Source organism: Lonchura striata, chromosome 4, assembly GCF_046129695.1.
Source record: "Lonchura striata isolate bLonStr1 chromosome 4, bLonStr1.mat, whole genome shotgun sequence".
In the NCBI taxonomy this organism is placed as follows: domain Eukaryota; kingdom Metazoa; phylum Chordata; class Aves; order Passeriformes; family Estrildidae; genus Lonchura; species Lonchura striata.
Window position 1 is genome coordinate 14,399,999 of NC_134606.1, and position 72,089 is coordinate 14,472,087.

Below are 72,089 nucleotides of genomic sequence, written 5' to 3' on the forward strand. Positions count from 1 at the left end.
CAAAAATCTCAGTAAGAAACCTAGCAGAATATCTGACCGAAACATCTGCCTTACAACAAGTTAAAAAAAACCCAACAAACTCACAAAAAAAAAAAAAAAAAAGAAAATAAAGAAAAAAAAAGTAAAATTCGAACCCCCCAAATATTTTTTAATTATAAACCAGAATATCAACAAAACACTTAAAATAATCTCAGATTGTTTGGCAATTCATCACATCATAACAAGAGACACATTAGATCATAAGAAAAGTTTAACTTTATATACAACTTCACTTGAACATTTGCTCTTACCAGAGTTAATATACATTAAAAAAAGATTCTGGCAATAATACCAGCTTCTATTTTTAATACCTGTGTATAAAATGTAACATAAAATGCTGAAGCTCTATAGTTAGGAGAAGTGACATTTGATTTCAATGGGTCCCTCTTTGTTGAAAAAGATAAATACTGAAAGAACATGTGTTTAGTTGCAAAATAAAACTTTCATTTTAGGGTGGTATTGGTTGACTGTGAATAAATCTAACCTAGTACTATTTATTTCTTGAAGATGGTAGTAAATTTCCAAGTGAAAATATAATCTAGTAAGATTACATTTTAAATGCTGTACTTTGCCACAAATGTGAACAGAAAGGAGCCAAGTCCCTTTCACTATGCTAAACTACTTTAACGCATGCGAGAAAAATATTTTACCAACTGTCTGAGCATATTTTAGAGAACTTCAGATTTTAGACAGCCTGGGGGAGCGGAGGGGAAGCTTCCTACTGACATCTGCATAGAATGTAAAATATATAATTAAAAAACCCTAAGGTATATACTAAAGTTTACAGACCAATGCTTTCCATATAATAAATAAAATGTCCATCATTGATCAGATTCATACACAGAGTAAAATACAACCTATTTTTACAAGTTTATGTACAAAGTGTATTAGTAGGCACATGGGTGCCTTATGGGCTGGAAGCATCTGCATTAGCATGTCACATTGGGAAACTCCAACTTTCCAAGTCAGTGATAAAATATATAACTACTTTGTTTTTCATTCAGATACAAAGTAAACTTATTTTTCATCTGAAATAAATGTACATAATATTCTGTATAAACAATAGTTTATAAAGCTGTTTAAAATGTAACTTAAAAGTACTGCATTGTTTAACTTAGAGCTCTGAAACAAGCACGTGCAAATCCCTTTGCTTTAAAAAAAATAGAAGCACAGATGTTTGTTTTCTTTTTGACTCTTCCAAGAACAGTACTGGCTGGTAAAGATTATCGTTTTGCTTTCTTTAATGGCGTCTCCTCTGCTTTCTGCTGGCCTTTTCTCCGTACCACTGTTGGGCTGTCCTCCCTTTTACGCTTGGCAGACTGCACCTTTAACCTGGAAAGCATATTAATCATTATTTTCACAATGAAGAGTGGTCAGGAACAATTCTATTCAGAGGGCTGAACTAAATTGTCCATCTCTGATATATGACATAAAAGCTTACAACTAAAACCCACTTCTCAATAAAATATGGGGTACTAATTCTGTATGTTGGAGAGTGCTCCATATGCACAATTTGGGGCTAGAATTCACCTTCTTCCTTCTCTTTCTCTGGAAAGACTTGTAGATTCATAATAGATTTATAATGGACTTCATTACTCTTCATTACAAAAACAGAATAGCAGCAAAAGTGTCTCAAGCCCTGCATACACAAGAGGGAATAAAGGGCAGAGATCATATACCCTTACCCTGTGCATTCACACACCACTCTATCTGCTCACCATACTTCAGCTGCAGCTAACTGTAAATGGGCTTAAACTGAGATCTTTGAAGCATTAGACTCATGTCATCATATTTAGCTTTGACCTGAACTACCAATGCTGTTAACCCCCACACAGGAAAGAATCACAGCTAGTTTAACAGAAGTTAAAATGCTACATAAACAGCATTTTCAGATTCTCACAAGAGGTTTCCAAGGATATAAGAAAAAAATCTATAGTCTTCCAAATGTCAAATAAAGGAAGAAAAAGAAAAAAATGTAAACAGAAGAAAATCCTTTAAAAGCTTTTATAATTCATATGAGAACAGAACAAAACTAGTCTGCTGTTCAGATTTTGAAGCAGTGTGTTACATATAAGGAAAGGATCTCTGTAGTGGCTTCCAAAACAAATACTCAAAGTAGATTCAACTTTAATACTTACTGTGTCAATGGAGGAGATTTATTGATTTTTGTATCACTTGGAGATCTTTTTTTAGCTGCTAGTTTCTGTCGTTTTCTAGGAGAAACTGAACTTGGACTGCTGCCTTTAGAAGTCGCACGTGTGGTTGGCTTGCTGGGCTGTTTTCTGTAATACAAAAGAATGATGAATTTATATATAACAAAATACTTTTACCAAGTCAATTTCTTGCATACCAAGTGTAGATAACTAAGACTGCACAGTATTTGCAACAAGTAAATCAAAGTTGCCAAAAGAAACAGTGAAAAAACTGTATTTGCCTGCTTCAAGACACACTGTGAAGTCAAGCTGGGTATTTTTGTATCAAATGTAGAATCAAAATATTGCGCTACTGACAATATTTGGCATTTGCAAAAAAAAAAACCAAACCAACAAAATCAAACCAATCCATTCCAAATATTAAAATATTTTTTGTACCTAAGTGTCTATGTTTAAAAGAATATCCTGTAGTCTGAATTCACTCATATAAAGCTTTGGTATGCACAAGTTCAGAAACCTGGAAAACTGTATTGGTGATTCATTTCATAATTTAGAGAAAAGGTGACTTAAGTCAGAGAAATCCAGCAATGCTGAATATGAAGAAGCATCCTCTTCCACAGACTTATTCCCAAAAGCTATTTATAAAATGCAGACTGTATGCAGCACCTTAAGGTAGAGATGCTTTGCTGCAATCAGAGCCAGAAAGGTAGCATTGGATATCTGAGACACAACCCCAAATTTACAAAAAAAAGTAGATGTTTCCACAAGCAGAATAAACCCATAAAAACCTTTATTACAATTTCAGAGTTAACAGTTATGTGAGACTAAAGGAAGTCCTCATGCCTTTACTAAAACAAACCATGTTGTTTACTAAGTCGTAGTGGTAAACCTTCATAGGTTTTACGTAAATGAAGAATCATGGAACTACTTTTGGATTCAGTTCTGAAATTATCAGCTCAAGAAAACTGTGGCAACTGTGCTTCAAGTACTGCCTAAAGACTACCATATAATATATACAATATAACATAATATCCTTAAGAGGGAAGTAAATATGGTCAGTTGAAAGTAATCCCACCACCAACATAAAAAAATGCCTGGACTCCAATTCTCTTCTGAAAGAGAGCAACACACATCAAAACTTCCCAAAGCTGCTATGTTTCATTGTTTCCATAATAACATCAAGAGGATGAGCTGTGCTAGAATTCATGATGCCTACAAAAAAGCAGACCAGTGCTAAGGCAGATGAAGAACAGCTTCCTGAAAACAGAACTCTTGCTATCCACACTTGTTTTTGCAGCAAGACTGCTGTCCAAGCTTGTAGATCACCATACTAGAAATAAAATCCTCCAGTACTGCAGATTCATGTATTTAACTTGGACAGTACTTAAAGAAACAAACTGGGCTAATTATATTTTCATCTTGTTCCAACACCAAATGGTGAATTGTACAGTCAACTCTGATGTCCTCTTTTACCCATCAGAACCAAGTGTTCTTAGACTTAAATTCTGAGGCATCAGTAGGATGAAGAGTACCAACAGGATCAATTTTTGCCTCGTTACATATTCAAATATGCCTTTTGAGACCCTAACAATTTCCCTTAGCCTCACCTTTTGCCTCTTCATTCCTAGAATTAGAATCAAAATTATTTGGGAAGCTCTTATCAATTTAAAACAAACAGAAAAAGGCAAAAAGAGGAAGCAACAGGCTCTTCTCTACAACAAACCCCACAATAACTGATAACAAGGTAGAAAAAAGCTCGTTATTAAGAGTGTCTATATGGTTACCTTTGAGCCTCTAATCTTGTGGCTGATCTAGTTGTGGCCCCAGAATGTGCATCGTCATCTTCCTCACCATCATCTTCCTCACCTTCCTCTTGGTCTTTTAGCTCATCTTCAGAAGATGTTAATTTCCGACGTTTCTTCTCCGGCTCCAGTGTTTCTGTCCATTTAAAATTTTAAACATATGCTATAATTTTCCAAAAGGCCTCCAAAAGGACATGAACACTTAATTTAGAAAAAGTATTCTAGTCACAAGTCCCATTTTCAGTAAGTAATTTTCCATTTCCTTCATATTTCAACATTTTTAATTCACACTTGTTTGACTTAATCTTGCTAACACATTCACCACAGTTTACTTACACAGCTCCTAGCCAGAATTCATAGAAAATTCATGAGGCTTTATAGAAGCATCTGGGATGTAGCAATTCTGACATGAGATTACAGCAATTTACACGTATTTACATAATATTTACACTAGCTGTAACTCAATGATTTTTCCTCAAGAAAGGAAAATTGAATAAAGCTTATCTTGTTGCTATTAGTAAACAGAAAGGCACAGCAGTATTTTCTTATTCTGTCAGGAGTAGCACAGCTTCTCATGCTTTTACCCATTTCCTCGGATTGAACCAGGGAACGCCTGGGCTTTCTTCCCCTTTTACGTACAACCATTTCTGCTTTCTCAGCTTCATCTTCCTGAAAAAACAAAATGGAATAATGTAAATCAAGAACTATTTACTTTACACAGAAGACTGACATTTTTCATTACATACTGCTTGTAAATTTAAAATTCACACTTACATTTGTTGTTTCTTTCTTATTAGATATGTCTGTACCTAAAAAGAAAGGAAAGAAAACTTGATCCTGAACTTCAAATCTTTCACCAATCAATTTAAAAGGGAATTCTTTCATATTCTCTCAACTTTGTGTAAGCATCACAGTAGCTCTAAAAGCATTCCAAATATCTTTCTAATTTACAAAATAGCTTTTCTGTATTTTGTTATATACAGAGTATACAGAGACTGGGACAATAATTAAAGTTTTTTTTACATACTAAGGCTTTATATGACTGACAGTATTTACTGCTTTGTTGCATATGCTGTTCTGTTTTAATAGAAAAGCAGAAGACACTTATCCCCTTGTAGCTACTGTCAACCAATTACAGAATCACAGAAAAATTTGGCATAGAAGAGGCCTCTAGAGGTCACCTAGTCCAATCTCCTTTTAAAGCATGGCTAAATTAATTGATCTAATCTTGCACAAGATCTTGTTCAGTCCAATTTTGAAAGTCTCCAAGAACATGGTTCCTTCAGGTGATCTGTTCTAGCACTTAACTGTGCTCATACCATGACTGAGATAAAGCTCAAAAAGACACTATTTAAAAACCTTCTAGTATATGAATGACATAACTTCCTCTGCTGAAATACTTCTTACTTCCAACGCAGTAATTTTAACAGGCCAGCCTATACACGTTAAAACAGATTTTTAACTCTACAGCCCATGTCTCAACTTTGCTTCTCTCCATGATTACTTCTATCCTGACTCTATGATGAGAGAGATTATTTTACATAGCTTTTGAACTCTGTCACACAGAAGTATCTCCAACACTGCAAGGATAAAAATCCTTAGCAGTAGGAAAGAGAAACCGCTTTAAATAAAAAAAATAAAAGCAAGTTTTTATATATTTTCCCCCCTGCCATAAAATTGCTGTCTAATTTCTGAAAGCTAAATAACAGAGGATACAAACTCTAAACTCCTCATCAATTAGACTGAGAAAATAAACAAAAGAACGACAGTGCAAAGGATCTAAAATAGATCTCAAAGAGCAGAAAGATATTCTAAAATTCACACACAAGCTTTTTGGCACTCCTTTGTAAGGTAATAGGGAAAAACTTTTATACAAAAGCAAATTAAGTTAACCAGAAATATATTTAAGAGTTCAAAAATTAAGTGAAATGAAATAAAACATAGGACCATCCACTGTATTAAACTCAACACATAACATAAGCACATACATCATACAATCAGCCTGTATTATTTCTATTGTGTTCAAAAGAGATACTTCATAATTCTGGTTCACTTTGGCAAATCTCTAGCAAAGGGGTTCTTGACTGAAGAATAATCCCATCTAGGTCGATGACATGTCTAACATAATCCTCTGTAAGATAGGAAAATGTACCACTTATGCCTAAAGAGAAGTATAAAAATAGTAATACATAGTATCTAAAAATTGTACTAATTTTAGAGTAGCAACTGTTGATTAGTGCTAAATAGTTGGTTTCAAGTTCAGTGTTAGTGTTATGGGAGGATGATACCTTCAGAAAACATGTGTATCTTAAGTGCATGTGCTGTAGTGGCCAAAAATAAAACTCTGCATCCCACTCCACACATGGGTCTGTCCCTATAGCAAATCCTTACGCAGAACACCGAGAAAGTACCAGAGTAAGTGAACTGCACAGAGGGATTCAACTTGGCTTCCTTTTCATTACCAGGGGTTCTTAACCCCATGAATGCTAATACATTATGAAAAATTTAACAGTACATTCCCTTCTATATACTCCTCTGAATATTGCTGTGATACTAACAGCCCATTACCTGGAAAACAGAAACATTATGTAACACACCCAAACTTTAAGTACACAGTCAGGTGTCTGTGCTTTTGAATAAAAAGCAAAGCAGAATGCACTTTTATTTCATTCTCACATTCTTGTCTGTTCTCTTTGCAGTTCACAGAAGTCAAGTATCACACAGCGAACTAACCCTCCAGAGACAATTCTGAAGCAAATGGATTAAAACTGACATTTTAACAAATGTGGAAAAATAGGAAACAGCCTATATGTTCACTGCAGCTGGATTAGTGTATCTGTAGAAGCCTAAGCTTTTGGAAACTCCAGAAGATTTGTTTTGAAGACTTGGTTTCTCAGATTTTTTGCATGTTTGTTTGTATCCATTTACAAACCATTTTTTAACTTACTTTCCAGTCCACCTGCTTCCTAAAATGGTTTTACAAAGTTTTTCTTATGAATGGCCATAATTAAAAAGACACATTTAAACAACCAGTGCAGTTCAGACTCTATACACAAGAAAAAATAGGAAAGAGAAATACAAAGCTAAGCAAGCTAAGTGACCATGTTCCAAAGATCTTACAGCAGTTGTGAAAAGGGAAATAAATATCCCCTCAAGATACCCCTAAGATCTTTAGATACATAGCCACAGATAAAACAACTACCTGAATAAAGTTTGAAATGTAAAGTAGTAAGTGTGATTGACAGTCACTGTATGAAAGAAAGCAGGCAGAAAGGGAAACAGTCACTAAGAGCCAGCCTGACAGGGCACCTGCCTTCCTCTGAAGCTCTGCCATGTACTTAGCCTACTCAGTTGTTTGGTACATTCTGCAGTGCATTATTCAGCACTGAGCAATGCTGCTACCTCTTTGAACTAAGTTCTTATCAAGCTGCTCTTTTTTGAAACAAAAAGCTTGGTAGGAATTGGAGACAAGTCTTCATCTCTTTCTTCAGATGCTTTCATTCTTGAATAACACTGACTGACAGAGATGATGTCAGGACAACGAGGGACCCGTGTGATTTTTGTGAAAACTCTCTTCTATTTCTTCCATATCTCATTTTATATGTTGAGGCAAGTATAATTTGCTTACCTGTTTGAGGTGTTTTCCCTCTACTTGTGAAGGCAGGAGACTGCAGCTGAAATTAAAAAAAGTGGGTTTTTTAATTTAAAGAAATTCAGAAAAATTTAGCATTGTGTTACATTATCACAGAAACTTGCTCACATTCAGTGTAGAATGAATCCATAAATCTAGAAGATGTGAACACTAATAAGCACACAAAGTTTGTACTGTAGTTTAAGAGTAGGATGCATTTTTCCATTTTGCTAAATAACTGAAACAAGTCAAATCAGCCCATAAACAAATCACAACACTTTCAGCAACCTGACACTAAAGTCATTGCAATAAAAGACACAAAAGATACAAGCAGTGTCAGTCAAACACATTTCCAAGTATTTAATTATCAATGAAGAAGTTAGTACAGTCACTTTATGTAATCTCACATACAGATTTACAGAACTACAAGTCACCAGAAATTGTTTATTTACTCAGAATGCAGAAAAAGCTATATATAATTACACACTGTCCTATGATGACTGTCCAAAAACTTCAGCTTTCACCACTGAATGACCACACCACGATGCCTACAGTTCCTCTGAAGTAGCAACATGTTCCCAAGCAGCCCTGGGGAAACTGTCATGCCCTCCTGTCTCAGATGGGAGGGCAGGTATCACTCCTCCCTGAGCCAGCCTGCAGCTCACACCAACCCCTCACTCATCACTAGGAAGTACAAGACCTTTAAACACTTGAACCAGAACAAGATGATTCTGTTCCAGTACTGAGGGTACCAAGGTACACCTATTAAAATTAATTTTAATCCTTAATTGGACAAAAAACACCCCAAAAACAACAAAACAAAAACCAACCCAAAACAGCAAAACAGAAAAATCAAATACCAAAATCCATACCAGTTCAAATTACATTTCATTAAATTAACATTGAAAAAAAACTCGATGAGGAAAGACAAGGAATTCTGAAAGGGAATTCCAGCCAATCTGTAAGAACAGACAGGACTCAAAGGGCTGCCTGAAATATGAGGACAGAACAAGCAGAGACAATAATTCCTTTTATCCATAAACTAGGTAAATTCCCAAGATCTCCAACAGCCATGCCAGCTGGTGCCTCACCAGGCAAGCAGGAAGAAAACCTGTGTTTTAACACAACTTCATTTTTAAAATCCACCCTTTTCTGTGCAACAACGTTGATTCTGAAATAGAGGAATTCCCTAGAGAGAAGCCTTTAACCAGAATAAATCCAACTGGCTGTACTCCACAAACATGCCTGACCCATCACTGCCCTGTGCTGAAATCCAAGTGGACTGCAGAAACAGACCACTTTCTTAGCTGTGAATATCCTTCACAGAGGTTAGGAAATAAAACTACCACTGAGCTTTAGAAGACAGACATGTTTCATGAGCTCCTAGGTTACTCACCAGTATGTCTCTTGCATGAGATGTTGCAATATATATGTAATACAACTGCTTTATATAACATTTTATTTTACAGCTATGAAAAGATTCCATGTGCTATTATTATGATATATTGAGAAGAGGGGAAAAAAAATTTGTTTTTGAAATAAAGTCACCCTTGCTCTTCAGGCCAAAATTACTCTCAGCACGAACTAAAAGACACATATGCACACCACCAAAAATTCACCCTGCACACAGGTATATATTGCTAGCTAGAATAACACTTAGATTTGTATTAAGTGAACTAAGTGTGAAGGTGATAGGTAATTTGCTATGTTCTGAATTAACACTATAGTTTTCTTAAAAAGTTCAGCTATATTAAGAGATACTATTAATATGTTTTGTTTACTTAGACTGAACTCGATTATCCAGTTTTCCATAAGATGTTTCTGAAATGCTGTTAACTGTTAAACAGATCAATGGCTCTTGAAATACTGTGTTTAAATGCACCCAAACAAAATAAAGGCACTTACATTCCCAGTGCTCAAATCAGCTTTTGACTCCCCACCTGAGGGAAGAAATACGAGTTCAGAACTTGAATGTCACTATTATCTTTGTTTTTCCACACAAGTATTATGAACTACTTACCACCAGGCTGTACTGCTTCTAGAGGGTATTTACGAGGCCGTCCCCTTTTGCGTTTCACTACTACAGGCTGATTTTCCTATTAAAAATAAAGGACAAAAATATTTTACTTACTGCGACTGACATTTAGCATTTAGGCAATACAATACAAAGACTGCTGGCTTAATTAATAATGGTAGTACTTTTCAGTTAAAAAATATATGAGGCAAGTTTAATAGCAAGAGATGCTGCCTTTTATGAAATCAACCAATACAGGTTTTTGAAAAGAAATGAGAACTCCCAGTTATACAAAATTCTCAGCAGTTTGACTAAGGCACAAAGCATGTCTGAGAATGCAGTGCCTTCTGCTCCCCTAGCCCAAAATCTCTATCACTTGGTCTCACAAATGCTGCTGGCTTACCCCATGCAAGAACTCCAGACTTTACATCCCATGAGCCCCTTTTACCACAGGCTACATCCTGTATGTTGAGCAAGTGCTTCAAACAGTTAATATTATAATTATCCCAATACAAAGATTGCTGTTATTCTTTATATAAACAGGATCTTTAGCAAAAAGAGCCCCTTCTTGTGAAAAGTTAAGCATTGAAACAAAAGTTTTAAGTAAAAAGTAGATGCTCAGATTGTGAAATCCGCAATAAGACTCTCTTATATACAAGAAAAGCTTAAATGCCTCATTCAGCATTTACAGAAGTTTAGCTGTATCTCCCCCAGAATGGTTCTTAGAGACTCAAGCCTTGAGTGAACAAATATAAAAACATATTATTTAAACTTCCTTCTACTTCCAAATTTGTGGCAAAAAAACCCCAAATGATGAAATCCAACACCTTTCTGAGATCAGTGTCTATTTCTAGAGGCCAGCATCAATTTTAATCTTGAGGGATCAAAACATTTGTTTATAACCCATACTGTTATACCCATACTAACTATTTCAAGTATGTGCCTAGGGGATTATAAAGACTTTAAAAACTGTTGACAGTATTTTCTAAAGGCAAGCTGTATTTGACTAAACTGTCCACATCAATTACAAAGTTTCCAGAAAACATGATTTCTATACAATATAATTCTATATAATTGCTTTCTAGACATTTTGTAAGCACTATTAAGCCTAGGAAGGGAGTTAGTCCTACTTCAATAATGAGACATTCTGTGAGTTTATACTTTATGACAGAGCTATGTAAGTCCTTGGTACTTTCTGAAGATAATTTTAATATTGCTGTCTACAAAACACAAAGTACTTATGTACCGCAAAGACAAAGTACTGTAAACCTTCATTATCTCACTGAGTTAACATGAATAAGACCATTCACCTCTGGAGAATTTTCGTTTGATTCTGGACTGTGCTTTTTCTTTTCAGACACTTCCTGTTCAAAGTTAAGGCCATCTTCATACATACAAAAAAAAAAAAAAAAGAAATGTTATGCCTTTGTTTTATTAGGCAAAAGAAATAACAGAAGCCACAACCTCCACACTGAAAATGTTATTTCATTCTTTAGCCCAAAATTCCCTAGAAACACCCATCAGAAATCAACACTGTTTCCCTTGTAGCAACAGTGTATTGGTCTTCCAAAATGCTTCCTACTAACACCAGACAAGTTAGGGAAGTCTTCTTTTTTAAGGTAAGAACAAAAGCTCAATTGTGACATACTACAAAATGGTAGGACAAATACAAGCCTCTATTCCATTTTCTCACATGTTCCATGAAACAGGAAGCTGAGGATACATGCACATTGCAGAACAGATTCAGACTTGTCAGCATGCTCTCATGAGAAACAAAACTATTAATATGTCAAACTAACATCAGGGAACATTCCAGGGAGCATTCTTTGTTCCCACAAAGACAGACTGAAGTAACATCAAAGCCACATTAATTATGTGGACACACTGTCTTTTATTGTTTATTTTAGTGCAATTAAGTCAATTACAACAGTGTAAATTGCACTTTTCTGGTTGTTTACAGAAGCAAACAAAACTCATTTGATGGTTATGTCATGGATTTTCACCTAGGACAGCTCTTGCTGGTAGTTAAGAGGTAGATGTTTTTATCACATAATGCTGATTGTTCTATTTTCCCCATCTACCTGTTTTATTTCCCATTGGCTTTCCTACCCAAGATACATACTGAAGCAATAATGGAGCCAACAGGTGGTAACAGCAAAAACACCAAAACTTTTATCACCATTAAAGAAACTAAGATTAATGCATTATTTGCTAGCAGTTAATAGAGCAGAAATCAACTAAAATATATGCAAGCATATTTGCTGGGATCAAGTTCCCACTTTCTCTCAAAAATCATTCAAATGAAAATAAATTAACATTCAATATGGGTTCAGAAAATTTGCCATAATGGGTAGTTTAATTACCTTTTTCTTCTGTGGTACTTCTAGGAGGTGTTTGAGTTACATCAATTTCTTTGGACACTTCTGCTGCATCACCAGAAATAACTTCCTACATTGTTTTGAAACAAGAGAGGAAAGATGTTTTACTACACATTAAAAATCATTGCCAGTTACACTGAAAAACCACCCCACCTCAATACATGAGTAGTTATTTCACTCATCAAGGTTTTGTACAGTCTCTTAAAAACTTTGATGCTCTCAAATCAGTGGGTGAGTTAGTCCCAAATATACTGCATGTATGCCTAAAAATAACATCTGTCTTGTCCTAATTCCTGTTTTGATTTAGCAGAACTCAGGTACAGTGCAATATACCCTCCTGAAGAGCTCAGGTCAGTACACCCATGCAGACGCTGAACTGACTGGAGAGCTGGCATCCAACAATGCTCCATGAGATCCCAAGCTCCCAACTCCTGTGCAACTCAGTCCTCTCACTCTTCCACACGTCAAAGAGGTCCAACACAGACCCCTGCCATGTTTTTTGTCTCCTCCACTCAAAAGTATCATCATCTAGTCAGTTCTTTTGTATTCAAATGGATACACCTCCCAAAATAAACTGATAAAGAAATTGCGATTAGATTTTCATCTTATTTACAACTGCAGAACATAAAGAGTTCTTGAAAATACCTTGATGTTACCAGACTTGTCAGAACACTGACTTTGTTCATCATCTTTTAGCACATTCTGAGCAATCTGCTGTTTGCCTGTAAAAGCAATTGACAATTGAAGTGTTAAAAAAGTGTCTTCTGCATTTGTCATATTTTTGTGCCACTTTTATACCAGCTCATTATTACTGAGATTCAAAAGTCTGAAAAGCAGTCTCTTACAAAAATATGAACAGGAAGTTACTCTAACCACTCTTTGAAAAGAGAAGACAACACAATAGCAGAAGGGAATTACATGTTTCTTGTATGTTACAGGTGTGGGTTTGTTTGCTTGTTTGTTTTTAAAGATAAGCTCAAATTTGAAATTTGGTAGATAACACATCAAGAAATAGAACACCAACCTCAACTTCAACTCACCCAGAGATAGGGAAAGCAGTTAATGCTATGTGGGACATAATGAATATGTAACTTTTAATCACTCACTTCATCAGATCACAATTCTTAGAAGAGGAATAAAAGCTCTTATGAAAAAAATGCTATTATTAATGATACTAATTTTTTTCTGAAGTGTTCTGATGCTGAATAAAAGTAAGAAGTTGAATCCAGAGCTTGAAGAGATATTACAGTTAGTCTTGTAATTACTCCATCAACAAAATGGCCAACTTATTTTGACACTAACTGCATCTAAATTTAATTTAGAAATGTTTATGTCATTCAATGAACTGAATTCCTTCTCACTTTTTACTTCCAGACAAATAAAAGGCTACACTAAAATTTATTTATTTCCACCTAAGAAAAGGAACCATCCATCCCCTCAAAATTTAGATTTTCCTGATGACCAGCTTACTTATCTTTTATAAGTATAAAATTAGTAATTATTTTACAGGCTAAACAGAAAATGTTTTGTCACCTATGATTAAATAATGCAGTAATTAAATTTGTTTTAATATTTTTATCAAATATATTAACTGAGATATTAGAAATTGTTTTGGGAATATAAATTGCTTTGGAGTTTGGAATTTCCCCTATTCTATTCTCAAAAATACCATTTTATGGTCTAGACACAGTAGAACATGGCTTTGCCACAGAAAAGCTTTGCACAAATTCCTGTACTTCTGTATCACTTACATTTTTCTTTATCCAATGTTTCTGAAGATTTACATTGAATTCCTCTGGATCTGTGTTCTTCAGTTATCTGGGTAGCCAAGTTTTCCACCTACACACAAAACACAAAGAAAGATAGCTTATTTTTTTCCAGGAAATTTATAAACACAGAAGGGAGGAACTTTTCCCTACTTGCTACTTCCAAGCACAACATACATTAAAATGGAAAGCAGCCGTCATGAAGGAATTTATTCCTAGAACTCAAGTAACATTCCTACTACAGAACAGCATGACCAAAAAACTTCAAACTTGCAGTATTTTCAGAATTTTTTATTGATATTTTCATTGAAAAAAGTCTAAGAATTAAGCACCCTACTACATTTTTAAAAGTACTTAATCACAGTAAACCACACAGAGTATTTCTGGATTTAACATTTTCCTACACTCAGGAACAACAGAATTATCTCATTAGCATCAGAAATGTGGCCAACCAGCATTTCAATACAGTAATAAATATATTTACTACCCAAGTTTAATTAATCACAAACACAATTTCAGCCTCCTACCTGTATTAAATGTATTGGTTTTGCTCCATAAGATACACTTTATATTTGCAAGTTTCCAAGTTATCCCTCTTATAAGTTCTTGTGAAAGATAGCATACTGCATTAAACAGGTTTCTAACTGTGACCAAAACCTCTATTTTTTTCCTCTAGTCTCATTTTCCTCTCTTCTCTCTTCTGGCAGTTAACAATCGTGAAATAGTCATAGGCCATTGGACAACAATACAAGATTTGCTTACTGGCAGATTTGAAAGAATAATTAGACATCAACCTACACAGCTGCAGAGTTTCAATAAACATAGGCTATGCATATACAAAAATAATATTTTCCTTTACAGAATACTTAATGTAAATAGAAATAAATTCAAGTATGAGAAAAGCAGCACAGATTTAGATAATAAATTTAAAAACCTAGTACTTACATGAGAAGTTTCTTTTTCTAAAGGAGTATTCCTCTGCAGCATATCTATTAAAAATAAGTTTAACACAATCAGAAAAGCTAAGCAACCACAAAGTATCACACTATCCTGTACTTCACCTCCCTGAAAGGATTCCAGACAACCTGAAACTATATAAACTTACTTTCAATGTCAGAAGTAAGGGACAACCAATCTTCTCTTTAACAGTCTACCCATACCCACAAAACAAAACAAGATATGAATTTCTCAGCACAGAATAACTGAGAATCACTTTATGGTTGAAATACAGCCAATGAAGGGGCTGTCGTCTTTCAAATTTACGGCAAATTTGAAATTTCAAATATATTCTACATCTGAATCAGAATTTCATCCCTCACAATCTCAGATTCTGGATCATGAGATGAAATAGAACGTGATTAAGCTACATTAGAATTCCAGAGAACTAAAGTTTGCATAATTGTACTACTAAAACCTGTAGCTGACAGAATGCACATAAGGAAACTGTCCAGTTGCTAAACTCCACTATACTCTGATGAAGCAGAGCCTCAGCCTTCCCTATCACAAAAATAGGGAAAATAATTATAAGAGTTGATAAGTGGTCTGCAGTTTTGAAAGAATTCCATACCTTTCAATACACAATGAGAATTATAAAGAAGCTGCTCCATCAAGTGTTCTTAAAATCTGATTCATAAAAGCACCAAATGAATACTTTGATTAAAAAAAATCTGCTAAAACATTCCAAGCAACTTTCCCTTCAGCTACCACAAAAACATAAACCTAAAATCAAATAAACCCAATTTTTTTAACATAGAGTTTTATGTATTTTGTAGCTTGTTTCTTAAATCTCCATGTTTTAGCAATAATTCTTTCACAGCTATATTGCTGAGTTGCACATCTTTCAATTTTTAAAGCAGCGTCAAATTAAGAGCTAGTTCCTACCCACTCAAACAGCAATGATTTGTTTACATTCCAAAGAATCTTGGACTACTAAACTACTGTGTCTGCTGTTCATACTCATGACAGGACACACATTTGTCTTTTAAACAACTTCCTTTTACGTATGTTGAGCTGTATGTATATATGCATGCATATATACATATAAGAGAGATTATTGTGGGGGAGGGAAAAAAAACTCTCTACCAAGATCTACACAGCATTAGTCTTCAGTATGTCATATCGAACATGATTTATACAACAAATGGACTTTTGTTAAACATTTCACAAGAAACAAGATTATCTCAGCATGTTCAATCTGCACATTTAAAATTTTAAGTACTGTCTGTCTAGATGACAGAATGATGGGAAGTGGCAGTTTTAAAGGCACTTCAAAGAAACCTCACAGAAAAACCTGTTCAAATTTAGATCTGTCATTCTGAAGTCTACATTCTTCTAACCAATTCTCACGGTTTACATTTGCTTTCTTGTGAGCAGAGTATGTCTCTTATCACTCAGCTGAATATACAACACCCTATAACCAGATATATGAATCTGACTTACCTGGAGAATACAAAAAGAATTCCAAAGTTTTATACCAATGCTCATATCCCACCTTACAGCTGTTTTTGTTTTCTATTTGGTATGTCTAAAAATTCAGATCTGAGTTTAACAGTCTGTCCCTTCACAGAATGTAGGCCTTCAGCTGCAACCTTCTGTTAGAGGAAATGCATCTTTAACCTCCCTGGACAATATAAGCAGCAGTAACACCGGTACCTCTTGGGATTCATTTTAGTTCTGCTTGCTATTGCAGTAACTGAGGATTAGCTCTCATCTGGTAGTGTTGTAAACATCTCTGTAACGCATCTGGACCACAAAATCCATCAAGATGGGCACAAAGAAGGAGTTTGTTTCTGGTTTAACAAGAAAGTCAAACAATTGCAATACATAATTTGGGCTTGGGAAGAATGGATTCTTTTTCAGTTTTGGTCCTACTGAAGATTACTTTAAGTACATGGAAAAGCAACCACTGAGCACAGATCCAAGTTGACTAATTGTTGTTTCTAATTACTAGATTATTACCTACTTGTTACTGCCCTTCAAATTTGAGTGAATGGGCACAATTATTTTAATCTTTTAGAGAGTAAGAATTAAAAAAAAACCAACAGAAATTTTCTGTAAAGTCTTTGTGACTTGTCCTATAGTACTTACTATTTTCATATCGTCACAAGGCCTGTCACAGCACCCTAAAACCAAGATGTTCTACACCTATAAGGAAAAAAGCTATTCCTTGGGGAAGTTTCTGCATCTTTCCTAGACAAATGTTTTTCTTTATTTATTAATTCTAAGTAGAATATTAGCAGTTGACTTTTTTAAAATCTCAAATTTTAAAATCCTTTCCTACTTTCAGCATATCATGTTGGAGGGAAGTCTGACCCACCTTTCCCACAAACCAAATTCAAGCCCCCTGAACTCCTAGACTAAAGTTAAAGACTTCTGAAGGCTTTCTTCAACTCCTTTATACATCATATATAACAGATCTGCAACCTTCTAATCATAAGTAATAGTCCCTTCAGCATGAAACTAAGTTGCTACCAAGCATAACAATCACCTTTTTGCAATTCTTTAGTCTGAAGATCCACACATCCTTCTTCACTTCTTGCACTTTCAGGCTGTTGTGAATAAGCACAAAATCAAAAGAAAGAAATATCGCAGATATTCAGAACAACTATGTCTCACTCCGCTCCTGTGTGTCATGATGAACATTGTCTTATCATGAACTATAAAAGTCTTCAAAAGCTTTCTTATTATTAAGACATCAGTACATGTATTAAGAAGGAACAGTCAGAGCTATGTTCAACAGCACAGTATATAGATTTGACCTTAGTTAACATTAGTACCTGAGATCAGTTTAAAAAAGCAGGTTTCAGGAATTCAAAGTACAACACCTACTCTGAGCTCCAAATAAAACCAATAGCCCAGAAATGTTCACCTATACAAGGAAAAAAGAATCTGCTATGTATAACAAAGTACAGTGGTCTCCTTTCAACTTGTGTTTTGGGTGGATTGTTTAGATTTGCTTGCTTAAAAAAAAAAAAAGAAGTTGCAGATCAGCTCCAAGTTACCATTGCATAAACAATGCTATATGGAGCTAAGTGTATTAAGTCCGATCTGAACACTGTAAACTCAGCTACAGTTCCACATGATGGCTATACTGACTCCAGAACCATGTTATGCTGGTAAACAGTGCAGCTGTTTGCAGCTGGAATTATCAGTAATTCCCACCAGATTGAAGCTGACTTCCTGAAATCCACCCTTTCATAGATGCTTGAATCTCTGAACCATGCTATCCCTCAAAAACCTATTCTCACGCTTGGCAAGATACATGAATGCACTCCTGCATCTGAATGAAGAATTAAAACCATGTGGAATCCTGCCTACTATGGAACACAGCCCAGACACACAGACCCAGCTTTGGTCTTACACAAGCTATAGGTGACCATGAAGCCAGACACACTGGATTACCCAGGGTGACAGCAGGTAAGGGGCTGCAGTTATCAGAAGACATCAGCAGCAGGTGTTGCTCACACACACATACAGATGTGTGAGTCTGCAGACTGGCTAGGAAGTGATTCAACAAAATGAACAGCAGTGTAGGTTTGTTTACTGGTTCAAAGGACTAAACCAACATTTGCCAGCTCTAAGAGCTGGAGTGTGGGTGACTATGTTGCAGGCAACATGCACACAGTATGATATATTCTTAAAAAAACAAACTTCAATGTCTCACAGAAGGAGTATGGCTGAAAGAGGGAATTATTCCTAACACAGAATAACATGGACAACCCACAATTTAAAAGCCAGCTGCTTAGAAAACTACAGCTGAATAGCCTGAAAAATTACTCTTTCCAAGTTCTCCAGTTTAAATTTTTAAATCTCCATTTTTGCTGCACAAAAATCAAAACATACAGGAAGAAACCCTAGCAAGATGTATGAATAAGCAAGAAACAGTGTAGTAAAAATTTTCACAATAATATAAATACCTTGTCAGTTCTCAAGGTACTTTCTAGTTCTTCTGTCAACTTTGGTAAGGCTGCATTATTACCTAATGAAATACAAATATGTTAAAATTATCAGAATACATTATTTACAGCATTTATCTCATACTACAGTAGAATTTTACTTCCGAGTACCTCATGAATATGGCACATAAATTTAAACCCTTCCTGTGAACAACAGAAACAACAGCCAGTCTGTTTACAGCAAACCAGCTCAATAAAACCCAAACCTGGCATCTGCAAGAACACAAGTATTGCTATGTTTTCCTTAAATACAAAAGGCTTGGAAAATATGGGATATCAGGATTTAACACAGCTTACTTATGAATTCTGACTTTGGCTTTTTTTCTTGCTTATTTATGTATTCTAACTTTGGTCTTTTCTTCTCGCTTTTCCTTCAAAAAGAAACCATTAACAAAATTTTTTAGATCAAATTCCAAACAGCAAACTACCTCTGTATTAATAAATGCAGAACTAAGAGTTAATATTAAGAATATATTTTGCTTTAAGTGACAATTAGGTTTAAATCTGTCAGCTCTAGAACCATAATCAACTGAAAACGTTCAATTTCTACAGAGACTGAAAACTCAGTAGTTCTTGTTAGCATCAAAACAGTTTCATAAAATCATAACACCCCTTCCCATTTCATTCACTAGGAGAACAACTGTATGCTTGTAATATCTTAAGAACAAGCCATGGCAACAGCATAAGTCACATGAGTTTTACAGCGTTTTCAGAAACCTATTTCAGAACCCTGTTTAGAAAGCTTTTCCTAAACAAAAAGAAATACTTACAACATGATAATTCACCAATGATGCATGCAAAGTGATTACATGATGGTTGCAGTTCACAGAAAAAGTACCATTACCATTTATAAAACCTACATCAATGGACAAGGATTGAAGCAAGCACTGAGACAGGAATACTTTACTGTGCAGTATTTTACACTTTCATGGCTCATTTGCTTCTTGTATAAACAGCAAATAACATTTTCCAAGCTTACAAAACCAGCACCTTTCCTAGAAAAATTCCTAAAATCCCAGAATCTGCAGAGACAGCTTTCTCAACGCAAATGTCAATAAAACTAGTGAATAAAGCCAGCCTTTAAGAAACTGGGCCTAAATCCACATTATATATTTTTTTTAATTCTAGCACAGATAGACATAAGATTTAAAAAACAGTACTTGATCAGCATCGTTTCACTTCGTGTGACATAAATAGATTTTTCTACAGTTTAATTTCCACAAAATTTATAATGAAGTCACAACCTTGATTTCATTGCAGCATCTACACAATTCATTAATGTTCAATAAACCTGGTGCTTCAGCTACTTCAGAGGGTCAAAGAAATGCAAGGTCAAAAGTAGTAGGATGTTCATTACACTGTATTTTAGGAACCAGCAACCATGCAGATTCACTTCAAATGTCAGCATAGAAAAATAGATCTGGATATAGAGTATGATATCCTTAATACCATATACTATCATTTTCTATTTAAAATAGACATCTACTGCTCACTTAAAATACCTATTTAGGATAACTGGCCGATTCCTTTGTAACACGAAGCAGAACCATTTCAAGTGTATTCATATAAGACAAAATTAAGTGTAATATATTGAATCTGAACATGACCACTAAATAATAGCCCAGAGAAAATCTGCAGTCGTGATTAAGAATGGCCAATCTTAACCTTCAAAATTATGAACCTATCTTTCTAAAATGATGAACAGATGCCAAAATGAAATGCATCCTCTTTCCTAAAAAAAATTTTGAATTTTGCAACACATTAATAACAAAACCCATGTGTACTTCCACAATAATTACCCCTTGCAAATAACTTTAGATATTGGCTGACAACTTTAAGTCAATGTATTTTAGTAATTTCTTGCACTGAAATATTTGTTTTCCAACACAACTCAGGTAATTGTGCTCAGTTGGTCTTGTTCACCCAGAATCACATGCTTATTTGTCACCAATTCTTAAGTGTATTAATAACCATTTTGCAACTAACAAAGAAGTGAGGTATATCTAAACAGTACAAGTTATTCCTAACTATAATGGTAAAAAGCATCCGTTTATGACAACTTATGAACTGAAGAATTAAAAAAAAAAAAAAAAGAAATCCTCACCTGAATTAAAGGTTGCATTATTTTTCTGAAAAGTAACTTCAATGCCAGTATCACCTGTTTTGACCAAGTTGGTTTTCTCATCACTGTCATATAGCTTTTCTACATGCAATGAAGTGAGGTCCCTTTTTTTCCCTAGTTCTGCTTCTATTGTTACTTCACCATGGTTGGTGTTTACAGTCACTTCATTTGCAGAAACTAAGGAAAGAGCCTGTGTCTTAGGCAGGGGAGTCCTTATTTCAGATAAGTCACTTTCTAGAAGTACGTTCGAATTTAATTTATAGTTTACATCCTTTACAGCTTCACTCTCTTTCTCTGCTTCTGAAATTGTACTGGAGAGCTCCGATGTAATGCTCCCACACAAAACATCTTCCTCTTGCTCATTGTCCTCACCTGCCTCTGGGGAAGGACTGTCAGCAGTCTCTGTACTAATCTCCACACAAAGGGCCTCATCTACACTCATGAGGTTCACTGCATTTTCATCTGTTTCTGTGATTTCACTGTCTACTGTGGCCTGAGATGCTGCCAATTCTATCCTCACCCCACTCTCATGTGTCTCGTTCTCTCTACCAACAAGCAAAGAATTCCCGCTTTTTTCTGGGCCTGTAGTTGAAAGAATGCATTCAATCTGGTTAGCAGTATTAAAAATTTCTTCACTTTTGTCTTTTACTTCTGTAGTCTCAGTAGCAAGTTGACTTTCTTCTATGACTGTGAAGGTGAAGAGACTATCACATTCTTCCATTGTGCTCAGAGTGATCACTGCCCCCTCCTCCTTATCTTCTATATTTGAAGCAGTGTGTTTATCTTCACTGTCCGTTGCAACTTGTAGAACAGGAGCTCCACATTCTCCCACAAAAATCACAGAACCTTTGCTCTTCCCATCTGCATTGAAAGCAGTTAGGCCAAATTGTTCATCTACAGTTGCAGTGGGCTCCACCACCCTACATTCCTCTGATGCATTTGGAGAGAGAATGGCACCTTCATCTCCTGCTACGATGAGCTGACTTTCAGCTTGTGGTGCTGCACTGATCAGGACTATCTCACATTCTTCTGTCATGCTTGTAGTGATCATAGCAGCTTCACATCTTCCTTCCGTTTCTGAAGCAGTGAGACTGTTTTCATCTTGCACCGCTACACTAGACATAGGAGATTCAAAACATTCTGCTGTACTTGTAGAGATCATTAGTGTTTCATTCTTTGACTCCGTGTCTGAGATATGCTGAATCACCTCTTCCGTGACTTCACTTGACATTAGGATTACTTGTTCTTCCACAACACTTGTAGAAATCATAGCACACTCATCCTTTTCTTCCTTCCCACTAGCAGTTGGGTGACTTCCATCATCACCATTATCATCTCCTCCTGTGCTGGATTCACTAGGCATGGGAACCTCATATAACTCCATATCTACAGAAACCATAGTATTCTCACTCATTTCTTCTGTTTTCACAGAGGGGAGCTGACCATCATATTCAATAGCTGCACTTGACATCGGAGCCTCAAATTCCTCCACAATACTGGTGGAAATCATAGTGCACTCATCTTTCTCCTGCTTACTGCTGTAAGTATTCACACACTCTTTAAACTCTGTAGCTGTGCTGGGCATAGGAACTGTGTCTTCAGTGTCTATTAAGATCATAGAGTTTTCCCCACTTTCATTTACTCTTTCAACAGCAAGAGGACCTTCTTCAGCATCTGTGGCTGAATGTAAAGGAGCATCTTCCACTGTGCTGGTAGAGATGACATCACCTTTTACCTTTACTTCTCTATCAGCAGGAGTATGAGAAGTATCATCCTTCTTTGGAACTGCACTACTTATAGAGGCATCAAGTCCTCTGCTGTCAAAGAAATTCATGGCTTTCTCATGTTTGTCTTCAGCACTGAACTGTGTCTTATCTTGCACTGCCATAGCACTAGTCATGGGAGCCTCACATTCCTCAGCATCTGAGGGAAGCAAGGTACCTTCACACTTTCCTGTCTGTGCAGCTAGGGCACCCTCATCTGCAGCACTTGCACTGGTCACGCTGCTTTCAACAATGCCTTTATCATTTCTGCAGTCTGTGTCACAATTAGCTTCTTTCTCTGCACTTGTCATGCTGTTGACAGTAAGCTTATTTATATCTGTGCCAGCCACTCCTGACTCAGCTTCCATTTGTTCAGCAACTATGCAGATAATGGAACTTTCACCTTCTTCTGCACCTATACAAATTAGTGCACTTTCGCTTTCCACTCCTGTACAAGTAGAAGCATGCTCATTTTCTTCATTTCCTCTTCCTGTACTGGACACAATATCCTCACCTTCTTCATCCTCTTCTTTTGAGCCTGTACTAGTTACAAAACCTTCATCATCACACAGACCTACACTCACTGTAGTGATACTGGCTTCTTCCTTTGCCCTTGTACTGTCCATTAGACTTTCACATTTTTCAGTTTCTAAACAAACTACAAATCCCTCGTTGCTGTCTTCTAGCCCTGTGCAGACTGCTGAAATTTCAGCATCATCTTCTGGGGTTATGCCTGTGCTGGTCACTGCACTTTCACCATTTACAGTGTCCTCAGATTTGTCACCACTAGTTCCAGCTGTAGCACTGTTGTTTGTGACCACTGCAACACATGCACCAGTTACAGTGTTTTCTCCTTGGGTATCTGTATCAGTCACAGAGCAGATGATGAAGTTATGACCTCTTTCTTCTGCACCTGTGCAAGTCACAGTACCTTCATGTTCTTTTACTTGGCCAGCTGTCACACTGCCCCTAAATTCACCTGAATTATCAACACTGGTTGACCCTTCACCTGTTTCTGTTCCTGCACTAGTTACAGCTCCATCGCTCTCCATTTCACCTAAGCAGGACACAGAACTTTCAAATTTGCCTGTATCTACACAAGTTGAGGTATTTTGCTTTTCTTCAGAGCCTGCACTAGTCACAGCATCATCTTTTTCTTCTGTCCCAGCACTATTCACACTGTCTTCAATTTCTACTCCACTTGGGTTCACTGAATCCTTACCACTTTCTTCTGCATCAACCATGGTACTGTCACCATTTTCTTCTCCTTCTGTACTTGTTAGGAAGCTTTCACTTTCTGCTAATCCTTCAGTGACAACACTGCCACCACCTTCTTCAGCTGCTGCAACAGTACAGTCACCAATATCTGCTCCTGTGACAAAACTGCAGCCCTCACTATGTTTTACCCACATGCCTGTTGTGAAACCTTCATCAGCTTCTATGCTTGTGCATATTACTGTCACCTCACTTTCTTCTGAGCAAGTGGTTGTAGCATCACTGTCCTTTCCAGAATGTGATGTACCCTCAGCTCCTTCTCCTCCTGTACTAGTTGCCATTGCAGTGCTCTCAGTGATCTTTTCTGTGCTAGTTCCTATCACACTGGCAGGAGATTTTTGTAGGCTGCTATACGACAAACTGAGTTTACTACTTCCTGCACTGGTACCTACAGCATTACTTTCATTTTTGTCTTCCATGCTAACCACATTAGTCCCTTCTTGCCCATTAGCTATAACAGAGCCTTTGAAACTTTCCTCAGGAACTCCTTCAGGCACTAAAACAGAGGAAGACTGGATCATATCATCACTGTCATGCACCTTGTTCTTTTCCACACTATCCATCATTGTGCTTCTTTCTCCCTTTGTGGAAGGATCTATATTCAAGCATTCTCTTCCTTTTCTTCTTGGTGTAAGTTCTTTTGTTCTTACATTTCCATAATCTTCAGTTATGCCAGACATCAAGTTTTCCTCTTTTCTTTTTAACTTCCTGCATTGAGAGCCTTCTGATTTTGCTGCTTCATTGTAATCTTTTCGCCTACATAACCCAGCTGTACTGTCTCCCATTGCCTGTTCATCAGGCCGGGACACCTCATTAACTTTTTCCACTCTGTTTGCCACAATGGTGTTGTCACCATCATTTTTCATGACAGAACTCGGCACTGCACGATCTTGCTCCTGTACAACCTGTGCTGTATCATTCTTCAAAAGGAAAGCATCTTCCAATAAGGAAGTTCCATCTGAATTGTGGCATTCTTTAGACGTCGTACCTAAAGAATCTGTAGAGATATCCATATCCATGGAGTTTGCATTAGCAGCATCTTCTCTTGAAGAATTAATTGCTAAAGGAACATCGTCTGAATTAGAATTTATCACAGTTCTTAAATTCTTTGGTCTTCTGCTATCTTTTGAAGCCTGATCCTTACTAGATGCATTCTTTAAGGTTCTACCACTTGTTTCATACACAATACTTGTTTTATAAGCCCCTTGTTTACTGGGACCTTGAGCCATGGAAGCTTTTTTGGACAAAGGGTCTAAGGCACCAACTTGTTTATTTGAAGTATCTTCTTGTTCAACAGTTTTTTCAGCTGCAGGCAGAAACTGTGATTCACAGGCTTCAGGATCTGCCAAGCTGTGTTTTAACTCCTTATTTGAGACAGAACGAGATCCTTTTTGTTTTACTGCACATTTGGCATCTGTGGCTTGGAGAGAGTTTTGAATGCTTTTTCCATCAATTTTAGATGCTTCCTGTGCTTTTGTTTTTTTCAAATCAAGTTCAATCAGCTCTTCCTCATGACCAGCATGCAAGTCATTATTCATGGTTGCCTTTTGAGGGGCTGGAACCTGGTTGCTTTCAGTTGTGCTAGCTGATTGTTTTTCTTCCTTAAGTAAATCTTGGTTTGATATGTTGCCTTTCCTATTTTCACAGGATACCTTCTTGCTTTGTTTTTTATCTACTGCCATTGTGACATTAGATAATCTTTCATGCCCACTCTCCATTTCTTTAGTATCTTTATCTTCCAATTTGATGTTCTCTTCCTTTTTCTTTATTTCCTTGTTGCTGTGCTTTAAGTTTCTGCTTTTATGACCTTCAGCAGAGAGCCTTCTTTCTAGTTTGGAATTACTTAAATCTTTATCACTTCTGTATTTCTCTTTTACAGCCCCTTTTTCTCCAGAATGTAATTTAACTCTGTGACTAAAGTCTTTTTGTGATCCCTGAGTTGACTGTGGGCCACTTGCAAGTTGAAACTCAGCACCACCCTCCTCCAAACCTTTATCTTCATTCCTGGATTTGTGCTGTTTATCTGAATCATTGTATTCCATGCTCTTATCTTTGTCTAGTTTCTGTCCAGTGTCTTGTTTTGTTAATTCCTGTAATTCTGTTTCAGATGCTTTGAACTGTTTACTGTGACTCTTTGACTTGGACTTTAACAAAACCTTGTCTTCTGCAAGGCTCTTAGATCTTCGTCTGTCTTTATGAACACCATCTTCAAGTTTTACATTACTATCAGAGTTAGTTGATTCTATTTCATGTTTATCTTCTGAATAGCTTTCGCTCCTTTTGTGTGATGCTGAACCAGGTTGCTTTGAGGCACTTAGGGAATCCTTCTGTGGTTTAGAATCACTCAAGGACCTTTTAGTCTTATATTCCGCTCTTGGTTTGTCTGTTGAGAGATGTCTGTCTTTTTTGTTTTCTTTCCGCAGCAATTCTTCAGCTTTTAAGGTTGATTCAGAAGGGTTTTTACCATCTTTTCCTGTTACTGATACTCTCCGTTCACTTCGGTGTTTACTTTTTCTTTCACATTTGTCATCGGAGGAAACCTTTATTTGTTGATTATGTTTCTGCCCACCATCCTCTCCTTTCAAACTTCGCTCAAATGAATGAAGGTCAGCATCTTCACCTGACTTGTGAATACCATCTCCTTTATATTTGTGCTTTAAAGGAAGTTTATCTTCTAAAGCAGTTCTTTCCTTTTCATTTTTGTCTCTGTAAGACTTGGCTTCTTTTTTGGCAGAATTTCTCATATGTTGAATTTCTGTGTCAGTATCTTTTTTGGGGTGTTTTTCATTCTTAGATATGGATTTCTGCTTCGGTGGTTCTTCGGTATTGACTTCTGCTTTATCCAGTTGTTTCTTTGCATCCCTTGTTTCGCTGTCCTGCTGAGCTCCTTCAGACTGAAGAGAAGTGGAGGTTTTTCTTTTATGTTCTTTTTCTGCTTTAGAATCACATTTGCTTTCCTCAGCTGAATGTCCCCATTCTGAAAGTCTTCTAAGTTGTTTACAGATTTCATTTTTTCCATGATTGTGCTTCAATTCTTTGGAAGAATTTTTTTCATAGGTCTACAAAAGAGATTTTTAAAAAAATATATAAATATACATTACACAATTCCCTCACTTATGTGCCTGAACAGAACTGGCAAACAAGCACAAAATCTTGAAAAAAGCCTTAGCACAATAGGGAATACACTTAACATTGTAATAAAAATTCATTTTAGCCAGGAAATGAAAATTGCCATTTTCCTTTTAGCTATATGCTATAGTGGAAAAACTGAAATCAGAACAAGTTATCCTTAAGCTGTCTGAACTTTATTATTTTTTCTTCATAAGATAATTTTTCTAGTGTTACTATAAAAGGTTTTTGAATAGACAATCACAATTTCAAGTACTCTGTAAGCTACTTTAAATAGCTATTATGCCATCTGGTAAAACAAAACTGTAACTAAAAATCTGAAACTAAACAACACACCAAAACCTAAAAAAGCTGCATCTAGATTTCTACTTGACCTTCTGCTCTTTTTAAAAACTCAGCATGCTTCACAGATTAGGGCTCAAACTGCATCTCAGGTTCTACTACAACATGCATCAGCACTGAAGCCACATTTCAGTGGCTACTGGAATTCAGAAAACATTATTACAGTGATGTCAGATCACTAATACAACTAAAGGAACAGGCAGGGAAAAACTTATGAGTGAGAACGAATGCAATTATATGCAGCTTGGTGTGGACATATGAAAGAGTACTACCAGAATTAAAAGGAAGATCGTAAGATTTATCCTTAAGGGACACCTACCTCATTTGTCTTTTGCATTTCTTTTGAATCTTCTTCAGATGGCTCATTTTTCTTTCTGCAGCTATCTTCAGCATGCCTGAAACAGGTATTTGGACAATTTAACAAAGAACAATTGGTACTAGCCTAACACTACTTCACAAACTTTCTGCTTTCAAAGCTGAACACGAGAGAGAAATGCCCACTAAAAATACAGAAACTGTGCATGATCACCAAACTTCTGACTAACCTATTCACCCAGGCTATCTTCACTTGCAAAATTATATATATCAGTTTCAAAAATACCCTGAATACCAGTGCTTTTAAGCAGTATTAGTATGACATTGGTACTGTTGTGTCCCAGTAAAATGGCTAAGAGTCCTCCTTGCCCCATATTTACCTATATGTAGACAGTTATGCACAAAGGTACGTACCTACACGAAACATCTATCTAAAGATGAAACCAACTTGACTTGCCTATTAGATGCACAAACATGTAAAAGCTCTCCATTCTCACACCTTTATTACCATTCTGTGAAAAACCACAAAGACTGCTACTGCAGTCTGAGCTGCAACATATTGAATCAGCTGTAATTTTTCTGCCAGAATTTAATGTTTATTAGTAACAATATTATGCAAATATTTTAAGAAAAAACTGTTTAAATGGATAAGCTAAGCACAAAGTTGAAAATAACCTTTCCAATCCACAAAAATTAATATTCAAAACATTAAGTGCTTTTGAGCATATACATAAATACCTTGAATCTCTTTTTCTTTTTCTGCTCAGGGCCACTTTTTTTTCCAAAAATTTCTGTTCTTTAAGCACATCCTTAATGCTGGTACCAGTTGTTTTTGACTCTAGACTTTTTGATGAAGGTTCTTCTAATTGTAAGCCACTTTTTCCTAAAATAACATACAAATGGTGAAATACATACACATCATTATATTAATGCTTCAGCTATAAACATGACAGAAAGCAGTACAAAGAGTATTCAAGTGTAGCAGAGAATAGCAGCTAGGTGTTAATTAACCTTAAGCAGTGTAATGCATATATGAAAAAGTGAAGATGAAATTTTGTATTAATACTTTGCAGTATAATTTTTTGTTACATCACTGTTGAGATGTTGGGCTATTAAAGGAAGGAAATTACTATATCCATATATGACCATTATTCAAAGCTGAATGTTTTATTTAATAGAGGGAAAGCAAGAGCAGGATGTGGGCTACTCACAGCTTTTCTTCTCATACCTTTAGCATTCTGATTTCCAGGTTTTAGGGATTTCGTCTTTTCTGCAGCCTTCTGTTTACGTTTTTCTTCAAGTCTCTCTCTGTTAATTCGTCTTCTAAGGAGTCTCTCTTCTTTTTCTTTGGCCTAGAGACACAAAACCAAAGAAAACAATTTATCATTCTTTGACTACAAATATAAGTCTAAACCCCATAGAAAACAGAACACTGTAGACTAAGGCAAACTAAAACATAAATACATGTTAGAAATAATATAAAAGTTAATATTATCCTCTTAATATTTTTGTGAAGTTAATTAGTGAGTTGCAGAATTTCCTTGCTGCTCAACACTGCAGACTGAAGCTATGCAACCTTCTCCAAGAACGTATGTTTTATCTGTATGTATATACAATAGATACATATTTGTTATAAGTATAAATATATGTATCTGGCCAACAGAGAAAATCTAAAAGAACTGCTGCTCCCTCTTCTCTGTGCTGGCACTTCTGCCACAGAACAGAGTGCACATGCTTAAATCTGTTTCCATTCTCATTGGCTGCAGACTTGCTACAAACTACTGATTTCATGGTCAGCAAGGAGTATATTTGTGAAGAGCTGAAGTAACGAAGTAGCCTGCAGTACTCAACACAAGCCTGACCTACTAAAAAACACCACTGAAGGCAGGCTGCAGGTAGATATACAATACATTTTTCATCCAAATTGTCATGGTATTTTGGCAGGAGGGGAAGGAGATAGAAAATTCTGTCATTGCTTTACTATAACCAGCAGAGCAAAGTGCTGTGCTGGAAAGCAGATCATGCCATACTAATGGAAACCTGAAGAAAAAAGAGCTGTAGAACAATGAGAAAAAAAAAAAAAATAAGGGAGAAGAAACTGAAGTCTCCTCCTTGCACAAACCATCGCCAAACCAGAAGTGGAGTTTCTGCTCTAGAAAGTTTTGGGGCCAGAACGTGAGCAGTAGCAAAACCCGCACTCACAATGGACTGACGGCGCTGTTCTACGGTTCGTTCATCGTCAGAATCACTGAAGTATTTGGAGTACAGGAAAGGCTTGCGAACATATGCGTGGCGAACAGGCTTGGCTTTCCCATCGCTCAGCTCGTTCGCATGGGGCTTCGTCTTACTTTGACTGTTTTTCTCCTCTTCATCTAAGGAAAGGTTGGTGAGTGTAGAGATATACTGATAAATTAGGACAGTGCTTTCAACAAAACTTTTAAGAAGGCAAAGCTACTCAAAATGTATCAACCATTATTTACTCTGAAACCATAAACAGTTAATAAACCTAAATCCTTTTAGTATCAAAATATCTAGATTATGAAAAAATCAAAAGTGCATTGACGTGTTTGTGTACATCATTCAGCCAAAAAATTGCATGACACAAGCCAAGTAATAAACCCGCTTACCCCCCTTGCCTCTAATCCCACTACCCCTTTACACATAGTATTTAGTAGCTAGTTATGCGTGAGAAGCCTATGTAATTTCTTCTATGTATTAAATTTTAGTTATCTCCACACCAAAAATATCAGTACAGTATTTGAGTACATAAAAACTAGTTGGATTAATGAAATACGTACACAAAACACACTGTTATTTACACACATCTAAGTATTAATCAAGTAAAAATACATAAATATATTTCAGTTTTATCAGGATTACTAGAAATAGTGCAATACTGTATAAATTATTTGTATTCACAAAACATACTTAAGGCTTGCTTTCCTTTCATAAATATTTAGTCATAACTGAACACAATCTGTCATCTTTCAAAGTAAGACCAAAGCCAGAGAATAACAAGCAATTCAGAGCTTCTAAATTATATTTTGAGAGCAGAAAAGGTAAGCTGTGAGCACACTAGAAAGAACTCATTCAGGTACTACAGCATTCTGCATTATAAAATGGAAAGTTTTATTAACTGCAGAAATCAGTCTGAAGTCTGTACTACACAGGCAGAACACAAATAGGCAACACAGTCAGTGAAATACTTGGTGTTTCTGAACTTTTAAAGCTAGATCCATTCCCGTTCTTTCTACTGTAGCCAAGCTCCTGAATCCTAAGGCTCTAAACCCAGTCTGGTCTACAACCACTACCCTGGGATCACAAAGCTCTCCAGTGTTATTCCAAGTTCATGGCAGCTGGGAGGGGAAGAAACCCCACAGAACAGTGACATTCACCATTAAGGGCTTTTGTCACCATGTAATACCGTAGCATAATAAACATTTACAGTATTTAGAGTAGACTGTATTATATGAATAAACATATTAAAAAAAGTACTCATCTTTTGCAAATGCACAAATATTATCCAGTTGACATTCAAAGCCTCTCTCATAGTAGGTACAATATTGCAAACTCTCAAATTTACAACACGGTATACTCAAGAAAAGCATTACATACTCTTTATTCTCAGTTAACAATGTAATTATTTTACCACCTGATGTGATCTCCCCCTCTTCAGTACTGTCAGAAATTACAGGCTCCTCTTCACTCTCCTCTTCAAAGGAAGAAAGGTCACTGGTATGGACAGAGCTGACTGTGATGTCACTGAGTACATCCATATCTGAATCTATTAACATATTTTCTTGCAAAGGAAAAAGTAAAAACAAAGAGCTGTAAGGCAGCATACCGAGTTTGTTAAACTTCTCCTACCAAAACATCAATTTTGTTACTGAAAACAAAACTATGTTAAGAATTAGAAATAAGAAAACAAAATCATAACACTGTAATTAAATAACCAGGCTAACTCTGGTTTATTCAAGATAAAAATCACTCTGAGGTAGAACTATGAACTTTAAATGAGGATTGAAACTGTCGAGAGAACTTGCCAGATTAAGATGACCAATCACACACCTGAGAAATCAAAGGTCATCTGACTCCTAATTCAGGTACCTCAGTTAAGAGAGATGGAGGAAATCCAACTGTCATTAGCAGACCAGTTTGCCAGAACTAGCAGAAAACTTACATTCCAAATATACTGATTCAATTGCTGAATTAACTTAAAAACCTCACTCATCTATATTTTCAGGAAGAGCATTGCCCACACCATACCTTCTTTAGTGCTTTCAGCTGTTTTATGTTTATTGCTATTTTTTTCTGGAACTAAGTGTTTCACTGGTTCTGACTCTTTTGCTTGCTTTTCTTCTTTTGACTTTGTAGTATCATCACTTTTCTTTGAATGATCAGATTTCTTGTCAAGTTTTTCCTTCTTTTCTTTCCTTCTTTCACTGCTCTCTGGTTTCTTGTCAAATTTATCCAATAATTTACTCTTTACATCTTCACTTTCCTGTGGAATATCTTTACTTGTAAACGTATTAGTATCCTTTGCTGAATGTTTTATTTCTTCATTTTGGCAGGGAAGCTCATTTAAATCTTCACACTTTGAAAGTGTTTCAGCCCCTTCTCCAGAAAGGTCACAAACTGCCTTTTCTTTGTCTGGCAAGTCCTCTGCATTTCTTTCTTTATCAGTGCTACCATCCACACTCTGCTGAGATGAGAGTTTTTTTGCAACTTTGTCATTGTTCTTGGGATTTGAGGTCTCTGTTGAAGCCCTGGAAGCACTAGCTTCTTGATTAAGAGAAGTTATTGTTTCCAAAATGGACATTGCATCACTAGCTACATTAGCACTTGGAGTTGCAGCAGAGACACCTTGAATAGTAAGAAAGAACAGAGTTTTACTTCACCCTAGTTTCCATAATTCTGTTCTGATAGAAGGTTAAATATATGAGAAAGAATAAGCACTCTACAAAATACACATACGTAACTAAAAAATTTGACTAATTTTGCCTAGAAAGATTTTGGCTAAAAAAAAAAAAAAAAAAAAAAACGAACAAAAATATCCACGATGTGTTTGGGCAGGAAGCACTGTACAATTACCAGAGATCCATTTTGCACTGTGACACACCACTGTTCCCGAGCTCTGCCTACAGAAAGTGAGGAATGTCAATGGGAGTGACATCTGAACACAGCCCTTGTTCAACTTTACCAACATCCTAATTCAGATGACAACGTATATAATACATATTCTTTGTATATATATGTATATACACTGCAAGAGAAAGTTGATAGCTCACACCTCTAATATCTCCATAAATGTCATAGAAAATCAACTCAGCGTACTGACTATATAACAAGACTATCAGAAATACCTTATCACTTATCATTTTAGAACAAGCTTTGAAGACGAAGCATTAGGCAGAGTAGCACTGAGAACTGCAGCTGGCTTGTTAACCCATTTTAAAGGAAGTGGGCCCCACAGGATAAAGGCTTGGATTTAAATAAAGGTTACAAAGAGATGGATGGCTGTGAAGTCTCTTAGAACAGGAAAGAATGGACAATTACCTGCAGGAGTGTTTAGGAGTTGATACAGGTAATATTAGGACCTTAGCCATCCAAATTTTATGACACACAGCAACTGCACAGGGAACTGTCTCTTAAATAAAAAGCTGCATCATTGTTCTCTTACACATCTATGTCTTATCTGATCCTATAATACTGAGACCAGCTTTTCTCCCCACAATAAGCTGATCCCTCATAATCTCACCAGAAGTGAGTGAGTGACATGGTCACAGCGTGACATCTCTTTTGCCTTCTACATTTAAACATAGAGTAAGAGACAAGTGTTCTGGCATGCTGCTTGGAGCTCAGCTTGCTAATACTGATACTAACAGCATTATGGTAGCACAAAACCTAGTAAATGATTCTGCTCTCTTAAACACCATTCTTTTGTTAATATACTACTCAGAGAAATGGTAGAATACCTTGTACTGTAACTGATGCATCTGCTTTCTCCTCACTTGGAGATGTACTGGGGCCTGCCTCCTCTTTGTGATTCAATGTGGCTAAAAATTCATGGACAGCTTTTTCCACCTGAGGTCTGAATGTGTGGTTGATCTTTGGGTCCACAACCTGAGAAATAATTCTGTCAATTCCCGATTCCAACATTCCAGACCTGGAACAAAGTTACATAAATTAGTATGAAAAAATAGTTTTTAAGATCATTTAGATGTGCTCCAATGAAGCACCAATGTTTCCTGGGCATTTCCACAGCTATGCACTTAGCCTGTGCCTTACCCATAAGAAAAAATGTGCTAGAGAAACAAAACAATCCAAGCACATGGAATTAATACAAGCAGCCTGTTGTTACATCATTAGTGGTTACAAGTGTGATCAAACTGCAAAAACAGTATTTCTGGAAAAAATTTAGAAGAAACTTTGTATTAGGAATTACCATAGCAAAAAAGAGATGAATTACAGATGGTATGAGGCATAAATAACTACTAAACCACTCATCACTACCCTAAGTTACTTTCTGCCCAGTATTATGTGGCAGGTTCTGCAGCTTTATAGAACACATTTAGCCTTCAGTAAAATAAAAAAGAAAATCCACAGCTATAAAGCTTATCTTTTTAGACCCCTGTAGTCTTTTGTGGGACATATGACAACTCTTGTTGTCATTGCTTTTTTAACAAGAAAGAATAGTTGCTTCCTTCCCTACAAACCAAGCAGTCCTCAGTACAAGTTATCAATGGTACCACCACAGTACAGCTGATTAAGTTTGTCCCCAAATCCGAGGTTTGACCCAATTTAATGGCCAAACTCATGGTACTTTGAAGAAATTTCCTAATGTTTCTTTGAAAAGAAAGTCTGAAGGAACCTTCATGAAATAATGTCATATCAGGTTAAAGCGTCTGACAAAATTTTAACAATAACACCAGTTCTTAAAACCTCTTCTCTGTCCAGCTGTATTTAAATACATTTTTCTATTTTGTGACTTCAGCTTGATGCTCTGCAGAGTTTAGTCTGTGGAACGTTTCCCCTTAGCTCCAAAAATGATTATTGCAATTTTATTAACACCTCCCTTAAAAGAAAAAGCAAAGATAGCATTTAGCTAGGGAGTTACATCTCAAGTCAAAATCGAGTTTTCCACCCCTGCATAAACTTGGATCAGATCAAAGAACATCTGCAGTCTAATTCTGGCTAATACTGAGGGCAAGTTACTACCCCCAGTAGTATTCCATTTTCAACACTGAGAGGGGAAAACAACCCAACTTCTTCAAACATTTCTCTTAAGAAAGCAACCCACTTTACACAGACCCAGACCCTTTGTGACCTATCACAGTACACAAGCATATTCAGAGCAGCTCCAGAGCTGTCACTTACTTGAGAACCTGCTGCCTAATGTTATTTCTCAGCTGGTTCTTGTTGAGATGAGGACTCCAAGTATGAGTTGCCAAATGGTTGGAAACAAAGTTGTCAACGCGCTGTCTCAAATTCTGGTAGGCAGGCTAGAAAGCAACAGCAGAGAGGTTGGACGGGAAGGATCACGTACGTGGCTGGTTATCCTCCGGGAGGCCAGGCTGGTACAGCAAGGAGCCCCGTCGGAAGCCCCGGTGCTCCGCAGGCGCAGCCGCTGCCCTGCGGCAGCGCGTTAAGCACTGCCCCGCCGGGCCCTGCGCGAACCGGGCGTGTGTGACCGTGCGTGCACGGCCGGCCGGCCGCGCTCCCGCCGAACGCGGGCTCCGGCTTCGCTCCCCGGCCGCGAGCGGAGCCGGCCCCGCGGCCGCTCCGCACCGCCCGGCGCACCGCCCCGGGCCGGGCCCGTCCCGACCGCCCGAAGCCCGGGGAGCCCCCGAGCCTCCGCTCCCGCCCGCCCGCACCTTGGTGTCCACGTCGGCCAAGCAGTCGCGGCGGAACTGGTCGAAGAGCCCCTGGCTCTTGAGGTGGTTAACGATCATGGAGACCAGCTCGGGCTCGGCCGCGCCGCCCCCCGCGCCGGCCCCGGCCCCCGGCAGCGGCGGCGGCTGCTGAGGGGGCGGCGGCGGGGGCGGCGGGGGCTGCGGGTTGGTGGCCATGGGGGCGGCGGGGCGGCGGCTGCTGCCGGCGGTGCCGGCCGGGCCCCGGGACGGGGCTGCTCAGCGAGCAGCGGCGGCGCTGGCCCCGGAAGCGGAAGGGGACGGCGGGAGGAAGCGGCGAAGGGGGCAGGCGGAGGCGCCGCCGCCGAGAGCGGCGCCATCGGCGCGGGACGAGCACTGGCGCGGCCGCGCGCAGCCGCCGCGGGCCCTGCACAGGGGCGGAGGGGGCGGAGCCGCTCGCGGCCCCCGGGCCGGCGCGACCCCGATCCGCCGGGCCGAGGAGGCAGAGGAGAGCAGCGGCCGCGGCGCCGCTCGGCCTCCGCCCGCCGCGCACACGGCTCCCCGCGCGGCGCGGCCGCCGCCGGGCGCTGCGGGCACCGCGGGCGCGCCCCTGTCCCCGCCGCCCCGCGCCGCTGCTGCGCTCCCGGCGGCGCCGCGCGGCCCCGCCCTGCGGCCCGCCCCTTCCTGCGCCCGCCGCCATCGCGGTGCGGCGGCGCGCGCGCTTCCTCCCTCAGGGGCGGGGCGGCGCCGCGGGGTCACCGCCGGCGGAAGCGGATGGGGCCGCGATCCGCGATCCGATCGGTCGGGATCGCGATCGGAGTCGCGGTCGCGTCGCTCGGGACGTCTCGGGGCTGCTCCTGGCTGATAACGGGCGCTGCCTCCGCTCCCGCCCCGTGCGGCCTCCGGGGCCGCTGTCGCCGCGCCCCTGGAGGAAGCGGCTGGAAGATGATACTTAAAATACTCGAATTCAAGCTTGCCACCTTTACCTATCAGTGCATTCTCATGCGTTCGTGTAAAAGAAACGTCTTCAACACATTTCTTGTTTCCTGGTTGCCTTCTTGGCCCTTGTTTTTCATGTACAGTCACAACTGTCCAATGTGCTGAGGCAAGGAAGATTCAGATTAGATATTAGAAAACATATTTTTCACTGTTTGGGTGGTCAGGCATTGCAGTGGGTTGCCCAGCAAAGTGATGGAGCCACTGTCCCTGGAATTGTTTGAGGCATCTGGACCTGGTTCTGTGTGATACAATTTAACCTGTAGCCTCTGCTATATATGTTTACAAACTGGTTATGACTAAAATTGCTTTTGCATTTGCTTTTAAGACACTCTTAAGTTTTTGACATATTTTTAATACAAGAAGTCTCAGCAAGTTTCCTAATGTCTTCTAAATAACGTAGACAGCAGATGTAGTTACAGATGCAGTTGCTAAACCTCAAGCAATATTTGAATTGCTGAGGAAATACTAAGATATGAGACAGACAGAAATGAGATGTATATTATATTGTGGGAACAAATTGTTACATGGCTGCAGGCTGGAGAAGTACATGAAAGTACAAGTCACAAATATCAGGGAAGGTGCTTGTGGCTTAGAATGCCTGCTCTGTGGGCTACTGGGGACTGGGAAGGTATTTTTTTCTGTTTCTAGCTCTAGGCTTTTTGTTCCTGAATATGAGAACGGCTCTAAGGCTGAGTAGACCCATTTCGGCCATTGCTGTCACGTCAGCAAGCTGCTCAACTTGTGATTTCAAATTAACATATTTTTATCTCAGATTTTGTCTCATTTTTGTCTAACTAGGGGCACAAGTGTCATAGGAATAAAATACTGTGATGAATTTGGAAATACTTTTACTTGTAGTAGCATAAGTAAACATAAAGCACTGGCAATAGCTCACTTTTACTTTTTTAGACAATGTTGCAGAAATCTTATTTTATGCATGGCTACCACAGGCATCAAATTCAGAGTGGCCAACTGATTCTATGAGTGTTCATAGACTTAAACTCTGTTGAGGTCAGTTCATACCATAATTGTTAAAAATGATGACTGAACTTGGCAGGTTTGTTGCTATTTTCTCGTTTTTGTTTGTCAGTGAAACACTTTGTGTAGTTTTTTCCTCAAAAACTTTGTTCATGTTGTGTATGCTGATAATGAATCTAAATTTATGAAGTATGTGAAATCCAGGTGACAGCTGGATTAAGAAAGTAAAAAAAGAAGGTAAAAGTCCTTCACTTTGCATGGATTAATCTGAACAATTTTGGTAGTGATAGGAGATGCCCTTCTTCTGTGATGAATTCTGTTGCAAAATTCTGTGCTGTGCAAAGATAAAGTACTGCTGTTGGTACTGAGCATACAAAGGTGCTGTTCCTCTTTAACCACTGCAGTCTTTTACAGACAGAGGTACACAGAAAGGGGAGCTCTTTAGTAACATTTTGAGTTTTGTACTAAAAATAAAGACTTTTCAACAGGAATAACTTAAATGCCTGAGCAGATTCTTGGATAGTAGAAGCTCTAAAGCTGCCCAACACCAACAAGAGATCTGTCCTGGATGAATTGCTCACTTCTTCCTCTGCATATGTGGTAACATGTCTGTGGCTTGCACCATCTGTGTTACCATCCATTCTCTGAGGTTTATTATCTTTTATTGTGTGGCTTATTGGTATGTTGTTTATTATGGCACAATAAACCCTAGAACTGGATGGTGAATTGATTTGTTGTATGAATGTGCATTGCCTGATGCATATTTAATTTTTGTTTCTCCCTGTGCATAAACAGTATACTTTTATGATTATCTCTAGGTAGAGAAAGCCTCAGATTTTCTGGTCCTTGCTATTGCAGGATTTTTCTAAAAAAAAAGGCAAAATTATGCCTAGGAGCAGCACTAGTAATCATAATCTAGTCCGCTGTATTTTGGAGCAGCAGAGAAACGGTGCCAGCATTGCTGAGATTTTATGCTTCATCAATAACAGCATATGTGGCTTCAGCTAAGCTGCAGCGTGAAATGCTGTAGTTGCAGGACTGAAATGTAGCCAAGGCACGGACTATACCTTCAGCTGTGATGTGACTGGAATGGTGTCCATATCCTTACATGGGAATAGTTGCAGTAGATAAAATGTTATTGGACTGCCATAAATGGAGGATATGATTCTGTCATCCTTTTTTTAGGTATGTAAATAAGAACATTTGGATAAACTGTTTAGTAGTGCATGCTTGAAGTGCTCTTTCTGGCTTGTAACCATGTTTCCTTCATGTTTTTATCTGTTCAAACAGGTGTATACATGTATTTATATTTTTTATTTGGCTGGCAAGTAGGCCCTGTATAAAATGTGAAGCATGTGGCTTGAGTGAATTATCTGTAGAACAGCAAATGTATTTTGCTTCAATGGGAGGCTGCCTGTTGTGTTTTCTACATGCAAGCCTTTGGGAAGTGCATGAAAACAGTGACTAGACAACATGTTTTTAAGTGATGAAAGGAAAGCTTTTATTTGGAGTAGGCTGTCATGACCTTGCACTGACACCTCAAAAACTCTTTGGTCACTTCTAAAGAGAGCAAAACTAAAACTACCATGTGACTCTGGTTCTCCCACTGGAACTGACCAGGATAACTGTTAGTGATGCTTAAGTTCAGCAGAGATGGACATTTGGTGGCTCCTCAAATTGACAAGTTAAATAGATAGACTGAAGTGCTTTGTAAAAATACTAAACTTGTCATGTTCAGTAGCTAATATAACTGCTTGTATTTGCTGGGAAGATTGTCTGATTAAAGTTTGAGAAAAAGCGAAGTCTTGTAAGTCACATTTCATCAACCTGGATTTTTTAATACTTTTTATTGATATGCAGAGACAATAACTCATTTTATGTAGCCTAACATGGTAGAACCATTTAAAGTTACACCTCTGAGTATAACTTTATCTGAAAAGTTAGGATTATTTTTTCCAATTTCAGAACTTCAGTGTGACACCAAACCTGCACATAATGCTTTTTAAAGTACATTATTTTGAAGGTACAGCTATGCCTTTTCTCCATTTTTCTTATTTTATGTCTCTGTCAATGCCAAGAAATTGAGTTTCTGGATGCCCAAGTTTTGTGAGATGAATAGAGCCTTTTTAGAGGGTGACATTTGAGAGCAAAAAAAGATTACTGTCACAAATAGCTTTAATACACAACATTACTTGATTTTGTTGTTGTTGTTGTTGTAACCAAGAAAGGAATCTTCAAGGGCAGATGGAGCCTTGACCTGCCTGTGAGAGGAAAGCCCATCTGTGTGGCCGTGGCTGTGACTGGTGATGCAACGTTTGTGCTGTTCTCTCTCATGGCAGTGAGAGAAGGGACAGGCACATGACAGCTTTCTTACCTCTTCACAAGCAAACAATGACTAATGGATGTAATATTGTTGGGATTGTTGTTGGCATCTAGGGAGTTTGACATTTAATTCCTGCTAATGTGATCGATGATCTCAACATATCTTTTTTTTCCCCTTTTTATTCCCTGCTTTTTTTTTTTTTATTTTTTTTCTTTTTTTAAATGTAGGTTCCTGCATGCTGGAGAGTTACCACTTTGTTTCTCCATTCTGGTGAAAAATGATAGAAGGAGTTACTGGGCTCCCTTTAATAGAGTTTTTACTTTGGTGTTTGTTTTTGACTGGAAAATACATGTTTTTGCTATTTGTGTACAGGGAGACAGAGAAAACTTAATGGAAACTTGTTCTCCAGAGAGAGCACAAGAGATTATATATTCTGTCTACACTCTTTCACTTTTGCCAAAATGTAATTTTAATGGTAAGGTAAAATGGTACAGCTTAAACATGAAAGCAGAGTCAGTGGATACACAAAAGCGTGACACATTTTATATCAGCATTCTTTGCTGACTACAGCAAGGTGAAATCAAGGTGGAAGCATCGCTTAAATGGAATGCATGAAGCTTAAAGTAGAGCTGATGGACTGAATTTTGCTTTAATTTATACCTGGTGTAGTTCCATTGAAGTCAGCAGGGAGATGGATCAAAGCAGGACTTTGTTACTAAATAATAGGGTGCTCAAAATTGCTCATGCCATCATTTCTGCAGCCTTGGTTGTAATCCTCCAGTAAAAATGAGAGTTATTGTATCTAGTGCAAAAATAGTATTTTCTGTGGAAAATTTTTAAAGTGTTATTTGCGAAAATAACAACAAAAATAATTTGGACTTTTGTTTTGTTCTTTTGTGTTGGGGGTGCCAAAGGTCTGGAGGAATAGGAATGGTGAGTCACATATCAACAGCATTCTTTTAGGAGAGGTGGGGTGGAGGCAGGGAAGGAGGTGGGTCATTTTGTTGCCATTGACCTACCTCCCATGCTTGGTTCCTGGTACTGCTGAGCATTAAGAGGACGCTGTCTGAAGTGACTGGTAGGGTGGGGTGTGTAGAAGGGCCGGTGTGAAGGTGTCACGGGTGAAACCCCACCCTGCTGGCTCTGCCTGCAGATTGAGGCAACGGCTCAGCTGCAGTCAAGGCGCACCCATTGCCAGCCTGCTGCCAGTCCCCTGGGTGCCCCAGCACATGCCTGGCATCCTTGCTTGCCTCTCTGTCGCAGGGGCAGAGAGGAAGGAGTGTGTTGCCCACCTGAGGCTGACACCACTGTAAATCCAGGTGGAGTGTCTGAATGGGAGTTGAGATTTACTGCCTACCCAGAAGAGTACCCCCAAGCTATTGCACTTCAAGGACAGCGCTTGGGACTTGTTCTGAAGAATGTGGAAAAAAATCTTCAGTGAAACAGTAGAAATAAAAAAATCTTTTTTTTGCTCAAAATATTTCACCTATTGATTTGCACAAAGATGATATGAATTTAATGTCTTTAAGATTTGTGCTTTTTTGCCGAGTTTCATTAAAATTGGCCAACCGTTTCAAAAGTTATGGGGCAGGGGTTGGAGAAAGACTGACAAATAGTGAAGTAATTGTTTCCTGGGGAAAAAAAATAATTGAAGCCTGGATCGACTATGATATATTGTGTGTGGAGATAACCAGCTCTGAATCTATTCAGAGACCAGCTGCTTTCTGAATAGGAACTGATATAGGAGTCAGACAAGGGGAAACAATCCCAGTCTCATGCTGGGGAGTGTGAGAAATGCAAGGTTTCCTATTTAATTTGTTTAACCAGAGGAGAATGGAAAGTCAAGAAAAAGTATTAACAGTATTACCAATGCTAAACCCCAACATTCACGCATCCCAATTTTGATTATACACTAGGAAGAGAGCATTTTAAAAATTTATTCTCCTGAATGTCCTGGGATTTTAGCTTTTATTTGCTCTTAGCAAGGTTTTAAACCTTCCTGGAATGGAGAAGTGTCATGTTCGCTTCAGGAATGGGATTAGTTAAAATATATTTTTGCTCAGTAAAAAGGAGCTAGTGAGGCTGTAAAGGAAGAAGACAACTTTGCAAGAGCCTTTTTTTCCTGTTTTATGGATATGCTGGCTGGAAGGAGGATGGGTGGCTGAAACAGCTCTGCTGTCACAGTGATGGTGGACCCAGCCAGCTTGGCTGTAGCCCCTTCTGAGAGGAGAGGGCAGGACTGCCCTGTGTGCAGCCTTTTCTGTGCCTTGGGTATCACAAACAGGTGATATATATATACTACTTTATATACTTTGTCCTGTTGTCTTTATTGCCACATGTTAGTGATCATCACTTGACCGGCTTTGTTAATGTCATAGAACTTGTTTAATAAAAGAAGTTCTTAAGAGAATAGTGTTGCACTTCAGTAGACATATTTTGGAATTCGAAATGTGGGTGCTGTGGTAGGGGGAAGGGAATGCTTCTGCATGCTGTAGGGGGACAAGGTGGGTTTTGGCTTGCTGAAAATGTGTGTCAGGTTCAGACGCTGGTAGCTGAGGTGTCTAACCTGAGAAACAAGGACATCACTGGACCTCAGACTGCTCTGTTACCCTCAGGTGATACATGTAGTGGGGTGTTTTGGAGTGTTTATCACTGATTACAATATATTCTAGTCCTGCCAGGGCAGCTGGCATCAAAGGAAACTATCTAAAGTGGTGACAGTTTTCTTATTCTGGTGTTGAGAATAGATGAACTCCATAAGTCTGAATTCCTTTCCCAGGACTGTTTGATTTCTCTTGTAAGAAAACAGTCTGAAATTTTCCAGAGTTTTGATTGTATTTACTTCTGTCCATTAATGACAAAAGCACTAGTTTACAACTCTTCTTCCATGGAGACAGAATGAGCAATTGCCCACATTAGACCAGAATACTTTAGTTTTCCTTTCTTGATTTCGAAAGTAAAAAGGAGCAAGAACAAGAAGCTGTGTAGCCATTGAGAAAGCTAAAGAGGAAAGGCACTTCTTAGAACTGCTGCCTCCAAATTAGTCTGTTAGATTGTCCCAAAATTTGTCTATTCATATGAATAGAGTAGCTCTCTATATCCTGGTTTTGTGCCTCTCCTGGTATGAGCTTGGAAGGTGTTTTTTTCAACTTTGATTACTGAGTGATTGTTAATGTTGGTTTTATTTAAGAACTGATACAAAGATCTCCCTGGCAAAATTTGGATTTTATTTTATTTTATTTTATTTTATTTTATTTTATTTTATTTTAGTTATTTTATTTTATTTTATTTTATTTTATTTTATTTTATTTTATTTTATTTTATTTTATTTCTAATTAAAATGTCCTTCCGTACATTCTTGTTTTAGCCAAAATTGTGATTTACCTCTTGTTGAAGAGTCTGAAGAGACAAGATTATAAAAAGTATGATCACTCCCCATAAACGAAAATCCTATGCACCATAACAGAACTTTCTTTACAAGCCTGCAATAAAGCATCTCAAAAGAGAAAGGGAGTCAGGAGAAAGATACATGAACTTTCAGAACTCAATAAAAGATGGTAATCGTGCAAGTTTGTGAAATCTACCATTCCTGAAAAACATCTGTAGCAGTAGATTATGCCTTGACTTTTCCTGACATGATTTCATTAGTTGTGGTGGTAGAGTACTGCATGGAAATCAGAGTGGGATTTTACCTTTGTGTAGCAGAGGAGGGAAGGACAGATTTGTCATATGCCAAAATTCTCACTTTGCCTGAGGGAAGGATTAAAATAATTTATTAGACAAGTAATCCAAAACCCTGGGACAGGTGAGAATATTTCTAGATTCTCCGGGGATAGATTACTCCTCTGCTATTAAACCAGGCAGAGTGAATAGGGAAGGGAGGGCCTCCAATATCTGTTTCGTGTATGAAGCTAATATCAAGATTCACATCCTGTCACAAAATATCAAAGAGTGCCCTTCTTTTCCTCCTTTCCTTTCCTTTCCTTTCCTTTCCTTTCCTTTCCTTTCCTTTCCTTTCCTTTCCTTTCCTTTCCTTTCCTTTCCTTTCCTTTCCTTTCCTTTCCTTTCCTTTCCTTTCCTTTCCTTTCCTTTCCTTTCCTTTCCCTTTCCCTTTCCCTTTCCCTTTCCCTTTCCCTTTCCCTTTCCCTTTCCCTTTCCCTTTCCCTTTCCCTTTCCCTTTCCCTTTCCCTTTCCCTTCCCCTTCCCCTTCCCCTTCCCCTTCCCCTTCCCCTTCCCCTTCCCCTTCCCCTTCCCCTTCCCCTTCCCCTTCCCCTTCCCCTTCCCCTTCCCCTTCCCCTTCCCCTTCCCCTTCCCCTTCCCCTTCCCCTTCCCCTTCCCCTTCCCCTTCCCTTTCCCCCCACACCCTCTTTTTAAACTCCTGTTTTACTGCAGCTAGAATTTGCTTCTCACAATTACATTCTGTTGAGGTACTACTCTGTGTCTATGCTATTTAAGATGTCTATTTGCACTAGCATATGAGCAAGATAGGAAAATGCAAATAGTGTTTTAAATTAACAGGGATTTTGCTAATTTAAAAATATTAATTGTATGCATTTTTAGGTCCTTTTGCTCCTGGGCAGCCAAAGAAAACTTAAGTTATGGTACCAAAATTATTCCTTATATTCATCTAGGCTTATTCTATTCTTCATATGAGCTCCTCAAAGACACATTTGTATAAACAGAAGCATCCTAATTAAAATTGCTAGGGAGTCATTATCTATTTAAAGTCTCTAAGCACAATTTTAGCCTTCGTATTGTGATAGTGTAAAAGAGCAAAGTTTCTCTTGGAGATTTAAACATAATGATGTGAAAATTTTAAGTATTTGCTATTTGGCTGCATGCTGTTCTTATCTCCACTAACATGCACCTGATTTCCTTTTCTATCTTGCCTTTGTTCATTTGTAAATCTCCAGCGGTCTTTCATGTTTTTTAAAGGACTGCAAAACTCATTAAAAGTTTCCAATTGTTTATTTCCTTGTGCTTTCTCATTTAGCCCTCTTTTCACAGTTCCTGCAGTTTGACTTAGATAACAAACTTTAAACAGTTCAGGCATACTACCGTCTCTACCAAAACTATTTGCAGGTCTATTTATTGCCAATATTTATTTCTTCTGCTGATATACAGGCTCAGTTATGTTGATTTTTTTCCATCTAGTGGCTTTATTTCCCAAACAAGGACCATAAAATTCCATTTCTCCCAGTCTGTAGCAATGGTCTCTCCATATTTTTTTTGCAGATGACAGTTCTCTTTGTTTTTCTCCTTGTGTCTTCTCCAAGTTGCTGTGTTAAAGTCTTCCATTGAGGACACCCGCGTAACTCAATAGCTACATGTATTTGAACCTCGTCTTTAGTGAAAGAAACTCTCCAACATTTATACAAAGGGGCACATTCCTTTCAATATCCAGAAAACTTAAATTTGTTGTTGAGGGAAGTGTTCCTACATTCTCTGTAAGAAGAGATAGGCAGCAATCCACTGAGCTCCTCCAACTTTCCTCAGCCCTAAATTCACTGGTACAACAAAGCACTTTGTGCATTGATGTGTGACTTACCCATTTTGGCAAGAGTCTGAAGCAGGCAGAATTCTTATGCTCTCATAAAAAACAATATATAATATAATAGCAAGTCTGAGATTTGTGTGCCACTTGCTGCAAAATGGCATCTCTGAGACAAATTTCAACAGCTTCTTTAGTGAGTGATAATCTCTTGGCTAGGACAGAGGGCAGGAGGGTGCAAGAGAGTAGTTGACTGAATGGCCAATACATACCTGTACGAAATAATGTACTTACAAAGTAAGTAACTCATTTAGAAGTCATGAATACAAGTTAGCAGTGAGAGACCAGCAGGTTCAGTATATATGCTTGTGCCTGCAGCACAGAAAAGTTCTTTTCAATTTGAGCATTATTGCAGCAACATTTTTTTTTTCACAATAATAAATTATTTTCTGACAATTTGGAAGCTCCTGGTTTTGCTTAATATACAGTTTTGAATACAGTAGAATACTACAGTTGGAAGGAACCAACAAAAAAAACTGTTCTCCAACTGTCTTACCAGTTAGGGCTGAATAAAAGTTTTTAAACATGTTTAGGGCACTGTCCAAAGGCTGTGTAAACTCTGACAGGCTTTTGGCATTGACCACCACTCTGGGAAGCCTCTTGGTAAAGAAATGCTGGCTAATGTCCAGTCTGAACCTCCCCTGGCCCAGCTTTGGGCCATTCCCACATGTTCCTGTCACTGAATACCAGGGAGAAGAGATTGGCATCTCCCTCTCCATCTTCCCTGCTCGGGAAGCTGCAGAGAGCAATGAGGACACCCTTCAGCCTCATTTTATCCAAACTAGACAAGCTCTGACCCCTCAGCTACTTCTCACAGGACATTTTTTCCAGCCCTTTCAGCAGCTTTGTTACCCTCTGGATGCATTCAGAGCCCTGAATCCCTCTGGAACCGTGGGGCCCAGCCCAGCGCGCAGCTCCAGGTGCGGCCAGCCCCGCGCTGAGCACAGCAGCACAGGGACCTGCTCTGCGGCTGTGCTGTGCTTGATGCACCCCGGGACAGGGGGTGCCCTCGGGGCTGCCAGGGCCACTGCTGGTTCACACTGAGATGCTGCTGGCCAGCAGCACCCCCAGACCCTTCCTGCAGGGCAGCTCTCCAGCTGCTCCTGAGTTCTGGGAGAAAGAGAGAGACTCTTAGGACAGCTGGAGTTCAGCATGGTTCCTGCACTGGGGTTTAATGCAGAGCTTGGGTGCTGATGACATGGTGCTAGTCCACACAAGGTCTTTTGGGGCAATATGAAAGTAATCTCTCTCCAGATGTTCTTTAATTTTCTTTGTGTGGTTTGACTCTGTTCTCAGAGCCAAATGAGGCCAGGTCCAGTGTCCAGTGGCCTCTTGCAGTTGCTCCTGAGCACATCAGGCTGCGTTTTCAGGTTGGAAAATGTGACATTTTGCTTTCAATTCAACCTTGAATGAAAAAAAATCCAAAATCAGGGCAGGGGGGAAGGGAAAATAAAAAAGAAACGAGAATACCAAAATGTATATTTTAGGGCTTATACTTTTACATGTTTCTAGTCGTGTGTAAAATGCATGTCTTGTTGGAATAGACTGTTTTGTTTCAGCAAGAAAACAAGGAATTATTTCCTTGAGTATTTGTTCTCTCTTGGCAGTATGGAAAGGAATTAGCACAACATAATGCCGCCTAGTCTCTCTGTTAAAGTAGGAGGCGCTACTCTAACGTAGCTTGATTTCCTCCAGATGATCCATCAGTGATTAGCTTTGGTATTCAAGAGCTCTGGTTTGAAGTTTGCCTCTGTGGTTGAGGCGTTTATAAGGTCTCCATACGTAATTTCGACCGAGCCTGGATGTCTCTGCGAGTCCCCGGCGCTGCCTTGGGTTCGGCCAGGAGGTGGCAATCTCTACTTTCAGTGCGAACTTTGGCAAAGTTGTGCCCCCACAGCACCAGCCCCGTTCAAAGAGCTGCCTCTGCTCTGCGTCGCGTTCTCTGACTGGCAGCGGGGCGAGATCTCATTCCAAATCTCTCTTAACATTTGAACGCTTACTTAGTCATCAAAGTATTTCTAAAAGCAGAACTTAGAAAGCCTGTTGCTTTATAAGTCATAGTTGTTCCTTTCCCATTCCCAGCTCTCAGTTACAAACAGAAACTCCCACAATTCAAAACTCAGCCATATAAATCAAGTTCTGTGTATCATATATGTTACTGTGAACCACAGACATTAATTAATATGCCAGTACTCAGACTTCATAAACTTCATGTTCAAACATCCAGACTTAATGTTACTTATTAATATTTTAAATTAACCTTGTAAACAGGTAGTGGAATTAAACAAAAAGAAGCAGGTATTTTCCATGCCTGTTGTTAAGTGTTTGCCTCACTTATTAGGTGCAAGCAATGTAATGCCCTTTCCTTGAGGAACAATTGGCCAGTAACTGTACCCAAGGTCAGCCAGTCCTTGAGCTCTCTGCTGTGTAAGTGCAGTGTTGCAAAGCAGCTCTAAGGCTCTTTCAGTACTGACATTCCCTCTCCTTACCCCATTCTGAGACCTCTTTTGCATACCAAAATGTAACAGCAGTCATAGTTTCATATGGAAATGAATGAATACTGATGTTTTTTTTTGTCTTAGCTCTGTGGAATATTTCAACTTCTCTTTGAAATTGGGAGAGACATATGAATAAGTCTTTTCAACAGGTATTTTGATCTTAGCCTTTCTGTCTGAGAGACATAAGCAAACTAAAATACTGTGATTGCTTGTCTATTGGCAGTGTCAAGAAAAAAATAGGTTTTTCATTGTTTAACTGCCATTTGCTCTGGACTATTAATATCTAGAATTTGGTATTTAAATATAGTCTGTATTCTGGCAGCTTGAGGAAATTTGATGAGGGTTACTAGGAAATTATATTACAGTTAAATTAAATAATTATGCTGAAGGCATGCAATCCACCTGAACAAATGAACCAGCACAGATTCATTCTGTCTGGTGGTCAAAAGCAAAGTATGAAACATTATTTTTGTTCATTTAAAGACTGAGGTGAGAGCTTTACGCAGTTTATAGTTACAGCAGCAGATAAGGAAAAAGTTCAGTTAATTTCATTTTCTAGTGTAACTTCTCAAAGAGAGCTGCTTTTTTTAAGAACCTCACCTACTTTGTTTATGACCTGCCTCACTGCTCCATCTACATTGTGCTGCTTGTGATGAGCAATGAGCATCTGCTGGCAGCCTGGAAAGCACTGCTGGCTTTCACCACAGGCAGGCAGCTGGAGGTTTCCTGCAGGAGCGAAGTCACCCATATTTAGGGAGAAATAAGAACATCCTGTTAGCCCTTGGCAGCCTGCAAATGCACTGGGTATTGTGTTGTCCTTAAGTTCTCATAGCTGTGCTGGGAGCTGCCTTGCAATTTCAGTATTGTTCCTTGGGTAGTTGTTTCAGGTGCTTGGATGCCATGGTGACAACTCCTGTCAAGACAGATAAGTAGGAAGGGTTGCTGACTTAAAACCAGTGGGATATTCAGCCCTGGCATTACTGCTGTTCTGAGCCAGCACTTGAACAACAGATATTTTAAGTACAAATTTTGGCTAGAGTTGTTCTACAGCCTATGTCCTCAGAGGTTTTCAAGGCCCAAGTAGTTAAATCCCTGGTCTGATCTCACAGCTGACCCAGCTTTGATAAGGAGTTGGTCTGGAGCCTGCTGGAGGTCCCTTCCAGCCTGAGTTGCTGTGGTCATGCACACTGCAATGCCTCAAGCCTTGAACCTGGCCAAGCCCTGCTGTGTCTCTGAGTCCTGGCCCTAAGATATCTGCAAGTGCCAGTCATTTCCAAGTTGTACTTCAGACAACACTTAAACTTCAGTTGTTCCATGAGCTGTTATCCCATATTACTGTTGGGAAAACCATGAAATAGGTGACCCTGGCTGAAGCCCCAAGGAGACCTCCATGAGGGATGAGACTGGGATTTGATAAGGCAGCTGGAGAAGGAACCATTTTCCCATTCCAAATTAATTTATTGTTTTGTACTAGGCTTAAATTTCAAAGACAAGTTAGAGAAAGGCTTTTTTAAAAAAATTTTATTCAGATCCAAGAATAACCAATAACTGAAAGGTGCACTAACAGGACACATGATAGACAAGGTTACCATCTCTGGGCTAATGAGAAGCAGCATGGATTTTTGACCTATAGATATTCTGCATTTGTCTAGTCTTTTTCTAGTGGTTAAGCAGAAGCTTTTATAGCTTCCATAAACTTATTCGGCTTTCTCCATCCTCCCCCCTTAAAAAATAATCTATTATTTATCTAGTCCTATTACATTTCCCCCTTGCTGCTAATTTGGCTTTTTATCAGAACATATCTTTTGTTCAATTCCATAACCTCATCCAGCAGGGAAACACCAGCTCCTAATTGTGAACTGAAAGCATTAGACAGCAATCTCTTTTGCAAAGGACATTGTTTGAACTGAATGGTAGAAATCACAGTTCACTTGAAGTAGGAACTCTGGTTATCAGTGAATGAAATTCAGACTACACAGAGTCTAGCAAAATTTGCAATCAGTTGAGTTAACAATCCTTAAACTCAAGTCTTGTTCTATTTGTAGTTGCTTACAGACATTTGGTGCTGTAATCATTTCCTATGAGAGTAAAAGACAAATGTCCCTCTTATTGGAGCAATTTGCCTGTAATGCAAAGCAGAACTATCCCAAAACAACTGCCTTTGACTTTTATGTTTAATTTTTTTGTCTTAATTTTGCATTTGCCTTTTAAATGTCATCCTTGGTACAAGAAATTGTCTCCAAAATTTTTAATAGTCATAATTTTCATCCTCATCATCATGTCATTGTCTTTTTTCCCCAGCAATTTGTTCAGACACATATTCTGTCTAAGCAGTAGATGAGATTCAAAATCTAAGTCACAGCAGTGTTTCACTTTTGAGACAGTGTCAGGCTCCACAAAGATATTTCAGAGTGTTGTAAGCTCCAACTAAACATGCAATAAATAGCCACAGGTTTTTCTCTGGTATTGGGACCTAAGAAAGACAAGTGAGGTATAAGAAAAGAGGCTCACAAAGAAGAGATTGTGCTGGACTTCTCTCATGTCACACCTTGATAAAAGCAAACTTTTGGTATAGTCTTGAGGTGAAAGCTGCTGGATAGAGGCTACCTGAAGGAACTAGAAGGTAGAGACCATGGCAACAGTCCTCATTACTGGAAAAAGAAGTACCAAAGAGATAATAAAATATTTTTTATGGGGCCATTCCTGTTTCTTCCCTTCACTAATGCTTTCTTTGAAACATAGGGAACCGTGCTGGTTGGCTGGAGCTGGGCTAGAAAGATCTAGGCATGCTACCTGAATGGATCATTAATCCAGTTTTCTAATATGATTAATCTGTAAAAACTCCCACATTTTTGTATTAGAGGTGGTGCTTCCAGGTAAGGCAGGTAATCCTGCAGAAGAATTAAATCCTGAAAAGAGTATAATTGTTCTGTGTATCTACAGGGTCATAATAGTTCTGTGACTGGTTCAAAACACTGCTGTACCTTCCCTTTAGAAGTAATGCCATTGAGAGCTCAAGCCCCATGTTTTTGCAGAAAGCTTGATGGAGCCATTGCCTGTGAAAAGGAGACAGATTTGCTCCATGACTTACTAACTATTCTTTTTTTTTAGAGCATATTCAGGAAACTTTGCAAGATTAGCCTTGCAGAGTTTCATGAAAATTTCTGTCCCACTGGAGAAGAGCAGCTTGGATAAGCATGAGGTTCATTAACTTTTGGGTGACCTTTTCACAGTAGATACATGGCTGTTGCAGAAGCAGGTAATGAAATGCTGATAATTTTGCAGAAAACATTCCATAAATGTGGCTAGAGGCAGCAATATGAAATCTGAAGAAATAGTTTTCCTGCTTCTAAATTGGAGTTAAAAATGAAGCTGAATTCAAAGACAAATCAAATTGTGCAAGATTATTAATGTGATTTAAAGAGAACCAATGTTGTTGGAGGTTTTGTTTTGTTCTTAGCATGGAGACATGGTATTTTCATTAAATGGATGAATAATAAACGGATTAACCTGTCAGGGAGGAAAATGGCATACTATGCTTAAATTCTGCAGCTATTTTGGGGAAGTTGACAAATGTGTGAGTGGAGATTAGGCTTTTCTTTTAACTCTTTCTTTTCCCTCCAGAAAATACATGTAGCTGCAAGTAGAAAAGATGAGGCAGGTGCCTGCAGAAGGGTAGGTTAACTGTGGATGTATGTATTTTCTTTTAGTGGGAGCATTTGAATATGAGGTTGTGTATTGAGTAACCAGGGATTCCAGGACCACGGGGAGCAGAGCATTCTGTGCTATGGCACATCTGATTGCATCCTCCTTGGGAAAATGTGCTCAGGTTTCATCTTGTTGGACTTACCTAAAAGATTATCACTGCACCCCAAGGATAAGTTTTGTCAACAACTTAAAAATCCAAAGGAATGTCTCTTAGTGTGTGTGATCAGAAAATGAGCACAAGTGAACCAGAAATCATTAAAATATACCAAATCTGCTGCAAACTTTATATTTTACATGAGAAGGGTTATGGCAAGTTGAAGAAGTAAGACCTCGAGCCCACAGTTTGTGGTGGGCTGAGAAATTCTGGTCTGACTCATGAACATTTTTGTGTGCAGCTTTTCAGGAGTTCAAGCAAAGAAATACCTTTGTCATCTTCTGGTCCTACAAGAAGAAGTTTTGAAGAGCTATCCTCCATCAGTGAAATTCTATTAAAGACATCATAAGTACATGTGAATACTTAGTGTGTTTCAGCTTTTAGAGTTCAGAGGCCTGCTCTAACATTTGGTGAAGAGATTCACAGGTCCTTGGGGAATGGATCTTTCTCTCTAAATTCCACAGAATAGCATAATGAAAGCTTAGTATTTCCACTGCTGTAAAATGAAATACCTATAGCCTGATTATAAGAAAATTTCTGTAATCAAAATATTTCTGCTTTTTAAATTTAGTCTATTATATATAGCTGATATCTCAGTTCTAAAATATAGACAATAATTATATGTGGGACTGAGCCTACCCTGACCACTGGAGAGAACTGGTTGAAGCTCTGTGGATCAGCCTCCTCAGCAGATGTTTTCAAGCATGAAAACAATGCTTTTAAGATGGGAAGGAGAGGAAAAGGATTATAGAAATCCCTGTGAGCTATCCTAGCTTTCACATTAGTTATTTGCTTTACTTTTCCAGAGTGTTTCTGAGAAGAAAATGGCTAAGAAGCATTGCAGGTGTCATCTTTTGTGATCAGAGCATTATCTGTAACTTGAATTAATTTAAGAATGAGTGATAATTGGCCTTTTATAACATTTTATATGACTTGCTACTCTCCTAGGAGCATTTTAGGTTGAATTGGTTGCAAAGAGTTAGTAGACTTATGGGGGGAGCTTGAAGTTTCCATTATCTCCTTCACAAGCATTTTTCTTCTTATAGTGAAGACTCATAAATTTTATAACCTCCTAATTCAGAGTTCTAAACTGCCATCTCAGAATATTGGAAACAAGCTGAACTACATCCAGTGCCTGTGTAAATGTGTTCAGCCACAATTTAGGTTATTAGAATTTTCTTTGTGAAATACAGCAAGGGCAAATCTATATAGATGAATTCAACAAGCCTGAGCCTCTCTGCCCTCATAGGTGAGCCAAGGGGCAATGCTAGTGGCTTGTCCATTGGTTGCAGTGCTTTAAGATTTCTCAGGATGCTCTGAAGATCAGAGATAGCTCATGTTCACACAATTCACAGCTTTGAGTGACTTTTGGGGACTAGAAGGTAAACATGGGCCAAGCATTTCCTTTGGGCTGTTTGTACTGTGTGTTGAACCTCAGCTTGGGCTCTGGACATTGGTCTAGCACCACTATTGAAGCACTCGTATTGCATCCTCAGATGGAAAGGAACAGGTACCCATAACACATATGATGCGAATGTAGCATTTAATATGATAGAAAACTAGATCTATACTGATTGTTGGTGCATATTTGTAGATCTGAAACTTTTTGTTTGCATTTTGTTCCTTTTTCCTTCTTTATGACAAAAACCAATTATAGCCAAGGAGAGTATTTAATGGAACTAAGCTGAATTCTGACTGTACTGAGTTATTTATCAGATTAGATCTCAGGGCAAGGATGTTATCTTTAGTGCAATGATAGATATGTGTTCAACTTTTCCTTATTGCCTTGATTGTTTAATAAAATAATTCATAGTTAATACCAGAATTAAATTCTTTAGAAATACTAATTGTTAAAACACCTTTCTTAAAAGTTAGGAAAAAGATGCATAGGAGATATTAATATGATGAGTGCTATAAGCATATTTTATAAATATTTTGTGATGACATGTCAAATGTCATTTGGGCATGGTGGCAGATACTTCTGTTTTATTAGGATATGCCTGGATTTGATTACAGACCCCTTAATATGCTAGAGCAGGGAAATAGAATTGAGCTGAAAATATAGATGAGTGAATAGAGAATAGAAACTCATCTAATACTGTGATGACATAATGGGTAGGAGTTGGAGAAGACAGAAGAAAGCAGTAGGTGACTGTAAAAAATACAAATCCTATTTAGAAAAGGATTCTGGACCTCTGCCATGTGTAAAGGGTGTTATACAGTATGTGTGTTTTACAAAGATTTAACAAAGAATGGAGGAAATTTTGTTTTTACCAGCCATTACTCATTTTAGGAACGGAAAGAATAAAGTTCATTTTCCTTTTGGAAGTTGCTTCTTCACAGCTGAAAATCCACCCTATGGCTTCCTCTTTGTTTCTGTTGCCCTCTGATTCTTATGCTCCAGATTGCAGTGTAGTTGCCTGGCTGAAACTGGAATTAGTCTTCTAACCACAAATAATGTCAGAGAGAATGAGGTTTCACAGTGTAGTAAACTTACACAGCCAGTGCCAGATGGCTTTTACAGTCCAGTTTGGCCCATGAGCGTTTGCTTGTGTGAGTGCATGTGTGCATTTAAAAAACCAAAACCAAAATCTAGTAGCTGCTGGTAACTGGACCATCTGGTAGCTGTTCCATCCAGTATAATGTAATTTACTTTTTTGCTTTTCAGGCAGGTCTGTTTTTAAATGGCTTATTTTAATCACCAGAAAGCACATATGTGCCAGTCAGTCGTCTAGTAGTTCCCAGCACTCTTCCCTCTATGCAGCCTCCTTCTGTCAGCTGGGGTTTTCCCCAAGATGCCACTCACACTGATATCAACTTTGTCTTTTCCCCTAGGCATCTTCCAGCTTTGCATATGCAGTGCATTTTTTTTTCCAGCAGAAAGCAGTTTCTTTCTCTATCATCTCCTCTTTTTAATGATGAAGTCTGTTCTTCCTAAATACTCATATCTTGTTCTCTCTTACACTCTCATTCTTAGGATGAGGTCTGATCTCACCGGACCCCAATGAATGCTTAGAAAATTTAAACGATGAAACCCAAGTTTCTTATAGCCTTTCCCTGTGTAGCTGAACTGGTTACAGAGCTGTGCAAGTACCCAAAGCAGGTGCAAGGAAAATCATGCTTAACTGCCTTTATCAGTGGGGAAAAACATTTCAGTAAGTGGATCAGGAGGGAGGTGTAAATGGCCATTGGCTAGATAGTCTGTTCTGGGTCACCCCGGAACAAGCTGAGCACCTTCAGAAGGTGTATTATTTAACTATTTATGCCCTTATTTAATGCATTGAATTGTATCCAGGCTGAGGAAAACAGATGCTAAATTCAGTGTGTTTTCCTGCTTGAGTTGTTTTCTCTAGCTTCTTCACATGTCCTATGAGCATTTAGTGTCCATGAGATAGTGTTAATGCACACTTTGTTGTGGTGGGAAAAGCTCCCAAAATGGGGGTTCTGCTATTAATAATTATGTTAGTTTCTCCCAAATATATGTAGGGAAAAGGACTGAAATTAGCTACCTGCTGTATGTGTGCAGATGCTTTAGCCCTTTCTCATCTTTTCAAAGCACGACAGATTTCAGATTCTGCTTACCCTTTAAAAAAACCACAGCTGTAGGAAATTTTGTTAATGTGGCACAGGGTAATCTAGGCTATCTTTTCCTTTCTGTCTCACTGTAATTTGTATTAGTGAAGTACAGGGAAGGGCTTTTAAAGACAGTTCTACCTTTGGTGCACTCTCACCCTGCAGCATCCCTGCAGTCTCGGCGCTGGCTGTGTGATGCAGAGGTTGTAATGCGCAGTGTTGCTCCTAAGATTTAACAACTCTGCATTACAGCTCACCCACAGGTTTGTGTGAAATATATCTGTCCCAGTATATCTTTCTTAAACTAAACATGAGTTCTAACCATCAGTGGGGGAGATGGTGAGTTGAAGTAGGAAAAACAAGAATATATAATCCTTCATTTTTAGGCAATCTCTGTAGAACAGCAGGTAATAATAATCTGAATTTGCTACTCTGCCAATATTTTCTCTGTTGTAATTTATGTAGTTTCATTTTAATATATTAAATTAATTCTTTAGCTTAGTCAAGTGGTGAAACTGCCATTTTGACATTTGTTCACATGAAATGCATTTCATAATATGCATTTTTAATTTGTGCTTCCTCTGAAAAGCTAGCATGACTGTGTATTTTGGCATTGCAAGCAAAAGTAAAATACATGGTTGCAGTTCCAATTTTTATTTAAAACTGTGTAATATATCTTTGCATGTGAAGACAAAGCTCTTGTTGAATGAATGCATGATTAGATAATCATGACTTGAAAAACATATTCTAAGATAGAGGTGTATGAAGTCAGTGTCATAAAGAGGATTCTCAGCAACAGTCTTCACTGTAATTAAAAAACCATGACATGACTATGAAATAGGAATGCTTTGTTTTCTTACTCCTCACAGCATTGTCCAAGACAGTCAGCTGTGATCAAGAAATTGGATTGGCAAGGTATTTTATCTATCACATTGTACCGCTGTTGAGGCTGAAACTTATAGCTGATTGATTTGCAGACAGGTTTCATAGTTATTTTCATTTGTGAAAAATAGTATATCAGTAACTCCAAGAAAAATACACATGGACTGGTGCATTTACTGGCATCTGGAAGAAATCTATGGACACAGGTCCATTGCTTTGTACAAGTGTGAGCTCTTGTCTAGCAACTGCTTAAGTACCTCTGTTTCATCAGAAGTTTGTTCCATGTTGGAAGAGAATTCCAGTGGTGTGAGAAGTCACCAGTTTAAAAATGTGCTTCTACTGGTTATGTGGTATTCATGAGCAAATACCAATGGTGTGTGGCTTAATGTATTGTCAATAACAAGACATAAAACCAAATCTTCAACATCCACTTTAATAGGGAGAATTGAAAGGGAAAAAAATGAAGTTTTGACTGCCTCTTTTCATAAAACATGCAGGAAAAAAAAGGAGTCAACTACAGATCTTAAATACATTCTTACATAAACTTCCAGCTCTCAAATGAAATAAAAGGTCTTAAAGTAATAATCACATTTATATTTGTTCATCAAATACAACTTTTCCAGAACTTGAAGAAGAAAACAGTATTTGGCAGTTATACCTGTGCTTCCTTGCTGCTGTTTGTTTCATTGCATACAGGAACCCCAGAATAAAAGAAGCACTGTGTAGCAGGATGTTATCTATAGCAAGCATGGAGAGGGTTGGCACTCTGACCATTCCAGCACATTTCAGAAAACAACATGAACCCACACAACATAATATCTTTTCTCTTCCCTAAACCAACCTGCAGAAGTCCAAATAAAATTCAAGTCTTTGGACCTCATGCTTCTGACCTCTGATGGCTGGGGTTCAGTTTACCCATGGCTTACAAAAGCTCTGTGATAAGGACTACCGGCAAGGTTTCTATGTCACCAACAAAACAGAATTTCCTACAGATAAAAGTAATGTTGTCTGTGTTGAGATTAGAGGTTTCTTGGCATCCTGTCTAAGATTTGATTAAGCACTCACAGCAGATGAGGATAATCCCAAACCTACTGTCTTCCTCCTCAAGTGCAATTCTTTGTACTTGTCTAAGAGGCATAATCAGATGTAAAGATGATGTATAAACTCCTACTAAAAACAAACACAGAACACATATACATGTATGTGTATGTGGTTGGTATTTCAGGGGCTGTGTGACTATGGTCTGGCATGTCACCCAGTACTTCACCTAGAACAGCTGGAACAATGCTGGCCCAGCCCAGCTGTAAATAAGACTAGAGGGACATAGCAAAGAACACTGTCAGTAATAAACGGCATAAGAAAAATTGCTAAGGAAGAGAGACTGTAAAGAATTGTCTGTACTTAAAAAAAAAAAAGAAAATAAGAGTGATGCAATCTAGAAAAGAATACAGAGAAAACAAGGCAGAAGATTCAGCTCCTTTCTTCAGTGAGTTGTTTCTTTCCCCACAATAGAGCAAACAATACTTTTGAAGAATACTTATTGAGTGCAATAAGGACAGGCCCAACAGAATACTCAGAAATACCAGTATGACTGGGGTATAAAAAGAAATACTGAACAGTGTGAGACATCAGTAGATGTAACACCCAAAACTGCCTCTTTCTGTAATGACACTCGTTAGGTAATTTTTGTTTTATTTTGCATAGTGGAATGTTGCTGGTGACAGTATCGCTGCTTTCTCCTGTATGCATAGCAGATTTCTTTCTTCTCAAACTTCCTGCCTCTCAGATACTTCATGCAGAGTCCTGTTTTCCCACTGAGTTCCCATGTTTGCTCCAGGTGTCCAGACTTGGCTTTCCTCCCTCAAGACTGCACACGCATGCCTCTCTGCTCTTATGTTTCTTCCAGCCTTGCTCCCACTCTGCAACCCCAGTGCTTCTGGCTTCCCTCACCCATGCTCTACAATGCCCCTTTCCCCCCTGTTCCCTCTATCCCCAAGCTGGGATCTTCCTGCTTTCCCTGAGCCTCCTCCTTGGGGTGTGAACCCCTGCAGATCGTGCAGAAACCCAGGGCACTGCTTATGTCACCAGATACATGGGAAAAACAATAAACTGCTGAAGAAGGAGGTAGAAAGTAGCACATATTACCTGGCCTCCAGAGCTGCCCCCATGCAGGTTCTTGGCATCGCCACAGGACAGTGGTGATTTTAAATTATTTTGTATTTCCAGAGGAGTTTCTATCATAACACGGATGACTAACATGTTGTTAGCCATCTCATAGAAGAGCTTTCATATTCAGGTGATAAAAATACTTGGAACAATTTATGACATTTCTCTAATGAGGTATTATTCTCTTTCATGTCTTAAGGCAGTTTGAAAGACGCAGACTATCAGTTATCTTCTGGGAAAATCCTACACATAGTAGTTCAGGAATTTGTGTAACCATTTTACATAGTCTTCTGAGATTTTTTTTCTGCTGAATCCCTCTTTGCAGCTTCATGAGAACCATGCTTTGCCTAGTTTTCTCCTTTCTGTTGTTTTTTTAATCAACAGAAAGAAATTTAAAAAAAGAGGCTAGCCCAAAGGAAATGTAAAAGGAATATTCCTTTATCACTTCTTGTGTAAACAATACCACACTTTAGAAATTTCTTAGTTAGAATTATGCAAGAAATGGTTGATCTACTTCAGCAGACACATTTCATCCATTCTGTGTATGGTTAGAACAAGAGGAGCTGAAATCCAGCACTTCTTCCAGTGAATTACAAAGAATGTCGGTTCTGAGCCAGCAAGCTATAAAAATGAGCAAAATTATATAAGAACCTATTAGAGGTAGCAAGAGATAATGATGATAATGTTCATAATGTACTGTTTCTGCCACTTCATTCTGCATTAGAGACTATTGTTGAGAATGATCTGCCTCACTAGGTTCCTGTCTGTCCTGCTCCTCTTCTGGCTGCAGAGACTTGCCTGGCTCAGTGCACTGTTTGCTGGCCACACACAGTAAATCAGAACCACTCCACTGAGCCCACGGCAGCATGTGCTGCAGGTAGATGGTACAAAACTATATTTTTTTCATGCAGCATCTGCCAGACAAAAGTTCCAAGAGATGAACTGATATTTGGGCCAGTCCAGGTGCTGGCCTATAGCATTGTTTCCTGGTTGCATCCCTAGAAGAGAAAATGTTATCTTAAAACTGCAATGGCAGCAGATAAAATTGGCTGGATTACAGAGTTCCACAAATACCTCAGCTCTCTAAGACTCCATGAAAGTCCTAACTTGTTTTACTAAGGTAAATTTTGATCACAGAAGACAGTTCCAGAAGAAATTTTTTTTAATTTGCTTGCAATAGACTCTTTTCCAGCCTATATTTTAATGTTCCTTTTGTGTCAGGCATCCATTAGTTTTATCTTACATGCTTATAAAGCAAAGCAGGTTATTTAAATACCGGTTTTGCCACAATACAGCTATTGCTGTAGCATTTTCTTTAGCAATAATTTCTTAGTGAAAATAATGCTTTTTGATGGTGCATGTCTCCTCTCTCATCTACTCTGTGTTAAGCAGGTAGCTCCATGCCTAAGCTCATAAATTCTGCAGAAACTTGAGACTCTTCAAAAGAGACCTGTGACAGTTAGAGAATAAGTATGCTTGGTTAATAATCTAGTCTTCCTCTAGTCCACCTATATGCTCAGTAAGAATATAATTTGCAAAATACTATTCCTTTTGTGCAAGATCCCCAAAGCATCAGGGTAGCCCAGGGTTGAAGACTTAATCATGGCAAACAGACTGCATACCATGATATGAAGGCACCTTGGGTTTACTTCTAGTTTGAGCATAATTTAATCTCATTGTTCTGAAAAGTAACCCCAGTTAAGACCTTATCTTTAGAAGAGAGTAAAACAGAATGGGAAAAAAGCTTCTTTTAATTGCTGACCTGGCCAATTCTATTTGAAGAGGAAAGAGAAAAGTTTGACCAAATATGACCAGATTTTTAAGACTTGTTTCTCTAATTTAAGTGAAATTTCAATGAATATTTATTTTTGGCACAGTTATTTCAAATCCAGCCCCAGATGTGTACAAAATCTACTGTAATATATTAAATTAAAGAAAAAATGTAATCAGCATTAAAATGTATTTGACATTGGTATCCAGTCCGAAAGATAGTGAGAAAGAACATTTTCATGTTTCACTCTGGTGTTATTTGTTTCATAAGGGCCATCAAAAGTATCATTAAGGTATGTATCATTAAATTCTGGATTTATGCCTCCTAATTGTCTGGCTAGAAGGGTCCTCACCTAAGCTATGAATACAGTCTGTGTTTATATTACAACATGTAGTACTGCAATACGCTCCATGTTGCTTGTCCTCAGATGAGCTCCAGCTGCAATCCATCTACATCTGAGGGTAAACCCAGAGTTCTTCCTGCCCCTCTGCGTGTCCCGGCTGTTTCTGCAGGAAAACCTCAGCCCGTGTTCAGGAAGGGATTTCAGGATTTCTCTGGGCTGATAGCAGAGTGACCTGGACTACATGACACCATGGATTGCACTGTGCTGCTGAACAGACATATCCCAAATCCCTAGGAGAGACTTCTCCAGACAGTGAACTGTCTGACCTGCAGTGTGTGTCCAAGAAGCATGGGATAAATTGTTCCTTGCAAATGTCTCTCCTTGTGTGAGCAACATCTCCTTGAACAGGCATTTAACTTTCAGGCAGTTGAAATGAGAGGAGGTGAAGCCCAACCTGACTGTGTTTGTTCAGTGGCCCACTGAAAGAATGAAAGAAACAAGTGTGAAAGATGTGACTCTGCTAAGGTTTCATTTTTATTGCCAGTGACTCACCTGTGGGTATCCAGGGGCTGGATGGTCCTGCTCTGAGAAATGGGCTGTGTAAGCGTCAGGGATTTGAGTGCATTTCTCTTGACAGCCCCTGTGAATGAGCCAAAGGGTGTGCTGTCTGCTGTGTTTGGGATACATATTGCCAGGACGTGTGGCCTTGGGGAGCTGAACCACAGAGACAGACAAGGGACCTTACTGTGCCAGTCCTGCTGGGGATTAGGTGTCAGCTCAGTGCTGAGCTCTTCATTTCTGAGCGTAGCTTTTCACCTAGAAGCAAAATATAGCATGCCCTGGGGACTTTACTATTTGTTTGCAGCTGAAATGCCTCAGGACTAGATAAAAGCTTTGAAAAATCTGTATTTTGGATGTGTACAGTTCTCAGGGGCTGAAACCCTCAGGTGCTTTCTGGGAAGCTCCTACAAGTGCAGTTATTCTCAGTCTCTTGTGTTTCTGCTCCATCCCTGTGTAGTACCTGGCATTATTATCTTTTCCCACATCAGACCTGCAGAAACTTGTTGGAGTCCTTATAATAACCTCTTTATATCTTTTTGTCACCTGAAAATGAGTACTGACACTGCCTTTCACTGCTTGCAATCTGAAGCAATAAATCAAGTGCACTGTCACACACACAAATCCTCTTGGTTTTGTCACTGTCTGGCTTTTAATTCAACTCAGACTGGTTATTATTTCTGGGTTTAGACCAAGTACAGCAATTAGATGCTTGCCACACTGCTAATAATTTAAGACTTAAAAATATCAATCACTGTTACTGCAGATAAATGTTACCCAGTATGACCAATGCACAAATGACAACGTTTTAGGGTGGAGAGAAGCTACAAGACAGAAAATAGCATGTTTTATCACAGGAGAAGCCAGCTACTAAAGGATGTGCAGACACACATCAGTGTCTAAATCTACTGTTGGTTACAGAGGGTGATCTGATAAAACATGGATATTAAAAATGCTGTCCTGCTGGGTAAAGGCATTTCAAAAATCTAGTCTCTGTACTTGTGATGTGTCAGGACTTCTGGTACTCTCTTTTGCTGTTCTGCTAGTGCTTGGGAAAGGTGGCAAGAAAAAACCATTGTGTCTTCTGCTATTCTGGACCAAATCCTGCAGCAGTGAGAGCTGGTGCTGCTTCCTTCAGTGTGGCACTGAGCAGCTGCAGTGCTTCCAGCCTGTAATGTCCTACTGAAGGGAGGCAGCAACTTGGGAGCAGTGCAGCCTATGTATGTGTGTTTCCTTTGTCCAATTGAGTCAGCCTGGATGTGGCAGTGTTTCTGGTAGGGGCTGGGGACTTCTTTCATGCATCCTTTTCTATCAAACATCTGTGGAACAAGATTAATATATTTAGGTGCTCTTCAGTTTTTACCTCTTTTTTAAGAAACAAATCCTTTCAGTATGATTTCTGATAGAATCACATTGCCTAATTTCCCATGTTTGAAGTGACCTTTTTCTCTGCTTCTTTCTAAATGAAATGACTGCAAATTCATTATTTGTAGAATCAAGGCACAAAGACCCAGATGTAGAAAGTCAGGAGGTTACTTTATTTGAAAATCTTTTGAAATCCTCAGAAAATATATCAATATTTCATGACAGCCTCAGCAACTTTGTTCTAGCAGAGTACACTGTGGGCTAACTTGGGAAGGTTGGGAGGCTAACTATTATGAGTGTGTATTTGTGACTAAGCTGATAAGTTTTCTTTTGCTTGTGGTTAGTTCTTGATTAAAGATTTTGGAAGCTGCACAGACTAGATAATCAACAAACATGCAAATCCTTGGCCATAAAAAATGCTAGCTTGCTGGTGTGTACACAGGTTTTGCAGTGACCCACCCTCTTTTTCTGCTGAATGTAATTCTAGAGCTAAATTACTTTGTATCTGTGAAGAAATTCCAAGTAATGATTTCAAATGACGAATTATTATAGCTTTCATCTAGATATGTGTTAATATTTTTTAATTTTATTGGTATTCTCAGAAAGTAATATTCTTCAGGTTCAAACAAATATATTCAAAGCTGCTTGTTTCATACAGCACACTGATTAGAAAAGGAAATATCACTGGTTTCAGGATTTAGATAAGAAGTTTGGTTCACATGAACAGCCACATTCTTCTTTGAATGAAGAATAGGCCAGCTTGTCTTTTAATTTGTTTTCATCTCTTAGGAGGTTTTGGGCATGTGACTCTGACTAGTATGACGTTTCCAGTCTTCTAACAAGACAACATATGTCCATGCAGATATGTCTGAAGTTTGTGTGAAGCTTTTCTTGGAGAGTTTTGGTGCAAGAGTGCAAGAAATTCCTCCAGATTTTTGTCCAGCACTCTAAGAAAACGTGTCTTTTTTCACTTTTGCACTTGCAAAGTTAGGACCGTCTCATATTTGATTGGTGTTTTTTTCCCTTTTTAAGAAGAAAAAAGCTAACTTAGGTTATCCACAGTGTGTCTGAGAGATATAACCCTAGAAGAGATGAAGAAGCAGCACCATTTCACCAGCACCATTTCACGAACAGACACTTCAGAAACCCACTACAGTGAATTTTCTGTCTAGCAGGTCTGAATCAAGTTTGGGGATGTTTGACAATGAATAAAACCAGATGATCTTAAATTCAGTACCAGCTTGAATTTGTTTACTTAAGTTATGTTACACTGTGGTGATTTGACCCAGACTGGATGCTGGATGGCCACCAAAGCCACTCTATCACTGCCCTCCTCAGGTGGACAGGGGAGAGAAAATACCGTGGAAGGTTCAGAAATTAGAGGTAAGGACAGGGAGAGATCATTCACCACTTACCATCACCTCCATGGGCCACAGCTGCCTCACCATGGTTTGCACCAGGGGCTGCAGGGAACCTCTGCTCTGGCACCTGCAGCACCTCCTGCCCTTCCTTGTGCACTGACCTTGGTGTCTGCTGTTGCTCTCACATGTTCTCACTCCTCTCTTCTCTGGCTGCCATTACTTCTGCAGAATAACTTTATTTTTTTCTTAAAAATGTTATCCCAGAGGTGCTATCCCCATCTCAGAGTGGTTTGGCCTTGGCCAGTGGTGGGTCCATCTTAGAGCCAGCTGGCATTGGCTCTGTTGGACATGGGGAAATCTTACAGCAGCTTCACAGAGATGCCCCCCTTCCACTACCAGAAACTTGCCCCACAAACCCAATGCATATATACATATAAGTATGTATGTTAAGGTAAAGTAACAGGATATTTGCAATTTGTAACAAAACCACATAATTTATTTTTTTTATTTGTTGCTTAACGTGGTGGGACTATGATAGCTGTCACTTTTCTTACTTCTAACATAAACAAAACCAGTAATATTGTAATACAAAAATAATTAAAACTATTTTTGTGTGCCAGAGAAGTGACTGCTCATTTTTAATAAGCCATCTGTTTCATTTAGAAATTGGCTGTTTGTAAATTTCCTTTAGTCAGCAAAATATTGGCTTCTTCCAGTAATATTGAGAAAACCCCACAGGATCCAACTAATAAACTGATTCTCTTTCACTGTGGAAGAAGAAAAAAACAACATAGATTTTAAAAGAAGTTACAGTGTGAGGTACAATATTGTGGCCAGATGAAGCCATTGGGAATTGGAGGGAGGTGGATATGGGAAGGGCAGTTCCTGTCCAGCCTCATGGACAAAGCTCACCAGCACCATGCTAGTGGGAAGCATGGTTGGGAAAAAGAAAGGAGGAGAGAATCAAACTAGTTACAGTGATGGTTTGTATCTCCCAAGATACTTCAATGGGCGTTCCAGGACACCAAGAGCTCACAGAATGAGGTTTAAAACAACACAACACCCAGTACTGAAGTTGCTGCAAAAGTTTCTTGTTCTCATGCCATTTTGGAGGGCAGGGGACACAGAGCAGAAGATCGTATTTCAGTGGTTAACAGCTGATTTTCCATGAGAATTTTGCTGGACTAAGGATGCTGATGGTGTGTTTGGGAGGCTCCTGGTTAATGAAGTTGCAGCACAAAAAAAAGAGCATATACAAGAGAGGAATATGATGTAAAGGGGACCACAAGGGCTAGGAAGCAAAGTAGGGCTGCAAATATGTTCAGTTCTTATCAAAGGGAAGTTGAGAGATGGGCTTGAAGGAAGGGTGCTTAAGGCATAACAAAGATGTCACACGGTTCTTCACCAAGGCTCTTGCTGAGGATTTTCCAGTCTAGCTGAGAAAGGCATAGAAAGATGGCTGCTAACTGAAGTTAGATAAAATGAATCCTGAAAAAATATGTGTTTTTTTAGAAGGGAGAAAACAGATAATTTATTAAGGAATGTGGTAAATTTGGCATGCATTCATGTGTTTATGGCAAAAGTAAAGTACATCTTTAGGAGAATATTTAATCAAGCACTCAAAAGAAGTTATACAAGTTGCTTTTGCAGTCGGTTTTGCAGCATGGTTGTGATTATTTTTCTTTGGTTTTGGAGCAAATGACTATATGAAGTTCCCCATTTATTTTCTTTTACAGAAAGAGAATAAAAATCCCTGCATTGTCCCAGCATATTCATTGCTACTGCTGTTCTGCATTAAGAAATGCCTATAACAAAATCTCATTATTTAGAGTGTCTGACAGTTGCCTGCAGTGGTCAGACTTTATTCACTTTCAGTACGTATTTTCCTGAAAATATTTAGTTTGGGACTGGCTGGGGGTGGCAATTGTATGCTCTTGAAAGTTAATATCACTCTTTATGGTTGTTCTGTGCACACTTTCCACATGATCAGGGTCTGTCATTTTGGGGACAGAGAGGGTGCCCTCGTGCCTCAAGCCCTGTGCTGTGCATCTCCTCCTGTGAGAGCCCCTGAATGCTGCTGAAGTGTCACCCCGGTGCTCTGCTTCTCCTGTGGTTGTGGCACAAAGGGTGCTGGAACGGGCCAGTCCAGGCACTGCTCTTGAAGGGTCACGGGGAGCTCTGACCTGCCGGGCACAGCCACTCAGCCACTCCTTACTCAGGTACTGAGGTCTGGCTCTTCTGGCCACAGTGAAGTAACAAGATATTCATAACATTTTAAAGGGTGCAGTGGTCGCATTACAGAATATGTAATTTCAGTCCTCCTATAAAGCTACTTAAGATGCAGCAAAACTTATGGAAAGTATATTAATCTGTTAACTTTTATAGGTTTTGGAAGTAATTTCAATAAAATCCACGTGGTTTCTTTATTATACTAGAATTTTCCCTAAAGAAATTGGTATTTTATTATGATGTTTGTCTTGGACATTCAAGAATTGCAGTTTTAATGTACCCAATTACGTGTGTTATAAAAAAAGTCAGAAAGCAACCTGATTAAGATGTTAGAATTTTTGACTGTACTATCCCAACAATTCCACTTGGTTAGCAGAAATATTTGGATCCAAATTTTACTGGCAGCCAACATAATTGTAATTAGGTTAAAAATAAGCAAAGAATTTGAAAAAAAAAGAACTAAATCATTTACTCATGCCTCTGTACATTTTGTGCCATAATATATAGTCTGATTTCAAGGTTTTTTTTTTCTTTTTTTTTTTTTAAGAGGTTTTGATAAAACTCATATGGTAGGTGACATATTGTTTTGCAGTGGGAATGGTGGGAAATCAAGTTAAAAAATCCCTTACTGCAATACTTCTTTGGAAAGCAAGAAGTCAGACAAGAAGTACCAAAAGTCAGATTTTGAATTCTATCTTAATTTAGAGGTATGCTGTAACAGATACATTAATTTAAATACTTTCCACAATGCACTTGAATTCCTTCATGAATGTGAATCTTAATAAATCATGCCTGCCAATGTAGTCCATTAAATGAGATGCTTAATGTGGCCAATTTAATGTTCTCCTAGGAACTGGGTGGAATTTTGGCCCTATGGAAGTCAGTGGGAGTTGTGCCACTGGCTGCAGCAAGTCCAGTTTTTTCACAGCACATTCATTCATTCATTTTTGAATGTGCGTGTCTAGTGTGCTTGATTTTCAGCCTTAATGTTTGGTTTTGCACTTACATTGGAAAAGAACATTTTAAATCCTATCAGGAAAAAAGCCAATGCATGTTCTTAAACCATTGGTATTATTTCCTTTGGAAGAACTAGACAGAGAATAATATGTATTTTCTCTTTATCTGATGGCAATATGCTGTTCTGAAATGAAAAGCATTTCAACCTGAATTCAATTTTATGTTTTTATACGTATGTGTTTGTGAGCATGTGTATCCTACTGACGTTATTTCCTATTGACTTAAGATACAGTTAAATATAGGTGACAGGCACGATAGGACTTTCTTTGTAAACCTTTGCCAATTAGGAATTGAAGGCTGGTAAGAAAATCTCTCTGTTCTTCAGTTCCTTTTTGGTATCTGGAAATTCACAGCAGATGGCCTCAGTTCTCTCATTGGCACCATTCTGGCTTCACTGATTTAGGTCGTAGTAAATCCTGATTATCCAGCTATGAAAGTGGGATTCAGGACCAGCATTTTGGCAACCAGCTCTGACTGTAAAAAGAACTCAGTACAAAGGAACTCTAATAAAACCTGTGGGATTTTTGCTGTTTACTTCACTGGAATCTGGATGTCACCAAAATACGGTGCTCTACAGTCACCTCCGTTAATATTCAGGTGGTGAATGATGGATGAGATATCCCAGGGAAACAAAAAAGGAAAAAAGACATTACTTGCCAGTTATAGGGCAACCTGATGTAATTAGTGTTTGCAACCTTTGCAAAAGTGGGTTTTGTTTGTGTGATTTTTCACTTCTTTAAGGAGGGAGCAGTGAAATCGATGCCCAAGGTAACATAGGCAAAGACCTGATCTGACAAAATAGAACAGCAGATTTAATTTCCATTTTGTCTGAGAGATATTTAGCATCTCTGCTAAGGTGTAATATGGCACTGTGCTGAAATCCATAAATGTATAACTTTCCTGAACGGCAAATTTAGTTATACTGAATTTGCTAGGTTTCCATAAATTTGCTGTAGAAACTTTGTGGCAACAGAATTCTACATAAATGCAATTTGCAGGTTTGTTACTTTTTCAGCTATGTTTTCCATCCTTCTCATCTTTGTATTATGGAGAAATACTGACTTTTTGGAATCACTGCAGAAAGTTATAAATGATGTATGAAATGAGAAATCCCTGCTCAGAGCACAGAACTTAATCTATGCTATTTGCTGTGAAAGTCAGCTCAGCTGCAAGCAGAAAAGCCTACCAAAACCAGAAGCTATAGACTAAGAAAACTAAAGCGCACTCTAAGTAATTTCTTTTCTTTGTACCTAGGATAAGCCAGGGCATGGTACTGCAAGCTGCAGAAAGTCATGGGGAGGACAGGCATTCACAGCTTGGGTGTGCTGAGGTGTTCTGTGCAGGCTGTGGGTTGAGGAGACCACCCTCAGCTGAGAGAGGAACTTCTCTGCCTGTGCTGAAATGAAAAGAGGGGATACAGGAGAAGCTGCAGGAGAGGGAGTGGGCTTAATCCCCCAACACTGCGTGGCCACCAATGAAACAATGCTATCAAATGCCTCATTGCTTTTCTAGGATTTTTCAAGTTGAAGTGTCTTTGTGTGTGTAGTGGTTACAGCACTTGTGTGGGATCACTTGTTAGCATGACACAGTTTATGTCACCCTGTTGGATGGACAGAATCCACAGCTACTGCTGTCATCCTGCAGGATCCAGCCCACTGGAGAAGTAGGTGCTGCAAGAGCAAAAAGTAATCCTGAAAGGATGCAGTGTCTCTTCACCCACAGATTTTTTCAGGCTTCTGCCTAAAATCTACAATTCTGCGCTAGAATTAGGGAGGCTGCAGTCAGTTAGTTTTGTCTTTCTGTAAAGAAGGTATTTTTTGCAGTTGTTGTCTAAAACTCTGTCTCCCTTGAAAGTTGCTTTGGCAGAAAGATACATTAGCCCTGCCTATGAATAGGAACAATCAGTCATTTTGTGGTAGAAGCAGCTTGCAAATAACTTTAGTGGTTCCTAAGAAACAAACACCTCTGCCAAACACTTGTAGTGGGGAATGCAATGTACAGGTAACAGCAAGCCTTGGCTTATCACACTGTTTATTTCCCTTGTTCTCTTTACTGTGAACCCCATGTCCATTGTGGATATCGGCTGAGAAGGACACTAAGGGAAACTTCAAATTCTGTAATCCCAGAGTCAAATCTGGGCAGGAGGAGAGAGCAGCAGGTCACAGGCTGAAGTGACTTTGGCTTTGGTAAGAAACTCTTTTGGGAAGCTATCTCTGCTGATGTCCTCAGTAGCTTACTGCAGGGCTCTCTGTGGCTGCAGACTCCTTCAGTAGCTGTTGTGCATCCCAGAGCAGCCTCGAGTTCTGAAGGATGGAGTGTTTAAATGTGTGCAGAGGGTCAACTTGGAAAGACCAGGATTTATTTACAGGACAGTTTGCCTGCAGTCTAGCACACAGAGCTACTGCTTATATCCTAGGTAAAATAGATGACTTGGCACTTGGCAAGTGCTACAGATATAGCTAAAAAGGTGTTTCTTGGCTCATCCATCTCTTGCAAGGTGCAGAGGAGCTGTGGCAGCTATATAAAGAGTTTGGGGAAAAATAGAGACACATGAGTAATGGAGTAGTAAAACTCAGTTCAGCTCCTTGGCACTTGCAAACTCAAGCCAAGCCCTGCAGCCTTAACTTAGGAAAAAAATTATCTGGAGAAATCAAAGGGGGTTTTAACTTAGAAAGCCACTCTACTGCTTGCTTGTTCTAGGGATAGGTGCTCAGCAGAAAAGTTCCCTTTCTTTGGCTATACAGGCTGTGACTGGGGGCAAGTATCTCCTCTTAGTATCACAAGTGATGCAAAATTAATCAGAAGCACAATTCTGACAGCTAGAAAAATCTGCCATACTATTAAGAACATTCTAAAATGCTGAAGAAAACCACAATCAACTGCTAAAGCATGTCTTGGGGAACTAAAGGGGTTTATAAATAATCATTAGAATAAACTGCTCCCTGCCATGAGGCACATCTCTTATTATGTCTGCTATGTCCCTTTTGGCTTTCTCACTGCATCATCAAGCTTGGATTAAGGTCTAATAAATTTAGGATGAGTGAACACAACAGTCTTGACTAAGTTTGTAAAAATGTGAAGGACATGATCTTGTGAGCGAACACGTGCAATGTATGCAATTGCACTAAAATACTCAGATTTCAACTGGTTCATAGACCCTTTCACAAGAAAAAATTATTGACAACATCACTGTGCCAATAAATTCACATATATTTAGAATAATGCATGTAATTATGTCAATATAATGATGAATAATTATTGTGGAAATGAATTTGCCCCCTCCTATTTTTAAAGTAGTTTACTGTTTACATATTTTTCATGTTTGAAATGATATCAGCTGTGTCAGGAGATACTCCAGATTTGAGCAATATGCATTATGTTACATAATATTAATCTCATGTTTATTGACACTTCTCTTAAAAGTAGTTTGACTCCTAAACCAGCTTTTTGTCGTGTATGTGTTTGTTTCCAGTATGATGTGGTTTGTGCCTCCCTTACCACTATGAAATTGATGCCAATTCTAACTTTTAGCTTAAATAGATCTTACTGATACTTATCTTTAGAAGTGTTTCCAGAAAGCAGCTAGCTCCCAGTCACTGGCTTGCTCAGGCTAGGCTTGTTCACCTCCTACTCTACAAGAAGCTCTGCTCCCCAGATGGGATGACGTGGAGCTGTGGAGGATGCCTATGGGAAGTGCCTTCAGCAGCTCCAGAGCTGAAGGAGGGAGTGCTATAGGTCCATCTCCTTCTGCACTGAAGGAGGATTACCAACCTGACAGCCATGTGGAGAGAATGCCGAAACCAGAGAATTTAAACTTGATCAGAAAACATAAATATAATAGGTGCAAGGAGACTTAGTGGGAGCTTCCACAAACCTAGGCAGGGAGAAATAAAGCTTTAGAAGGAAAAAGCATTGAGTGTGAGCAGGGCAAGGTGTCTGCTTCAAGCAGAAGAAAACCTGTTTCAGCATCTGCAGTAGAGTGCAGTTTCCCTAAAGAAAAAGCCTTCAGATGGCTCCCTGGGCTCCCTTGGCATGGGCAGAGGGGCACTGCCCTGCGGCAGCATGCTGTCCATGCAGAGCTGGAATGTCAGGCTCCCCAGTTACTGCTTCCAGCCTGTCTCTATTCTCTGGCACTGTGCTGAATTCAGTCTCTGCTCTGTGCTGCTTTCCAGCCTCGCTTCTGAGCTTTATCTTCCAGGCTTCTGCTGACCTCCGACGTATTTTGCGTTATCCTTGGGTTTCTCTACTGATGTTATTATTGATGTACCAGGGTTTTTTTGACAATAGAGTCTGTATGTTTTTTATCTCTGCACACCAATCTTGCATTTTATAATGGGTTCCACAGTGAGTAGTTGTTATCTGTAGGTGCTGTTGTCTGTTCAGCAAGTTACAAGTTTTTTCTGCAGTTTCTAGGGGCCAGAGTGGTTAAGATGCATGACTAAAAACTGTCCCGAGCTATAGATGAAGATCAATAATGTTTTCATTGGTTTTTTTTTTTTTTTTTTACTTTTGATTTGTGTTTTAAATTAGCAAAATCTGCTTTATCATTTTGAGGGTAGAAAGGGAACTGATTGCAATAAAAGCAGAACAAGATTTATAGCATGTTCTTATATATAAAGGCACACTGCTCTGCCAAATTATGTAAGATGTGGCATTCACATTGTTCTGATCCTCTCATGATCTATGGTGCCATATGGATTTAAAAAATAGGGCTATTGTATGGATTTCTGCAGCATAATTGGCATTGACACTTGTATTGATTGAATAAATGAAATAACATGCACAGTTCTGACAATCTTTTCATGTTTCTAAGATTACAGTCGTGATGATTCTATGTCAGCAAAAAAGTCTTTAGGAATTTAAAATGAAGGCACAGCCAGTTCATTAATATACATATGTTTGAAATTGCAGCCCTAACAATTGAGTTCTCTGCTCTGAATGCTATAATATATATTGTCATGAGCTATATGCCCTCAGATCATTTCAGTGAATTACAAGAAAATTATGGAGTGGAGAACATTTTATTATTGTGCTTTTCATCCAGGGATACAGCTTTTCACTGATGAAAATTGAAAACAC

General features: G+C 38.7%; 1 protein-coding gene across 1 annotated transcript; it reads right to left on the reverse strand.

Moving 5' to 3' along the window:
• Window positions 1-232: 232 nt before the first annotated feature.
• On the reverse strand, window positions 233-35,753 carry BOD1L1 (biorientation of chromosomes in cell division 1 like 1). Its single transcript, XM_021554410.3, has 25 exons — window positions 35,559-35,753; window positions 35,062-35,186; window positions 33,660-33,850; window positions 31,951-32,547; window positions 31,337-31,483; window positions 29,887-30,056; window positions 28,913-29,036; window positions 28,423-28,567; window positions 27,689-27,764; window positions 20,843-26,957; window positions 18,700-18,761; window positions 17,271-17,331; window positions 14,729-14,772; window positions 13,769-13,856; window positions 12,663-12,739; window positions 12,003-12,087; window positions 10,950-11,023; window positions 9,646-9,721; window positions 9,531-9,565; window positions 7,623-7,668; window positions 4,769-4,803; window positions 4,579-4,663; window positions 3,977-4,130; window positions 2,178-2,321; window positions 233-1,371 (listed from the first exon to the last, which is right to left on the reverse strand). The coding sequence occupies exons 1-25, from the start codon at window positions 35,751-35,753 to the stop codon at window positions 1,263-1,265; spliced, it is 9,060 nt and encodes a 3,019-aa protein (XP_021410085.2). The 3' UTR covers window positions 233-1,262.
• Between the last annotated feature and the right edge of the window lie 36,336 nt (window positions 35,754-72,089).

Bases quoted from the DNA above. Each gene is read 5' to 3' on its own strand.
- BOD1L1 (XM_021554410.3), bottom strand. From the start codon at position 35,753: ATGGCCACCAACCCGCAGCCCCCGCCGCCCCCGCCGCCGCCCCCTCAG. The intron at 35,187-35,558 runs GTGCGGGCGGGC...GTTGCTTTCTAG, and splicing joins TGGCCGACGTGGACACCAAG to CCTGCCTACCAGAATTTGAG. The intron at 33,851-35,061 runs GTAAGTGACAGC...ACTTTGTTCCAG, and splicing joins ATTAGGCAGCAGGTTCTCAA to GTCTGGAATGTTGGAATCGG.